Genomic DNA, 60,948 nt, shown 5'->3' on the forward strand with positions numbered 1-60,948 from the left:
TTTGCTTATGCTCTAGGCAAGGCGTTTGGTCGTTGCGTAACGCCTAAGCGTGCTTAAGCGTCTCCTAAGCGTTGCCTTTTCCAACAGATTTATGATGGCTTTTGTTTGGCCTCGCAGCTACTGATTCTCAGATTCTAGATCTTCCAAAATTAGAATCTCAAACAAACACATCGGATTCTGTTGACACACGAACACGTCACGTGTACCCTCGACATCGAGGGTGATGCACAGCAGCTCACGTCGAAGGAGAGCCGACCGACAGCGCGATACGCAAGACAGTCGGCGGGCGCTTTTGCAGACCCGAAACCCCGCACACCCGGGAGGGACCCCATCAGGGAGTGCGGCGGCTATGGGCTGCCCTAGGTCGATTCGCTCGCCCCTAGAGTATCGGGATTCGCGGCTCTCAAACTCGAGAAACAACGAAGAACGAGAGAGAAAAACGATGAAGAGATAAAACATAGATGAAAAAGTAGTATATTGATTTGTTCGATTGTGTGTTGTTCAATCGGCCGTCACCCCCAACATATATAAGAGGCGGCTGGACTTCCCGTACAAGATAAGGATTCATCTAGGCTTTTCTTACATGAAAAATTACATTAATTCACGTCCCAGAGTAGTTCCATCCAACTCGGATTCAGTCTGAATCTGGCCCAAACTTCTGTCTTCCTCCTTGTGCGGGCCATCAAGTTTGCATATGACCTCGGATCAAGATGGCCCAAATATCAAATTTGTGCGTCTCGACGAGACGGGCCACTAATTAACGAGCACTCCTTCGGGAGTCTCATAACGATCAGCGCCACTCGGGGCGCTCTCAGCCATTCGCCACGTGTCGCGTTCTGGTCGCTTCCTTCGGATTTTGTTTTTTTTCGCACGTGTTTTCGGCTATTTAAACGGTTTTTTCTGGGGTTTTTCGACGTTTTGGTTTTTCACCGGTCTTCCTTAGCTTATCGACCAAAAAAATTGCGCGAAAAAACGCATTTTCTTTTTTTCCTTTCACAAGAGTCACGGTTTTGCTTTTGCGAGAGGCATGGTTTTGCTTTCGCGAGAGTCACGGCCGTGCCTCTCGGAAATAGAAAAAAACGCATTTTCTCTTTTTTTTTTCCTTTTGCGAGAGTCACGGTTTTGCTTCCGCGAGAGGCATGGTTGTGCTTTCGCGAGAGTCACGGTTTTGCTTCTGCGAGAGGTACGGTTGTGCTTCCGCGAGAGTCACGGCTGTGCCTCCCGAAAATGAAAAAAACGTGTTTTCTATTTTTTTCCTTCGCGAGAGTCACGGTTTCGCTTCCACGAGAGGCACGGGTGTGCTTTTGCAAGAGTCACGGCCGTGCCTCCTCAGAAACGAAAAAATTTGTGTTTTCTCTTTTTCTCCTTCCGCGAGAGTCACGGTTTTGCTTCCGCGAGAGGCACGATTGTGATTTCAGGAGAGGGAAAGGGAAAAAACCCGTGCTTCTGATTCGGTTTTTTTGTGAAAAACAAAGTTTGTCAAAACCTATCAACATGGGATCTAGTTTTGAAAATCTCGACGCGAGGAATCCAACAGTGAAAACGGTTTGAGATTTGGACGCACGGTTTGAGAGATAAAACGTTTTGAATAAACGGATCTACGAAAAAAGGGAAAACTCTCAGGTTGCGACAAGTGGTGCACTGTGTGCCACTTGTCGCAACCTGGGGAGTTGGAGTGATCTTTGCAACGAATAATCCTCAACTAGTGATTTCGACAACTCTTATGTTGATCACTTTTCCAAACAAGGCCATCTTGAATACTCTACGAAGCCATCTTTAACCTTCAGTCGGACTCGGTCCTGCAGCTAACTGTATTGTCCAAGTATCGTAGTGAATTTGCAGGCCGTATACTATCTCAAATGATGACGACTCCAAAACCAAAGTTTACCGTGTTGACGATACGCACAACTTCCATGTTGAACACTTTTCCATCCGAGGTCATCTCGACAATCTTTCGGGCACATCTTCAGCTTCTGGTCGGAGCACTCAGATCTCTCCACTCGGATATTAGAGTCTTTCACTCGGATCGTCCGACTGGACTTTTTCACTCGGATGGCAACTTTCACTAGGATGGCAAAATTTCACTCGGAAGACAAATCTTTCACTCGGATGACTATATTTTCACTCGGAAGGCAATCTCTTACTCGATCGGCAAGTTTCACTCGGAGGACTATATTTTCGCTCAGATGATAATAAGTTCACTCGGATGGCAAACTTTCACTCGATCGGTAAGTTTTCACTCGTATGGTAAGCTTTCCACTCGGATTTCCTGACTGAAAACATAACCTGATCTTGATTTGTCTCACCAGGTCTCATACGCCCTCGGATTGAGACGAATTATATATGAAAATCGGTCGGCTTGACGAGACAAAACTTTCCCTGTTGAAGGTTTTTCGATTCAAGGCCTTCTTGAGGGACAGAGTGTCTGGTACCTCGCGCCATATTTCCGTTTAAGTTCGTTCTGCAGTGTATTGTCTCTAAGTTTTGCATACGAACTCGGATGAGATGATTTATATATCAAAATAGATTGCCTCGACAAGACGAAGACAATTCCTTTAGAGTGCTCCTTCATCCGAGGTCGTCTTGAAGGCGTGATCGGCCGAAAACCACTCGGAACACTAAATTCTGTCACTCGGAGTACAATTTCGATCCCTAAGATGGGTTCGGATGATGATAACCTAAACATCAAATGAAGGAAATATGCCCTAGAGGCAATAATAAAGTTATTGTTTATTTCCTTATTTCATGATAAATGTTTATTATTCATGCTAGAATTGTATTAACCGGAAACTTAGTACATGTGTGGATACATAGACAAACAGAGTGTCACTAGTATGTCTCTATTTGACCAGCTCGTTGAATCAAAGATGGTAAAGTTTCCTAGCCATAGACATGAGTTGTCATTTGATTAACGGGATCACATCATTAGAGAATGATGTGATTGACTTGACCCATTCCGTTAGCTTAGCACTTGATCGTTTAGTATATTGTGCTACCTCTTGAGCACTGCGTTGGTTTTCCTCGAAGAGGAAGGGATGATGCAGCAAAGTAGCGTAAGTATTTCCCTCAGTTTTTTAGAACCAAGGTATCAATCTAGTAGGAGGCTACGCGCGAGTCCCTCATACCTGCACAAAACAAATAAATCCTCGCAACCAACGCGGTAAGGGGTTGTCAATCCGTATATTACGAGAGTGAGATCTGATAGATATGATAAGATAATATTTTTGGTATTTTTATGATAAAGATGCAAAGTAAAATAAAAAGCAAAGTAGAAAGCAAATGAAATAACTAAGTATTGGAAGATTAATATGATGAAGATAGACCCTGGGGCCATAGGTTTCACTAGTGGCTTCTCTCAAGAGCATAAGTATTCTATGGTGGGTGAACGAATTACTGTTGAACAATTGACAGAATTGAGCATTGTTATGAGAATATCTAGGTATGATCATATATATAGGCATCACGTCTGAGACAAGTAGACCGACTCCTGCCTGCATCTACTACTATTACTTCACTCATCGACCGCTATCCAGCATGCATCTAGAGTATTAAGCAATGCCTTAAGCAAGATGACATGATTTAGAGGGATAAACTCATGCAATATGATGAAAACCCCATCTTGTTATCCTCGATGGTAACAATACAATACGTGCCTTGCTGCCCCTACTGTCACTGGGAAAGGACACCGCAAGATTGAACCCAAAGCTAAGCACTTCTCCCATTGCAAGAAAGATCAATCTAGCAGGCCAAACCAAACTGATAATTCGAAGAGACTTGCAAAGATAACCAATCATACATAAAAGAATTCAGAGAAGATTCAAATATTGTTCATAGATAGACTTGATCATAAACCCACAATTCATCGGTCTCAACAAACACACCGCAAAAAGAAGATTACATCGAATAGATCTCCACAAGAGAGGGGGAGAACATTGCATTGAGATCCAAAAAGAAAGAAGAAGCCATCTAGCTAATAACTATGGACCCGTAGGTCTGAGGTGAACTACTCACACTTCATCGGAGGGGCTGTGGTGATGATATAGAAGCCCTTCGTGATCGATGCCCCATCCGGCGGAGCTCCGGAACAGGCCCCAAGATGGGATCTCGTGGATACCAAAAGTTACGGCGGTGGAATTAGCGTTTTGGCTCTGTATCTGATCATTTGGGGGTACGTAGGTATATATAGGAGGAAGGAGTACGTCAGTGGAGCAACAGGGGGCCCACGAGGGTGGAGGGCACGCCTGGGGGGGGGGGGGTAGGCGCGCCCCCTACCTCGTGGCCTCCACTTTTGTGTCTTGACATAGGGTCCAAGTCTCCTGCATCATGTTCGGTGAGAAAATCACGTTCCCGAAGGTTTCATTCCGTTTGGACTCCGTTTGATATTCCTTTTCTTCGAAACCCTAAAATAGGCAAAAAAAACAGCAATTCTGGGCTGGGCCTCCGGTTAGTAGGTTAGTCCCAAAAATAATATAAAAGTGGATAATAAAGCCCAATAATGTCCAAAACAGTAGATAATATAGCATGGAGCAATCAAAAATTATAGATACGTTGGAGACGTATCAAGCATCCCCAAGCTTAATTCATGCTCGTCCTCGAGTAGGTAAATGATAAAAACAGAATTTTTGATGCGGAGTGCTACTTGGAATAATTTTAATGTAATTCTTCTTAATTGTGGTATGAATATTCAGATCCGAAAGATTCAAGATAAAAGTTTAATATTGACATAAATATAATAATACTTCAAGCATACTAACAAAGCAATCATGTCTTCTCAAGATAACATGGCCAAAGAAAGTTATCCCTACAAAATCATATAGTCTGACTATGCTCCATCTTCACCACACAAAATATTTAAATCATGCACAACCCCGATGACAAGCCAAGCAATTGTTTCATACTTTTGGTGTTCTCAAACTTTTTCAATCTTCACACAATACATGAGCGTGAGCCATGGATATAGCACTGTAAGTGGAATAGAATGGTGGTTTTGGAGAAGATAAAAAGGGAGAAGATAGTCTCACATCAACTAGGCGTATCAACGGGCTATGGAGATGCCCATCAATATATATCAATGTGAGTGAGTAGGGATTGCCATACAACGGATGCACTAGAGCTATAAGTATATGAAAGCTCAACAAAAGAAACAAAGTGGGTGTGCATCCAACTTGCTTGCTCATGAAGACCTAGGGCATTTTGAGGAAGCCCATCATTGGAATATACAAGCCAAGTTCTATAATGAAAAATTCCCACTAGTATATGGAAGTGATAACATAGGAGACTCTCTATCATGAATATCATGGTGCTACTTTGAAGCATAAGTGTGGTAAAAGGATAGTAACATTGTCCCTTCTCTCTTTTTCTCTCATTTTTTTATTAGGGCCTTTTCTCCCTTTTTATGGCCTCTTTTATTTCTCTTTTTTTCGTCCGGAGTCTCATCCCGACTTGTGGGGGAATCATAGTCTCCATCATCCTTTCCTCACTGGGACAATGCTCTAATAATGATGATTATCACACTTTTATTTTTCTTAAAACTCAACAATTACAACTCGATACTTAGAACAAAATATGACTCTATATGAATGCCTCCGGCGGTTATCCGGGATATGCAATGAATCAAGAGTGACACGTATGAAAGAATTATGAATGGTGGCTTTGCCACAAATACGATGTCAACTACATGATCATCCAAAGCAATATGACAATGATGGAGTGTGTCATAATAAACGAAACGGTGGAAAGTTGCATGGCAATATATCTCGGAATGGCTATGGAAATGCCATAATAGGTAGGTATGGTGGCTGTTTTGAGGAAGGTATATGGTGGGTGTATGATACCGGCGAAAGGTGTGCGGTATTAGAGAGGCTAGCAAAGGTGGAAGGGTGAGAAAAGTGCGTATAATCCATGGACTCAACATTAGTCATAAAGAACTCATATACTTATTGCAAAAATCTACAAGTTATCAAAGCAAAGTATTACGCGCATGCTCCTAGGGGGATAGATTTGTAGGAAAATACCATCGCCCGTCCCCGACCGCCACTCATAAGGAAGACAATCAAAAAATAAATCATGATCCGACTTCATCACATAACGGTTCACCATATGTGCATGCTACGGGAATCACAAACTTTAACACAAGTATTTCTAAAATTCACAACTACTCAACTATCATAATTCTAATATCACCATCTTCATATCTCAAAACAATTATCAAGCATCAAACTTCTCATAGCATTCAACACACTCATAAGGAAGTTCTTTTACTATTCTTGAATTCCAAGCATATTAGGATTATTTAAGCAAATTACCATGCTATTTAAGACTCTCAAAATAACCTAAGTGAAGCATGAGAGATCAATAGTTTCTATAAAACAAATCCACCACCGTGCTCTAAAAGATATAAGTGAAGTACTAGAGCAAAACTACTTAACTCAAAAGATATAAGCGAAGCACATAGAGTATTCTAACAATTTCCAAATCATGTATGGCTATCTCAAAAGGTGTGTAAAACAAGGATGATTGTGGTAAACTAAAAAATAAAGACTCAAATAATACAAGATGCTCCAAGCAAAACACATATCATGTGGTAAATAAAAATATAGCTCCAAGTAAAGTTACCGATAGAAGTAGACGAAAAGAGGGGATGCCTTCCGGGGAATCCCCAAGCTTTGGCTTTTAGGTGTCCTTAGATTATCTTGGGGGTTCCATGGGCATCCCCAAGCTTAGGCTCTTGTCACTCCTTGTTCCATAATCCATCAAATCTTTACCCAAAACTTGAAAACTTCACAACACAAAACTTAAAGTAGAAAATCTCGTGAGCTCCGTTAGCGAAAGAAAACAAAAGACCACTTCAAGGTACTGTAATGAACTCATTATTTATTTATATTGGTGTTAAACCTACTGTATTCCAACTTATCTATGGTTTATAAACTATTTTACTATCCATAGATTCATCAAAATAAGCAAACAACACACGAAAAACAGAATCTGTCAAAAACAGAACAGTATGTAGTAATCTGTAGCTAGCGCAAGATCTGGAATCCAAAAAATTCTAAAATAAATTTCTTGACGTGAGGAATTTATCTATTAATCATCTGCAAAAATAATTAACTAAATATCACTTTCCAAATAAAAATGGCAGCAGTTCTCGTGAGCGCTAAAGTTTCTGTTTTTTACAGCAAGATTAACAAGACTTTCCCCAAGTCTTCCCAACGGTTCTACTTGGCACAAACACTAATTAAACACAATAAACACAACCTAAACAGAGGCTAAATAAATTATTTATTACTAAACAGGAGCAAAAAAGCAAGGGATAAAAATAAAATTGGGTTGCCTCCCAACAAGCGCTATCGTTTAACGCCCCTAGCTAGGCATAAAAAGCAAAGATAGATCTAGGTATTGCCATATTTGGTAGGCAATCCATAAGTGGCTATCATAATATATTCATAAGGTAATTTAATTTTCTTTCTAGGAAAGTGTTCCATGCCTTTCCTTAATGGAAATTGGAATCTAATATTTCCTTCCTTCATATCAATAATTGCACCAATCATTCTAAGGAAAGGTCTACCGAGAATAATAGAACATGAAGGATTGCAATCTATGTCAAGAACAATAAAATCTATGGGCACATAATTCCTATTTGCAACAATAAGAACATCATTAATTCTTCCCATAGGTTTCTTAATAGTGGAATCCGCGAGGTGCAAGTTTAGAGAGCAATCATCAAAATCAAGGAAACCTAACAAATCACACAAAGTCATTGGAATCGTGGAAACACTAGCACCCAAATCACAGAAAGCATAGAATTCATGATCTTTAATTTTAACTTTAATAGTAGGTTCCCACTCATCATAAAGTTTTCTAGGGATAGAAACTTCCAATTCAAGTTTTTCTTCATAAGATTGCATCAAGGCATCAACGATATCTTTAGTGAATGCTTTATTTTGACTATAAGCATGAGGAGAATTTAGCACGGATTGCAACAAGGAAATACAATCAATCAAAAATAGTGGGTTTAGCAACATCTAGGGTTTTAATTTCTTCGATCCCACTTTCATCAATTTTAGCATCAAGATCTAAAAACTCTGAATTCTTGGAACGCCTTCTAGGTAAAGGTGCATCATATTCAGTCCCATCATTATTAAGATTCATATTGCAAAACAAAGATTTAATATGGAAATTTGCATGGCTTTGAGAGAATAATTGATATCATGCTTAGGTGGAATAGATCTAAGTTTCAAAGAATCAACATCAAGAGAAATTCTATCAACGTTCCTAGCCAACTCATCAATCTTAAGCAATTTTTCTTCAATCAAAGCATTAAAATTCTTTTGCGAAGTAATAAATTCTTTAATATTAGATTCAAAATCAGAGGGCATCTTATTATAATTTCCATAAGAATTGTTGTAGGAATTACCATAATTATTAGAGGGATTACTAGGATAAGGCGTAGGATTAAAATTTCCTCTATACGCGTTGTTAGCAAAATTGTTCCTACCAACAAAATTCACATCCATAGATTCATTATTATTCTCAATCAAAGTAGACAAGGGCATATCATTAGGATCAGAAGAAACACTTTTACTAGCAAATAATTTCATAAGTTCATCCATCTTTCCACTCAAGACATTAATTTTTTTCTATCACATGCACCTTTTTATTAGTGGATCTTTCAGTATGCCATTGAGAATAATTAACCATAATATTATCTAGGAGTTTAGTAGCTTCTCCTAAAGTGATTTCCATAAAAATTCCTCCCGCGGCCGAATCTAAAAGATTTCTAGAAGAAAAATTCAATCCGGCATAAAAATTTTGTATAATCATCCACAGATTCAAACCATGAGTAGGGCAATTACGTATCATTAATTTCATCCTCTCCCAAGCTTGTGCAACATGTTCATGATCAAGTTGCTTAAAATTCATAATATCGTTTCTAAGGGAGATGATCTTAGAGGGAGGAAAATACTTAGAGATAAAAGCATCTTTGCACTTATTCCATGAATCAATACTATTGTTAGGCAAAGACGAAAACCAAGCTTTAGCACGATCTCTAAGTGAAAAAGGAAATAGCTTCAATTTAACAATATCATTATCGACATCTTTCTTCTTTTGCATATCACAAAATCAACGAAACTATTTAGATGGGTAGCGGCATCTTCACTAGGAAGGCCGGAAAACGGATCTTTCATGACAAGATTCAACAAAGCAGTGTTAATGTCACAAGATTCAGCATCGGTAAGAGGAGCAATCGGAGTGCTAATAAAATCATTGTTGTTGGTATTGGTAAAGTCACACTATTTAGTATTTTCTTGAGCCATCGTGACAAGCAAGCAAACTAACACACAAGCAAACAAAAATCAAGCGGGCAAAAAGAGGCAAATAGAGAAAGAGAAGGAGGATAGAGAGAGAGAGGGCGAATAAAAAGGCAATGGTGAAGTGGGGGAGAGAAAAACGAGAGGGAAATGGCAAATAATGTAATGCGGGAGATAGGGATTGTGATGGGTACTTGGTATATTCACTTTTGCGTAGACTCCCCGGCAACGGCGCCAGAAATCCTTCTTGCTACCCCTTGAGCACTGCGTTGGTTTTCCCCGAAGAGGAAGGGATGATGCAGCAAAGTAGCGTAAGTATTTCCCTCAGTTTTTGAGAACCAAGGTATCAATCCATTAGGAGGCTACGCGTGAGTCCCTCGTACCTGCATAAAACAAATCAATCCTAGCAACCAACGCGGTAAGGGGTTGTTGATGTCTACTACGCAACCTTCTTCTTGTAGACGTTGTTGGGCCTCCAAGTGCAGAGGTTTGTAGGACAGTAGCAAATTTCCCTCAAGTGGATGACCTAAGGTTTATCAATCCGTAGGAGGCTTAGGATGAAGGTGGTCTCTTTCAAGCAACCCTACAACCAAATAACAGAGAGTCTCTTGTGTCCCCAACACACCCAATGCAATGGTAAATTGTATATGTGCACTAGTTCGGCGAAGAGATGGTGATACAAGTGGTATATGGATGGTAGATAAAGGTTTTTGTAATCTGACAAATATAAAAACAGCAAGGTAACTAATGATAAAAGTGAGCACAAACGGTATTGCAATGCTGGTAAACAAGGCCTAGGGTTCATACTTTCGCTAGTGCAAGTTCCCTCAACAATAATAACATAATTGGATCACATAACTATCCCTCAACATGCAACAAAGAGTCACTCCAAAGTCACTAATAGCGGAGAACAAACGAAGAGATTATGGTAGGGTACGAAACCACCTCAAAGTTATTCTTTCCAATCAATCCGTTGGGCTATTCCTATAAATGTCACAAATAGCCCTAGAGTCCATACTAGAATAACACCTTAAGACACAAATAAACCAAAACCCTAATGTCACCTAGATACTCCAATGTCACCTCAAGTATCCGTGGGTATGATTATACGATATGCATCACACAATCTCAGATTCATCTATTCAACCAACACATAGAACCTCAAAGAGTGCCCCAGAGTTTCTACCGGAGAATCACGACGAAAACGTGTGCCAACCCCTATGCATAGGTTCATGGGCAGAACCCGCAAGTTGATCACCAAAACATACATCAAGTGAATCATGTGATATCCCATTGTCACCACAGATACGCACGGCAAGACATACATCAAGTGTTCTCAAATCTTTAAAGACTCAATCCGATAAGATAACTTCAAAGGGGAAACTCAATTCATTACAAGAGAGTAGAGGGGTAGAAACATCATAAGATCCGACTATAATGGCAAAGCTCGCGATACATCAAGACCGTATCATCTCAAGAACACGAGAGAGAGAGAGAGAGAGAGAGAGAGAAAGAGAGAGAGAGATCAAACACATAGCTACTGGTACATACCCTCAGACTCGAGGGAGAACTACTCCCTCCTCATCATGGAGAGCACCGGGATGATGAAGATGGCCACCGGAGAGGGATTCCCCCTCCGGCAGGGTGCCGGAACGGGTCTAGATTGGTTTTCGGTGGCTACGGAGGCTTCTGGCGGCGGAACTCCCGATCTATTGTGCTCCCCGAAGTTTTTAGGGTATATGGGTATATATGGGAGGAAGAAGTACGTCGGTGGACCTCCAGGCTGTCCACGAGGCAGGGGGCGGGCGCGCCCCACCCTCGTGGGTAGCCCGGGACTCTCCTGGTCCAACTCCGTGGGCTTCTCCTGGTCCAAAAATAAGTTCCGTGAAGTTTCAGGTCAATTGGACTCCGTTTGATTTTCCTTTTCTGCGATACTCTAAAACAAGGAAAAAACAGAAATTGGCACTGGGCTCTAGGTTAATAGGTTAGTCCCAAAAATCATATAAAATAGCATATAAATGCATATAAAACATCCAAGGTTGATAATATAATAGCATGGAACAATCAAAAATTATAGATACGTTGGAGACGTATCAGCATCACCAAGCTTAATTCATGTTCGTCCTCGAGTAGGTAAATGATAAAAACAAAATTTTTGATGTGGAATGCTACCTAACATATTCATCATGTATTTCTATTTATTGTGGCAAGAATATTCAGATCCATAGGATTCAAGACAAAAGTTTAATATTGACATAAAAACAATAATACTTCAAGCATACTAACCAAGTAACCATGTCTTCTCAAAATAACATGGCCAAAGGAAGCTATCCCTACAAAATCATATAGTCTGGCCATGCTCCATCTTCACCACACAAAATGTTTAAATCATGCACAACCCCGATGACAAGCCAAGCAATTGTTTCATACTTTTGATGTTCTCAAACTTTTTCAATCTTCACGCAATACATGAGCGTGAGCCATTGACATAGCACTATAGGTGGAATAGGATGGTGGTTGTGGAGAAGACAAAAAGGGAGAAGATAGTCTCACACCAACTAGGCGTATCAACGGACTATGGAGATGCCCATTAATAGATATCAATGTGAGTGAGTAGGGATTGCCATGCAACGGATGCCCTAGAGCTATAAATGTATGAAAGCTCAACAAAAGAAACTAGTGGGTGTGCATCCAACTCGCTTGCTCACGAAGACCTAGAGCATTTTGAGGAAGCCCATCATTGAAATATACAAGCCAAGTTCTATAATGAAAGATTCCCACTAGAAAGTGACAACATAGGAGACTCTCTATCATGAAGATCATGGTGCTACTTTGAAGCACAAGTGTGGTAAAAAGATAGTAGCATTGTCCCTTCTCTCTTTTTCTCTCATTTTTTTATATTTTTTTATTTGGGCCTTCTCTTTTTTTATGGCCTCTTTTTTTTATTTGGGCTTCTTTGGCCTCTTTTTTTCGTCCAGAGTCTCATCCCGACTTGTGGGGGAATCATAGTCTCCATTATCCTTTCCTCACTGGGACAATGCTCTAATATTGATGATCATCACACTTTTATTTTCTTACAACTCAAGAATTACAACCCGATACTTAAGACAAGATATGACTCTATATGAATGCCTCCGGCGGTGTACCGGGATGTGCAATAACTCACGAGTGACATGTATGGAAGAATTATGAACGGTGGCTTTGCCACAAATATGATGTCAACTACATGAACATGCAAAGCAATATGACAATGATGGAGCGTGTCATAATAACGGAACGGTGGAAAGTTGCATGGCAATATATCTTGGAATGGCTATGGAAATGCCATAATAGGTAGGTATGGTGGCTGTTTTGAGGAAGGTAAATGGTGGGTTTATGGTACCAGTGAAAGTTGCGCGGTACTAGAGAGGCTAGCAATGGTGGAAGGGTGAGAGTGCGTATAATCCATGGACTCAACATTAGTCATAAAGAAATCACATACTTATTGCAAAAATCTATTAGTTACCGAAACAAAGTACTACGCGCATGCTCCTAGGGGGATAGATTGGTAGGAAAAGACCATCGCTCGTCCCCGACCGCCACTCATAAGGAATACAATCAATAAATAAATCATGCTCCGACTTTGTCACATAACGGTTCACCATACGTGCATGCTACAGGAATCACAAACTTCAACACAAGTATTTCTCAAATTCACAACTACTCAACTAGAATGACTCTAATATTACCATCCTCATATCTCAAAACAATCAAACTTATCACAGTATTCAATGCACTCTATATGAAAGTTTTATTATACCCATCTTGGATGCCCATCATATTAGGACTAAATTCATAACCAAGGAAAATTACCATGCTGTTTAGGACTCTCAAAATAATATAAGTGAAGAATGCGAGATCAATTATTTTTATAAAATAAAACCACCACCGTGCTCTAAAAGGATATAAGTGAAGCACTAGAGCAACAACAAACTACTCCGAAAGATATAAGTGAAGATCAATAAGTAGTTGAATAATTATACAACTATGTGAAGACTCTCTAACATTTAATAATTTAAGATCTTGGTATTTTATTAAAACAGCAGGCAAAACAAAATAAAATAAAATGACTCTCCAAGCAAAACACATATCATGTGGCGAATAAAAATATAGCTCCAAGTAAAGTTACCGATGAACGAGGACGAAAGAGGGGATGCCTTCCGGGGCATCCCCAAGCTTAGGCTCTTGGTTGTTCTTGAATATTACCTTGGGGTGCCTTGGGAATCCCCAAGATTAGGCTCTTGCCACTCCTTATTCCATAGTCCATCGAATCTTTACCCAAAACTTGAAAACTTCACAACACAAAACTTAACAGAAAACTCGTAAGCTCCGTTAGTATAAGAAAATAAATCACCACTTAGGTACTGTTGTGAACTCATTCTAAATTCATATAGGTGTTAAACCTACTGTATTCCAACTTCTCTATGGTTTATAAACTATTTTACTAGCCATAGATTCATCAAAATAAGCAAACAACACACGAAAAACAGAACAGTCTGTAGTAATCTGGATCAAACGTATACTTATGGAACTCATAAAATTCTCAAATAAATTGCTGGACGTGAGGAATTTATCTATTAATCATCTGCAAAAATAATTAACTAAATATCACCTTCCAATAAAAAATGGTAGCAATTCTCGTGAGCGCTAAAGTTTCTGTTTTTTACAGAAAGATCAACAAGACTTTCCCCAAGTCTTCCCAACGGTTCTACTTGGCACAAACACTAATTTAAAACATAAAACCTCAATCATAACAGAGGATAGATAAATTATTTATTACTAAACAGGAGCAAAAATCAAAGATCAAAAAATAAAATTGGGTTGCCTCCCAACAAGCGCTATCATTTAACGCCCCTAGCTAGGCATGATGATTTCAATGATGCTCACATAAAGGATAAGAATTGAAACATAAAGAGGGCATCATGAAGAATTTTACTAGCACATTTAAGCCTAACCCACTTCCTATGCATAGGGATTTTGTGAGCAAACAATTTATGGGGACAATAATCAACTAGCATAGGAAAGCAAAACAAGCATAACTTCAAAACTTTAAGCACATAGAGAGGAAACTTGATATTATTGCAATTCATACAAGCGTATATTCCTTCCTCATAATAATTTTCAGTAGCATCATGAATGAATTCAACAATATAACCAGCACCTAAATCATTCTTTTCATGATCTACAAGCATAGAAAATTTACTACTCTCCACATAAGTAAGATTCTTCTCATACGGAATAGTGGAAGTATCATAAGAAACTCGAATAATATAAATTGTTTCCACATTAAAAGAGTAATGTTCAGAAAAAGGGTAATAATAATCATGACAAGTTTTATAAATATAATCATCACTACTTTTTATAGCATATGTATCATCACAATAATTATCATAAGTAGCAACTTTGTTCTCATCATAAGCGATTGAACCCTCTTCCAAGATAGTGGAATCATCACTAAATAAAGGCATGACCTCAAACCCACTTTCATCAATATAATCATCATAAGTAGGAGGCATGCTATCATCATTATAAATTTTCATATCAAAACTTGGGAGACTAAAAATATCATCTTCATTAAATAGCTTCCCCAAGCTTGGGACAAATATTAATTGTAGCAAATATATTCTCAAAAACATCATCTTCATCAAACATAGCATCCCTAAGCTTGGGCCTTTTCATATCATAAGCATAATCACTCTCATCATTAATAGTATGGATAGCACCAATAGTATAACAATTATCATATTCTTCCAAGCAGGTGCCAAAAAGATTTTCAAGATCATAAGAAGTATCATTATCTTCCACAATTATATTTTCATGAGGCACAACAGTAATAGGAGTAGCATTATTTGGGATAGATATCTTTTTACCTCTCTTCCTTTTTCTTTTTTTCTTCTTCACCGCATCATGTGTGGGTTCAATCCTCTTTTGGAGCTCCTTATTAATGAGATTGGTTGAATAGGAGGCTCCTCCTCGTTACCTGATTCATCATAAGAAATAATAGGAGGATATTGGGAAGTCTCTTCCCTTTCATTAGTATTCTCTTCATCTTCTATTTGTTTTCTTTTCTTTATGTAATTGGCAATATGAGGATTTTCAATACAATTCACCGCACAATACATATAAATTTCCTCTAGATCAAAATGAAGAACTCTATCAAGGGCAAATTCTGGAATGTCCTTAGTTATACGTTTCATTTCTTCATAACCCAAGAGCAAACTAAGTTCATTATGATGTGCAAGGGAGATCAAGTCATCACAATTTTTGGACACGATACGATCATGAAACAATTTGCATTGGGTACTAAAATGATCATGTTCATTGCAAAGTTCACAAGTACGACTAAGAAAATTTAAATTTTCAGCACAAACTTCTAGCCTTTCTTGCAACCATTTAGTTTCTAAATGATTATGCCTCTTGCAATATCTATCTTCCCTATTTGGTGTATACTTGCAAACCCAATGCACTCCACAAAAATTGACATGTTTATAGGAGACATTTTCATCATAACTAGTGCAATCATCATTAGTACTATGGATATTCAAGGAGTTCATACTAACAACATTGCAATCATGCTCATCATTCAAAGATTTAGTGCCAAATATTTTAATGCATTCTTCTTCTAACACTTTGGCACAATTTTACTTCACATCATACTCACGAAAGATATTAAAAATATGAAGCGTATGAGGTAAACTCAATTCCATTTTTTATAGTTTTCTTTTATAAACTGAACTAGTGATAAAACAAGAAACTAAAAGACTCGATTGCTAGATCTAAAGATATACCTTCAAGCACTCATCTCCCCGGCAACGGCGCCAGAAAAGAGCTTGATGTCTACTACACAACCTTCTTCTTGTAGACGTTGTTGGGCCTCCAAGTGCAGAGGTTTGTAGGACAATAGCAAATTTCCCTCAAGTGGATGACCTAAGGTTTATCAATCCGTAGGAGGCTTAGGATGAAGATGGTCTCTTTCAAGCAACCCTGCAACCAAATAACAGAGAGTCTCTTGTGTCCCCAACACACCCAATACAATGGTAAATTGTATAGGTGCACTAGTTCGGCGAAGAGATGGTGATACAAGTGGTATATGGATGGTAGATAAAGGTTTTTGTAATCTGAAAATATAAAAACAGCAAGATAACTAATGATAAAAGTGAGCACAAACGGTATTGCAATGCTGGTAAACAAGGCTTAGGGTTCATACTTTCGCTAGTGCAAGTTCCCTCAACAATAATAACATAATTGGATCACATAACTATCCCTCAACATGCAACAAAGAGTCACTCCAAAGTCACTAATAGCGGAGAACAAACGAAGAGATTATGGTAGGGTACGAAACCACCTCAAAGTTATTCTTTCCAATCAATCCATTGGGCTATTCCTATAAATGTCACAAACAGCCCTAGAGTTCGTACTAGAATAACACCTTAAGACACAAATCAACCAAAACCCTAATGTCACCTAGATACTCCAATGTCACCTCAAGTATCCGTGGGTATGATTATACGATATGCATCACACAATCTTAGATTCATCTATTCAACCAACACATAGAACCTCAAAGAGTGCCCCAGAGTTTCTATCGGAGAATCACGACGAAAACGTGTGCCAACCCCTATGCATAGGTTCATGGGCGGAACCCGCAAGTTGATCACCAAAACATACATCAAGTGAATCATGTGATATCCCATTGTCACCACAGATACGCACGGAAAGACATACATCAAGTGTTCTCAAATCTTTAAAGACTCAATCCGATAAGATAACTTCAAAGGGGAAACTCAATTCATTACAAGAGAGTAGAGGGGTAGAAACATCATAAGATCCGACTATAATGGCAAAGCTCGCGATACATCAAGACCGTATCATCTCAAGAACACGAGAGAGAGAGAGAGAAAGAGAGAGAGAGAGAGAGAGAGAGAGAGAGAGAGAGAGAGAGATCAAACACATAGCTACTGGTACATACCCTCAGACCCGAGGGAGAACTACTCCCTCCTCGTCATGGAGAGCACCGGGATGATGAAGATGGCCACCGGAGAGGGATTCCCCCTCTGGCAGGGTGCCGGAACGGGTCTAGATTGGTTTTCGGTGGCTACGGAGGCTTCTGGCGGCGGAACTCCCGATCTATTGTGCTCCCCGAAGTTTTTAGGGTATATGGGTATATATGGGAGGAAGAAGTACGTCGGTGGACCTCCGGGCTGTCCACGAGGCAGGGGCACGCCCCCACCCTCGTGTGCAGCCCGGGACTCTCCTGGTCCAACTCCGATACTCCGTGGGCTTCTTCTGGTCCAAAAATAAGTTCCGTGAAGTTTCAGGTCAATTGGACTCCGTTTGATTTTCCTTTTCTGTGATACTCTAAAACAAGGAAAAACAGAAACTGGCACTGGGCTCTAGGTTAATAGGTTAGTCCCAAAAATCATATAAAATAGCATATAAATGCATATAAAACATCCAAGGTTGATAATATAATAGCATGGAACAATCAAAAATTATAGATACGTTGGAGACGTATCAGTTGTCAATCCCTACACGGCCACTTACAAGAGTGAGATATGATAAGATAATATTTTTGGTATTTTTATGATAAAGATGCAAAGTAAAATAAAAGCAAAGTATAAAGCAAATGAAATAACTAAGTATTGGAAGATTAATATGATGAAGATAGACCCGGGGGCCATAGTTTTCACTAGTGGCTTCTCTCAAGAGCATAAGTATTCTACAGTGGGTGAACGAATTACTGTTGAGCAATTGACAGAATTGAGCATAGTTATGAGAATATCTAGGTATGATCATGTATATAGGCATCACGTCCGAGACAAGTAGACCGACTCCTGCCTGCATCTACTACTATTACTCCACTCATTGACCACTATCCAGCATGCATCTAGAGTATTAAGTTAATGAAAATAGAGTAACGCCTTAAGCAAGATGCCATGATGTAGAGGGATAAACTCATGCAATATGATGAAAACCCCATCTTGTTATCCTCGATGGCAATAATACAATACGTGCCTTGCTGCCCTTACTGTCACTGGGAAAGGACACCGCAAGATTGAACCCAAAGCTAAGCACTTCTCCCATTGCAAGAAAGATCAATCTAGTAGGCCAAACCAAACTGATAATTCGAAGAGACTTGCAAAGATAACCAATCGTAGATAAAAGAATTCAGAGAAGATTCAAATATTGTTCATAGATAGACTTGATCATAAACCCACAATTCATCGGTCTCAACAAACACACCGCAAAAACAAGATTACATCGAATAGATCTCCACAAGAGAGGGGGAGAACATTGCATTGAGATCCAAAAAGAGAGAAGAAGCCATCTAGCTAATAACTATGGACCCGTAGGTCTGAGGTGAACTACTCACACTTCATCGGAGGGGCTATGGTGATGATGTAAAAGCCCTCCGTGATCGATGCCCCCTCCGGCAGAGCTCCGGAACAGGCCCCAAGATGGGATCTCATGGATACCGAAAGTTACAGCGGTGGAATTAGGGTTTTGGCTCCGTATCTGATCGTTTGGGGGTACGTAGGTATATATAGGAGGAAGGAGTACGTCGGTGGAGCAACAAGGGGCCCACGAGGGTGGAGGGCGCGCCGGGGGGTAGGCGCGCCCCCTACCTCGTGGCCTCCTCTTTTGTGTCTTGACGTAGGGTCCAAGTCTCCTGGATCATGTTCGGTGAGAAAATCACGTTCCCGAAGGTTTCATTCCGTTTGGACTCCGTTTGATATTCCTTTTCTTCGAAACCCTAAAATAGGCAAAAAAACAGCAATTCTGGGCTAGGCCTTCGGTTAGTAGGTTAGTCCCAAAAATAATATAAAAGTGGATAATAAAGCCCAACAATGTCCAAAACAGTAGATAATATAGCATGGAGCAATCAAAAATTATAGATACGTTGGAGATGTATCATATTGCTATTGCTTTCTTCATGACTTATACATGTTCCTGTGACTATGAGATTATGCAACTCCCAGATACCGGAGGAACACGTTGTATGCCACCAAACGTCACAACGTAACTGGGTGATTATAAAGGTGCTCTACATGTGTCTCTGATGGTACTTGTTGAGTTGGCATAGATCGAGATTAGGTTTTGTCACTCCGATTGTCGGAGAGGTATCTCTGGGCCCTCTCGGTAATGCACATCAATATAAGCCTTGCAAGCAATGTGACTAATGAGTTAGTTGCGGGATGATGCATTACGGAACGAGTAAAGAGACTTGCCGGTAACGAGATTGAACTAGGTATTGAGATACCGACGATCAAACCTCGGGCAAGTAACATACCGATGACAAAGGGAACAACGTATATCGTTGTGTGGTTTGACCGATAAAGATCTTCGTAGAATATGTAGGAACCAATATGAGTATCCAGGTTCCGCTATTGGTTATTGACCGGAAACGTGTCTCGGTCATGTCTACATAGTTCTCGAACCCGTAGGGTCCGCACGCTTAACATTCGGTGACGATCGGTATTATGAGTTTATATGTTTTGATGTACCGAAGATAGTTCGGAGTCCCGGATGTGATCACGGACATGACGAGGAGTCTCGAAATGGTCGAGACATAAAGATTGATATATTGGACCACTATATTCAGACACCGGATGATTTTCGGGGGTCACCGGATATTTATCAGAGTGCCGGGGGGTTATCGGAACCCCCGGGGGAACTAATGGGCCTACATGGGCCTTGTGAGAGAGAGAGAGGAGGGGCCTAGGGCTGGCCGCCCCCCCCCCCCTTGGGAGTCCGAATTGGACAAGGAGGGGGGCAGCGCCGCCTCTTTCCTCCCTCTCTCCTCTCCTTCCTTTCCCCTTCCCTCTTCCTAGTTGGACTAGGAAAAGGGGAGTCCTACTCCTACTAGGAGGAGGAGGACTCCCCCTCTCCTTGGCGCGCCCCTAGGCCGGCCGGCCTCTCCCCCTTGCTCCTTTATATACGGGGGCAGGGGCACCCTAGAACACACAAGTTGATTATTTCCAGCCGTGTGCGGTGCCCCCCTCCACCATAATTCACCTCAGTCATATCGTAGTGGTGCTTAGGCAAAGCCCTGTTCCGATAGCATCATCATCACCGTCATCACGCCGTCGTGCTGATGAAGCTCTCCCTCGACACTCTACTGGATCGTGAGTTCGTGGGACGTCACCGAGCCGAACGTGTGTAGATCGCGGAGGTGTCGTACCTTCAGTGCTAGGATCGGTCGATCGTGAAGACGTACGACTACATCAACCGTGTTGTCATAACGCTTCCGCTTACGGTCTACGAGGGTACGTGGACAACACTCTTCCCTCTCGTTACTATGCATCACCATGATCTTGCGTGTGCGTAGGATTTTTTTTGAAATTACTGCGTTCCCCAACACAAAGTTGTTCCACTCGGCGACGTGAAACTTTTCATGCTGAAAACCCTTTCACTCGAAGTCATCTCATTTTCTTTTATATGCCGTGGCAAAATCTGATGTCAACAGATTCCAATCCAACTTGCTAGAATTGATTCTATAGCCTAAACTACCAGACAAGCGAATCTTGAAGGGACCGCAATATCTGGCTGACGAACACTAGGGGAGGTGGTCTTGGCAAACGATTCGTTCTTCCCAGGATTCACAACATATCACTTACAAAAAACATGTGGCCACAACCAATGGTGCAATACACCTCGGGTTGTCCACCGGCCAGGAAACCCGGTGTTGGGCCAGACTCGGGGCCCAGGAGGCCTGGCGGCAACGCGCGCCAGGAGGCAATCCAAGGGCTTGGGTCGGAGCAAGAAGATCATCTTTTGTACAAGCCAAGAATCCCTCAGTGCGAGGTCAGTTAAGAGCCTTGTAAACCCTAGCTGTCATCCCTATATAAGGGGAGGCTAGGGATAGCAATTCCCATCTATTCCATAGACCACACTCTCGGTAATCACATCCATAATCATCTTCTACCCCCTCGCATGAGGTGCTCCCACATCAACACAAAACAAAGCAGGGCGTAGGGTATTATCTCACCATGAGGGCCCAAACCCGGGTAAGCCCCTTGTGCAAACTCCCTTATTATTGTACTTTCGGCCACGTTCGTCACCATACCGAGGGGATTGATGATTTTTCGTACCGTCGGTTAGTCCCCGCCCGAGCATGGTACGAGCGGTGGTACGAGCGGTCACGCTTGTACCATGCGTTGTCTTTTGCTTTGTACTTGTTGGCTTGCCTCCTCCTCTGGTAAGACCGCCAGTACGAGTGGGTTCACTTGTACCAAATTGTTTTTTGCCCTAAATGCTCTGAATTGAGATTTTATTCAGGGGCTTTCTTGATATTCCCGAGAGGTTAGTTCCAACATATCCAATAGACAAAATTTCAACATGAACATAACACATACCAAATTTAATATATACGGTGTGAGTAACAACCATTTTCTTCTCCTCCTCTTATCTAAAGCATTGATCACTTTTTATTGAAACAAACAGAACAAAAACAAACTTACTTCTTCTACCTTATTCACATGGACTGCCTCCCATGAAACGATTTGTTTATGGTCATTTAGCTCGACCGTAGTGACAGTTACTTCTCTTTTGGTATGATATGCTTAGATCGTCGTAGCTTCTGGCATTTAGGGTGATACCGTCTCATGTGCACGTCTTCATCTTCTTTTTCCCGGGGAATTGTCTAATGAAAGGATCCTTCAAAGGAAGGTCAAATCTTACATTACCTTAAAAAATGTTAAGGGTAGCTTTTATGGTCTTTAGAAATGGCCTACCTAATATAATTGGAGCAATGGGATCTCCATGCATATCAACAATGACAAGATTAATCATGATAGGGCAGGTGGATCTGTACCTGGGGTGGCTCGCTCTTCCAAGCTAGCAAGTATTATGCACACTGCTTTCGGGACATGCAGGCTGATGATGCGCTCTCATGGATATGGAAGTCGAAATGTACAATGAAATGGATTTTTTTCATGGCTGCTCTTAGCTGATCATATCAACGCTAGGGACATGTTGAGAAGGCGTTGTGTGTCGCTGCAAGGTAACATTCACACATACCTGTTGTGCTCGAACCCGCCAGATGAAACCCTAGATCACCTATGTTTTCAATGCCCATTCAGTGCTGCATGCTAGGATTCCGTTGGGATTGCTTGGCCTGCGGATGGGAACCGTCTCCAACTTTTGCATGTTGCCAAGAGAAGGTGGACAAGGCCAATGTTCCTAGAAATATTTACCATTGCTGCTTGGGGGATTTGGAAAGAACACAATAATAAGCACTTTAGAGGGATTGCTCCGTCTCATGCCACGTGGTTGACCAGGTTTAAGGAGGATTTTGCTCTCATGATGCAAAGAACCAAGGAAGGGTTACACCCGTTCATTGACCTGCTAGTAGCCAACATCTCCTAGACTTTGTTGTCACATTTGTACTTGATTTGTTTCTTGTTTCTATCTATCCAACCTCTTCATGATGTAAATACTTCATGTAACTTGTACGCTTGTCTTTTTGATTAATTAAAAGTCAGTGTGGAGTTACCCCACTGTCCCGAGCTTTAAAAAAAAAATCATGATAGGGCAATCATGTGTGGTCACCGTCTGTCATGTGTGGTTCCCGCCGGGGGCCCATTTGCGACTTGGGATCCTTCTGTGAGGTTCGTGGGAGAGGCTGAGCGAAAGCTCCGACGGGGACGAAACATGTGGGTGTTGTCTCCCTCTTTGGGGGTGTTGCCTTCCCTCCCCTCCCCTCCCCTCCCTTGCCCGTCTCGCTCAGGGTGAACATCCATGTCTGCTTCCCACGGACACGACGGCATTGACACGGCGCTTCTTATCCCTCTGGAGGACTTTGTTGATGGGTGTGAGTGATCTTCGGTTGCGGCGGCATGTTTGGGTTCTCTTGCACTCCTCGGTGGTGTGTTGGCGATGTCTAGTAATGTACTCCTTATACATATTAGCGGTATCTGGCTTGTCTTGTGTTATTACCTTGGATCAGTCTGTATAAGGATTTTCTCAACCTTGTATGGATCAACTGTTTGACTTCATTTATAAAGTGAGGCAGAAGTATGCTCCGAACAGAAGACGATATTTTTTGTTTATTCCTTTTTGATGAGATGGAAGAGCTGATAGCTTTGCTGGGAGTGACCATGCCCAACTAACAAAGTTCAATACAATTACTTGATTGTCCAGTCTTTTTTCGATAGAGTGCATTTTATTAACTTTAAATATGGCATTAAGAAGATACAATCATGATGAGCAATACCTGGCCTCTGCATATTTAGGATGCACACACTCAAAACACGAACTGTGTAACAAAAGAAAATAAAAATCGGAGATTATGTTTATGTTGAGGGTGGTGATGGTCCAATCTGGAGATTATGTTGTCACCCATGCTGAGTAAAAACCTCCTTGGCCACACTCTCGGACCGCGTACACACCGCCTTGAACAACATTTGACACTTTGTTCATTACAGTATAGACTACATATGAAGCCACTGCGTACAACGAGAAATAACCTGCATAGATGAAGAATTTTTGTTGTTGAAAAACAAAATCATTTCTACATAGCCATAACGACCATAATAAGGCAGGTGCTCTCACCCTTATTAGCGCACCAAACATTTGGAGTTCCATCCAACTAGTGATGATAAATATTTGCAAAACTTGAGGGCAAATACAAATTGAACGCTATTTGAATGATCAATCATATAAAGCGCGCAAACTTGTACTGAAAAAGAGGTGTCTGATTGTTTTATCATGAGTACATAAACTATACTTCTTGCTTCTTTATCAGTTACGACGGATAAGGTTGTCCTTAATTAGCACAACTCAATCCATTGTCCAGTTAGTGCTTTAGTCATTAATCATTCTATAAAAGGAAAAAGGCTAGTGCTTTAGTCATTTGGAAGGATGGTGTGCATGTAAGAGTAACACATTGCAGACGGCAAACCAACTTGTGGTTGGATGGTTAGGAGAACAGTGGTATCCCTAACCCATCAAGGTTTAAATTCTAAACTTGACATTGGTTCTAGCATTATTCCTGAATTTCCGGCGATATTCGTCTAGTGGGAGGAGACGTTCCCATCAAATGCGAGGTGTCTATGGCGACTTCGTAAAATCTGAAGATGCTATGTCGGCTCAGTCTCTCGGATGTGCTAACAACGGTAGGATGTGCGTGTGTGCATTTATAGGGATGAGTGTATGCACGCTGTGTTGTGTTAAAACACATTTGCGGACGCATAAAACCGGCCGGAACAGAACTAGTCACGGCGCCGAACAAACTCGGCCACAACTAGGACTTCCCAAACCAGACGGAAACTAGTTCGAGATGGACTCGGTACACCTGTGGCTCACCACGTCCATATAATACATACCCATATGGCAATATTTGTTCTTTCCGGTTGGACTGTGGGATCAGGCGAGGCAAGCACAACATAGAGACGATGGCATCGATTCCGTCGTGGTCTGAGCTCCCGGCAGAGCTCCTTGGTCTCGTCATCGCGTGCCTTACACCCGATGACCACGCCCGGTTCCGTGCGGTATGCCGTTCCTGGCACTCGGCCGTGCGCCACGAGCGCGTTCACGACCCTTTCCCTTGGGCCGTCCTCTGGGACGGCGAGCCCTTCTTTACCCGCACCGATGGCAGAGGACGGCGAGCCCTTCTTTACCCGCACCGATGGCTCCTTAAGGTGCATCGGCTCCACCAACGACTGGATCGCCCTCGACTCCACGCAAGCTGACAAGAGCCATACTTACTTTCTGTTCAATCCGTTCTTGGAAACAACTGTATCGCTACCTGAGCTGGACGGCGTCATCGGCCAAGTTTCCGAGGATTTTCGCATCTTCAAGGTGCTCATGCGGTCGACCCCCGACGATGTCATCGCTGTCATGACCAACAACTGGAATTACCCCCTCATCTTAGTCCGGCATGGCAAGGGTGTGTGGTTGCCGGAGCCACGGACAATCCATGTTGTCCGCGGTATGATTAACATTGCGTTTCTTGGAGACAAACTCTTCGTGGTCACTCATGGCACCAACGACACCCCTCTTGATGTACATGACATCGGCCTTGTCTCTCTAGATATCGGCTTTGATGACAACGGTGTGCCCATGGTTACCAATGTCGAGCATATCATCAAGCTTGACAATGAATCCAGCTTCTGGGGCATTATTGATGAGGCTGATGATGATGACGACGACAACGGCGACAATGAGCAAGACAACCTAAACAAAAATGATGGGGATGATGATGAAAATTATGACGAGTTTGATGATGAAATCGATGGTGATGATCTAGACGGAACGAGGAAGAGTGGAGATGAGACTAGTGATGACGACAACGACAACGACGTCGAGAAGGCCCATGACGAGGATGACGATGATGAGGATGCAAACCAAAATGACGATGCATTTGATGATGACTTCAATTATGATGACATGATTCTTGAAGCTATTCACTTTGTTGATGATGAGGAGGTGTGTGACAAACCCAAGGCTACAATTGCCACCATGTGGTACTTGGTGGAGTCAGGTGGGAAGATGATCATGGTGAGGCGAGAACTACAATTGCCATACTATCTATGAGATTCACTCGTAGTGTGGAGGTTTTTGAGGTGGACCTCGGCATCGGCGCATGGGTTCCAGTGTTAGATGGGCTAGATGGACATGCACTTTTCATCAGCAAACCCTTCTGCAAGTCCATGCCGGCTGATGAAGATATATTAGAAGATGATATACATTTTATCGACAGTGACGACGTGTTCAACTTGAGGTCCCGGGCCATAAGCCCACCAAATGCTTTAATTGATTTTCATATGTCGACATGGACCTTCCCCACAGAGATAGTGGTTTAATTGTTTTTTTTGTGAGGGGTTTAATTGTTATTAGTATAGCGCTCAATGTAGAAGAGGTTTTGATATTTCTACCAACTATCTATTTTTATGTGATATATCTTTAGAACCATCCTGACAAGAAATTTCGTCTGTCATGTTAATTTATCATAAATGTATGATTTTTTTTATAGGGGTGGATAGAGAGTTGCATCATCACCGTGAGTTGTACCAAAAGATGATATTTATGTTAGTTTAGCAATAAACAAAACATAGCATGGAGGATTCTAAAAAAAAACATAGCGTGGAGGCGTGCCTCATCCAGGTTGACTGATCAGACGGCCAGTGCTACGGCATGCACGCACGCATGCACGCACGAGGTCCTCATCCGCCGTCCGCCCTCACAAAGGAACCGCGCAGCTGTGCTTCATTCTCTCGCTAGTTTTCAGATCTGGGATCTGCCGTTCTGAGGGCATCTCCAGCCGTTGGCCCCTCAGAGGGCGTCTAAAAGCGTCGTCTGGGGATGAGCCGGCGAAAAAAATGGCTCTGGAGGCGAGTCGGTCGCCAGCCGTCGGCCTCCAGGGTCGTCCCCAGGCGCGTATTTAAAAAAAGGACCGTTCGACGAAGTTATGATAAAAATTAGTTAAATTTTGGTCAAACATGGCAAATTTCGGTGAAATTCGCGCATTTTCATTAAATTAACCTAATTTAAAAAAGAAAAGGGCTGAAGTCGTCGCCACCGTCGCCGCCATCGTCGTCGTCGGCCTTCTCCTCCTTGACGCGGGCGCCCCTGCTGGACCCCTGCCCGGCGTCACCATGGCGGACTGGTGGCGGCGCGTCGGCATCGTCATCGCTGTCGCATAAGACGACGACCCCGTCTTCAACGCGGCCGCGTCGGCGCTCCTCGAAGCGGCGCAGGACGGCGCGCTGGCGTTCCTTCTCCTTCTCCCGGCGCGCCTTCTCCATCGCAATGGAGTCCTGACGCGCCCATTATAGGACCGCGTCGTCGTCGTCGAACTCCGCCTCCACCGGCGCCAGCCCCGGCTCCATCTTCCGCTTGACGAAGCGCGGAGGAGCCGACGAGGAGGGGGCGCGCCGGCCGCCCTCGTTGATGACGATGCCGACGCTGCGAGTGCGCCGACCGATTGGCGGCTTCGCCGCGGGCTTGGCCTTGAGGCCGAGAAGCGCCGAAGAACCGGAGGAGTGGGAAGATGAGCGAGAGGAGGAAGATGAGGAGGAGGCGAACCTCCTTGGTGCCCATGCGCGTCGGTGTTGTGACGGGGCGGCCCCCGTCGCAGAATAGGTCAACGGCGGGTTGTTGCCGCCGTCGAGGTGCGTCAGCACGTCCTCCAGCGTGCGGCCTGGGACGCCCCACCACAGGTGGCGCCCCACGCTGTTCTTCACGCCGCCGACCACCGGCGCGTCGTTGGTGGAGGCCAGGCGCTGCTGCTGGCGGCGCTGGAAGTACGCCGCCCAAGCCGCGTGATTGTCGGCGGCGTACTGGGGGAGGGAGCGCTCGTCGTCGGTCAGGGAGGCACGCGCGACCTCGACCTCCTCGGCGAAGTACGTGGGCTTCGCCACGGCGTCGGGTAACGGGGGAACGGGCACTCCCCCGTCGCTGAGCCGCCACCCCGTCGGCCCGGCGCGCATGTCCGGCGGCGCCGGGATGTTCGCCTGGAACAGGAGCCAGGACTCCTGTTCGCGGAGCGAACGCCGGCCGAAGCCGTTCGCCGCCGCCTTGTCTCCGGGGAAGCGCTCTGCCATGGCGACGGGCTCGGCGGTGGTAGAGAGGGAGAGAGAGGGGCTGTCGGTGGCGCTCGGGAGAGGAAGACGGAGACGGAGAGAGAGGGGTTGGGCGGCGGCGAGGGACGAGTCTGGTGTGGGCACCGGCGAGAACCGCCGGCTTTTATAGCCGCTCCGTGCCGTGTGTACGCGCGCGAGGGAGGGGAGGCGTCGACGCGCCGTCCCAAGACGCGCCGCCCGTGAGGACAGCCTTGCCATTGATTCCCCGCGGGAATCGAGGCAGTTGGGGGGAAGACGAGCCGGACACGGCTGGCCCGCGGCTTTTTCGCGCCAAAACAGTTCGCCCCGGCGCCTCCAGACGCCCCCAGCGCGCCGGTTTCGGCCTGGGTCCGCCGGCGCTGTTTTCGGCCCAGGCCGGCAAAAATCGGGCTCCTGAGGACGTGACTGAGCCGTTTTTTCGACGCCGGCATAAAAAAAACGTCTGAGAAAGCCTTGGCGCGGCTGGGGATGCCCTCAGCTTTCTCTACCCACTGCTCTGCCCCAACTCGCCGGAGCCTCGGACCTCAGTCCATCCGGTTTTGGGCAGGAAATAGTGGAGCGACGACGGGTTCGGGTTCGGCCTCTCTGGCTGCGCCGCCGTGCTCTGCGTCTGCCCACGAAGATTTCCCGCCTCGATTTGGCTGCCACTAGTCCTTGAGTGATGTCTTGTCAGATAGATTCATGGATTCCTTGGCCGTCTCATCACGGGCGGGTCACGACTTTATTCAAAGCTGCAAAGGTGAGGTGAGGCGTGCTGTGATGTCTGCCTCTTGCCTGGTTTCCACCCGAAAAAATACAGTCAGATCAGATGGGATCAGGTTAGTAGTTTGTTGGCGCAGTCTGAGAAGGAAGAAGGCTCTCACACACGCAAGATAGAAGAACACACAGAAGCTTGGCACCGCACACAACTTATGCCACTTTTCTGTATGTCTTCTCACACATGAATGAAGTGGATTACAAAGTCTTAAGTAGCCGGACTAAACACAACACCACGCACCCACTAAGCCACGCACACACGCACTCACTTTTGCATGCAACCCCACGGTCAAGCCACGTACATCGGCTGAACCACGACTAGCTCCACTAGCCGGTAGAAACGGCAGCTGATAACCATCTCTCTGGCCACTTGGTTTCGGCCGATCTCCTCGCTGCTGGAGATAACAACGCTGCTGATTACCAGGTCCACAACTAAGCCGCTCTATCTAATCTTATCCATGCAAAACGTGCATGCTAGTAACCTCACGGACGACCACACATGCATCCATTGGTTCTAAGACTCACTCAACTAACAGACCACTATCTAGCTTGCATGTTCACACATACCTACATTTCTACGTGCACAAAATGCCGCAGCCAGAAGTCTTCAACTTAACTACATGCATGAACAAAACTAATGCGACGAAGTAAACATGATGAATACCAGTGGATATGATCGAGGTGGATTATGGTGGAGGGGGCACCGCACACGGCTGGGATAGATCAACAGATCAACTTGTCTCTATGGGGTGCCTCCTGGCCACGTATATAAAGGAGTGGAGGAGGGGGAGAGGGCCGGCCCCTATGGCGCGCCCTGGAGGAGTCCTACTCCCATCGGGAGGAGTCCCCTACTCCCATCGGGAATAGGACTCCTCCCCTTCCAAGTAGTAGGAGTAGGAGACAACGAAGGGGAAGAGGGAAGAGAAGGAAGGAGGGGGCGGCGCCCCTCCCCTTAGTCCAATTCGGACTAGTCACTGGGGCGCGCGGCCTGCCTCTCTCTCTCCCCTAAAGCCCCAAAAGGACCATATACGTCTTCCCCCGTATTCCTGTAACTCACGGGTACTCCAAAAAATACTCGAACCACTCAGAACCTTTCCGATGTCCGAATATAGTCGTCCAATATGTCGATCTTTACGTCTCGACCATTTCGAGACTCCTCGTCATGTCCCCGATCTCATACAGGACTCCGAACTACCTTCGGTACATCAAAACACATAAACTCATAATACAAATCGTCACCGAACGTTAAGCGTGCGGACCCTACGGGTTCGAGAACTATGTAGACATGACCGAGACACGTCTCCGGTCAATAACCAATAGCGGAACCTGGATGCTCATATTGGCTCACACATATTCTACGAAGATCTTTATTGGTCAAACCGCATAACAACATACGTTGTTCCCTTTGTCATCGGTATGTTATTGCCCGAGATTCGATCGTCGGTATCTCAATACCTAGTTCAATCTCGTTACCGGCAAGTCTCTTTACTCGTTCCGTAATGCATCATCCAGTAACTAACTCATTAGTCACATTGCTTGTAAGGCTTATAGTGATGTGCATTACCGAGAGAGCCCAGAGATACCTCTCCGATAATTGGAGTGACAAATCATAATCTCGAAATACGCCAACTCAACAAGTACATTTGGAGACACCTGTAGAGCACCTTTATAATTATCCAGTTACGTTGTGACGTTTGGTAGCACACAAAGTGTTCCTCCGGTAAACGGGAGTTGCATAATCTCAGTCATAGGAACATGTATAAGTCATGAAGAAAGCAATAGCAACATACTAAACGATCAAGTGCTAAGCTAATGGAATGGGTCAAGTCAATCACATCATTCTCCTAATGATGTGATCTCGTTTATCAAATGACAACTCATGTCTATGGCTAGGAAACTTAACCATCTTTGATCAATGAGCTAGTCAAGTAGAGGCATACTAGTGACACTCTGTTTTGTCTATGTATTCACACATGTATTATGTTTCCGGTTAACACAATTCTAGCATGAATAATAAACATTTATCATGAAATAAGGGAATAAATAATAACTTTATTATTGCCTCTAGGGCATATTTCCTTCAGGGGGGGCCATCCCTTGTGGGCTGCCTTGCCTCCCTCGTATGGCCCATATGACCCATATCTTCCCTCGGGGGGTTCCGGGTAAGCCCCCCCCCCCCCCCCCCCCGTACTCCGATATGTACCCGATACATTCTGAAACACTTTCGGTGTCCGAATACTATCGTCCAATATATCAATCTTTACCTCTCGACCATTTCGAGACTCCTTGTCATGTCCATGATCTCGTCCCGGACTCCGAACAATCTTCGGTCACCAAAACACATAACTCATAATAGAAATCGTCATCCAACGTTAAGCGTGCGGACCCTACGGATTCGAAAACTATGTAGACATGACCGAGACACCTCTCCGATCAATAACCAATAGCGGAACCTGGATGCTCGTATTGGCTCCCACATATTCTATGAAGATCTTTATCGGTCGAACCGTTATGACAATATACGTTATTCCCTTTGTCATCGGTATGTTACTTGCCCGAGATTCGATCGTCGGTATCTTCATACCTAGTTCAATCTCGTTACCGAAAAGTCTCTTTACTCGTTCCGTAATACATCATCCCACAACTAGCTCATTAGTCACGTTGCTTGCAAGGTTTATTTTGATGTGCATTACCGAGAGGGCCCAGAGATACCTCTCCGATACTCTGAGTGACAAATCCTAATCTCGATCTATGCCAACCAAACAAACACCTCCGGAGATACCTATAGAGCATCTTTATAATCACCCAGTTACGTTGTGACGTTTGATAGCACACAAGGCATTCCTCAAGTATCCGGGAGTTGCATAATCTCATAGTCGAAGGAATATGTATTTGACATGAAGAAGGCAATAGCAATAAAACTGAACGATCAATATGCTATGCTAACGGATGGGTCTTGTCCATCACATCATTCTCCTAATGATGTGATCCCGTTCATAAAATGACAACACATGTCTATGGTTAGGTAACTTAATCATCCTTGATTAACGAGCTAGTTTAGTAGAGGCTTATTAGGGACACGATGTTTTGTCTATGTATCCACACATGTATCAAGTTTTCGGTTAATACAATTCTAGCATGAATAATAAACATTTATCATGATATAAGGAAATATAAAATAACAACTTTATTATTGCCTCTAGGGCATATTTCCTTCACTACACGCGTCGATACGATTAGTCGTCGCGGCTCGCTCCACTGATCACGCCGGTACGCCGAGCGTTCAAAACGGTGGCCAAAAGCGCTGGCAGTCGGTCACCGACGCCGCCTCCCTCCCTTGACGGGCCCACGACCTCCTCGGTCCCAACTATAAGCACAGACGACCGGGCCCTCCATTTGAGTGGAGATGATTTCTCTTGGGACCATCTCCGTGCAGCAAAGGCGTACTTCCGCAACCTGCCTTTGACGTCACCTTGCCAGACGCGCGGTTGAGCTGTTGGGCCGAGCCCAGTAGGCGTCGGTTTGCTACGTTGCGCCCAGTGTGCTTCTTTGTTTCAAATCTGATCATTTCAGCCTAGTACGGTTTAATTTCTTTTTCCTTTTATCTTTATCTAGAGAATTCATAAATCCATAGAATATTCATTTGAAATCTAAATTTGATGATTCAAATTCCCATATGCTTCTAAATTCATGGCCTATTTAATAGAGTAGTTATATCATTTTTCTAGAGGGCTTTCCTGGGTTGTGCGTGATAAAACCCGTATTCTTCATATTAAATCCATCTTTAATAATTCATAAAATATTCTCCATGTCTGTAAACTCAGATTTTTTTTCAATATTCTTCTCTAGACCATACCTATTTAACAGAAGTGGTTTCACGGTTTTCTGAGCACTTTATGTTTCATGTTTTTATTGTGTGGTTTATTTGCTATTGATTTTACTTTCGACTACTAGAACGCAATCCGAAACAAAACTTTCAAAGAGGGATCAGAGAAGTTTGAAGACCTTGCTGAGCCAGACAAGCATCCGCTTTGATCATGTCGAACCCTATACCTAGATTATATTTTACAGAATTATTTTATACGCATAGAATGCTATCTTTGGTATAGATTGCCATGGTAGTTTAGCAAGTAGCTAAGACCCAAATCCTTTGATAACATGATACCCCTTTTATTGATAATGCCCACCTTTGTCATATCAGTCATCTCGTAATGTGACAATCCATTTATTTTCCACAAGATTAAAAAGGTAAATATATACCATTAATGGATATTTGAAATTTAAATTTCATACAAGCATGGCATAGCTCATAGTGATTGGATGATTTTGCAGTATCAATACAATGTGATATTCTGGAGGCTATTTCGGATCTGGGGAGCATATGCTCCTGGATGAACAATAAATTCTAAATAAATAGTAAGTTTTTTAAAAAATTCTGTTTTTTTTTAGATTTCATGTTCTTTAGTTGTGTAGATTTTTATGTTAGTGTAACAAGCATGTTTGTGCTTGAATTTTTTTATGTGTAACGAAATAGCAGTGCTTCGTCGGTGAAACAAACAAAATTAGGTGTACCATTTCGTGTTCGACTTGTTTTTTTTAACAGGTCAAAATGCGTAGGTCTTTACCTAAAAGTTTGCGAGCAACATTTAGATGAAAAGAGACATTCCGTTGACTCGACTACGAGCCGCATATGATGGGTTTATCAACCTCGGTATGATAGGGCGGCTCAATTTCAATCTCTTGGAGGCGCTCACAGAGTTAGAGTGTGCACGCATGTGTTCAGAGTGATGAGTGTAAGTACTATGTTAAAAAATATGGCCATTAATAACACATCTAAATTTTTTTTCAGACTTTTGACATCTAGAAAAATATTTTTGATGCGCGGGAGCGTGTGCTTCCGAGCCGGTGAAAAAAATTATCTCAAAAAAAAACTGTGGAGTAAAAAGGGTATAGCAACAGCAACTGGAGGCAGGCAGGCAGGGCCAGGTGAGGTGGGCAGTGGAATTAATGGCGAGCAGTCAAGACGGTGGGCCCACCCGTTCCCTTCTCCCTCCTCTCCTTTCCCATCCATCCCAGTGAGAACAGAGCAGAGCAGAGCAGAAAGAAACGCCGCCCCTCGGAGGGAGGGGAGACCGACCACCGGAGCAAGAAGCAAGGAGGGAGGGGGCGGCCATGGTCACGCCCCTCGACCTCGTCATCGCCCTCGCCGCGCTGCTCCTCTCCGCCGCCGCGCCCGCGCCCGCGCTGGCTCACACCCGTGAGTACTACTTGCCACCGTCTTCTCTTTCCCCCCCTTCACTCCTCTATAGACAGATCCATGCCTTCTTCCCCAGCAGTGTGTTCCTCCTTGCTTGTTCCTTGCGATAGCCGGGCACGTGACCAGTTCGAAGTCAAAATATTTTCCTCAATCTCGTCTGCAAGGTCCGATTGATACTCCGGTGGTCAATGCCATCTGAAAGAGCAGTAGATTTATCATAATCTAGCGCCCATCTGAAAGAGCAGTAAATTTGTCATATGCCATCTTTTCTTTGCCAAGGGCGCACACAAATCAGAAGATAGACAACTAAATTTGTCTCCCGGCTTCGCCAAAACATGTGATTTTGCTCCACCAAGGCCGGCACAAAAACAACAAATCTGCGGCACCTCGTCCCCCCTCTCTGATATATATACTGGTGCTGGTGTGGGCGTGGCCGTCGACAACTATCAAGCCTCACTGGATAGATCCATAAAATATATTATTCCCTAATGGTTTACTCTATTGCTGCATCTGGCACAAAACCTGCGCTCTAGATTATGCTCCTGTCAGAAACCGATCATATGTAGTACCTGAAATGGCTCCACTCTTTCTGGTTGGCAAGCCAGCCACAACCCATTTTGGGCAGATGAGTTGGCCAGACCTTGCAAAAAAGAGAGATTTGGTAGTAATAGGATTTCAGACTTGCATGCATCCACATGTATAACTGTTTTAAGAGGCTCTAGATAGACTCCGTTGCCAATCCAATCATATTTCCCATAAGGTTATTAATATCAATACTTTCTGTTTTCTGCAGCGTCATGTCCCGACGGTTGGCAAATCAGTCCTGACCGGCTAAAGTGCTTCATGCACATCTCAAGCTCACTTTCCTGGGACGGATCCGAAGCTCTCTGCCGCAACTTCAGCGGTGATCTGGCTGCATTATCATCGGTTCAGGAGCTAAATTTCGCAAGGTCTCTCTGTGGAGCTGCCTCCTCCGGGTGCTGGGTTGGAGGGCGTCGCCGCAACACCAGCGGTCTTGTTGGATGGAAATGGTCTGACAATTCGTCTTCTTGGAATGAGACCGCCTTTCCCGGCGAGCCGTTGCATCCCAATTGCACCGGCGCTCGCTGCAGTCTAGCCACCGGCGACGATATGTGCACTTTGGTGACCAGTAAGCACACTGCACTTACTGGAAAGAAGTGTGCCGAGTCACATGGGCTGATTTGCATGATGAATCACGGTGAGTCTTTTTTTTTGGTAACACTGGAGTACTTTTGTTCCGTTGCATGAAAATTTAGTTGCACTAACAGTCTGACACCCACTGATTTATGCCAGAAGATAGGTGCTACCATGATCACTGCCACAAGGAGTATTTCATAGTCCTCATCGTCGTAAGCGGCTTGATTCTCTCGACCACTCTAGCTGTTGTGGTTTGGCTGCTCGTCTACAAGCGAAGCAAGAAAAGGAAAAGATCGCGTGAAGCTTCCGGCGCTTCAGCTACCGCATTAGTGCCACCGCTATGGAAAGTGTTCAACAGTGAAGAACTTAGATCGATAACCAAGAACTTCAGTGAGGGAAACCGGCTGCCCGGAAATGCCAAGACAGGTGGTACCTACAGTGGAACCTTGCCAGATGGATCCAAATTAGCAATTAAGAGATTGAAGAGATCCAGCCTACAAAGGAAAAAGGATTTCTACTCCGAGATCAGTAGAGTTGCAAAGCTCTATCATCCTAATTTAGTGGCTGTAAAAGGATGTTGTTATGATCATGGCGACCGCTTTATTGTCTATGAGTTTGTCGCCAATGGGCCGTTGGATGTGTGGCTGCATCATATTCCCAGAGGAGGGCGGAGCCTTGATTGGGCAACGAGAATGAGAGTTGCCACAACCCTTGCACAGGGGATTGCGTAAGTCATCCTAACTCTTGTCTGTTCCACTCCGAGAAATGTTATTTTTTTACTTAACTATTTGGAAAGTAATAGCTGATAAAGCACCTGTGGTCTAAGCTGCAATTATTTTAATCCATTCAGTTTCTTCTTTCATTATATTGATGCCTGTTTGCTGTGTTTAACCAATTATGGTTGCTTGTTAAGCGGAACTTGTAGTCCACAGATGTTTAATTCTTGGGAAAATGCTGGACATGCTTATGTTTATGTTAGGTTATAAATTGCGATATATAATTGCATAAGTCAGCTCTGGATTCACCGTTTTACTGTTGTAGGTTTCTCTGACATATTTATTAATTGGGAAAATTGCGATATATAATTGCATAAGTCAGCTCTGGACACTGAAACATTAATTCGAGACATTTGGCTATCTTTAACCATATTAGTACCATTAATGATCGCATACTTACCGGTAGTCTTTTGATTCCAGATTTTTGCATGACAAGGTGAAGCCCCAGGTAGTCCACCGTGATATCCGTGCAAGCAACGTCCTTCTGGACGAGGAATTTGGTTCCCATCTGATGGGGGTTGGGCTGTCCAAGTTTGTGCCGTGGGAAGTAATGCACGAGAGGACCGTCAAGGCGGCAACATACGGTTACCTTGCCCCAGAGTTCATATACAGGAACGAGCTGACAACAAAGAGCGACGTCTACAGCTTCGGCGTGCTGCTTCTAGAAATCATCAGTGGCCGTAGGCCAGCACAGTCCGTTGAATCTGCTGGATGGCAGACTATATTCGAGTGGGCGACGCCTCTGGTCCAATCACACCGGCATCTGGAGCTGCTGGATCCGCTCATCAACGACTTGCCGGAGATAGGAGTGATCCAGAAGGTCGTGGACCTCGTCTACGCCTGCACCCAGCATGTCCCCTCGGTGCGCCCAAGGATGTCTCACGTCGTCCATCAGCTGCAGCAGCTTGAGCTCAAGTCAGCGGCGTCCGAGCAGCTGAGGAGCGGGACCAGCACCAGCGCGACTTCACCGATGCTGCCATTGGAGGTCCGGACACCTCGCTGAAACCATCGGTCTAGAAACACCGCTGTTCTTCTCATCATCAGCCATTAGGTAGCGCATTTCTTGCAGCGTGGAGTGACCCAAGAGCCTCCTGTAACCGTAAGCGCAACGACTTTCTTGTGGGCAAGTACTTAGGGAGAGTAGGGTCCTGGAGGTCTAAACCCCCGTTCTTGCCATCGTTGTCGAGGGCCATTTGTACCCCAGCTGATTTCTACCTTAGATCTCAACATGTCTGAGTTTAGCAACCAGCTGATTTCTACCTTAGATCTCAACATGTCTGAGTTTAGCAAGCAACATGAATTGTTCAATGTCGGTACTCGGTACAAGCTGTTTGTCTGTATGTTATCTGAATGTTGATGTCAGTGGTTCGTGGTATATCCTTTCTCAACTTATCGCTGAGCTTCGTATTTACAATTGAGAACAAGACATGTTGAGAGTACCATTCCAGGGTTGCACTAGAAGATGCACACTCATGAACTATAAATAGACATGTCTGAGTTTAGCGAGCAACGTTCAGTGTCTACTCTCTAGGAGCTGCTGGTCTATGTATTATCTGAATGTTGTTTGATCTCGGTAGTTTTGTGATATAACACATTGTCGAGCTTCATATTTACACTTGAGAACAAAAATGTGTTGAGATCTTTGCACTAGATGTGCTCATGAAGTAACTAGTGAAGTAGAAGGTTCTTAATTAATCTGCACAGCAGAGTCAACTGGAGCTAAGGAACAGGCTTTCGCCGTACCCTGTTGAAGGTAGGTTTCAGTGGCTGGCTAACGCTGGGCTCAAACGGCAGCAACGGCTTCTTCCCCTGTGTGCTACTGACACCACTGCGGCCGGACGCCATCGCAGCGCCGGCGCCGGCTGCCTTGCTGGCCCTCTGCTTCTTGGCCTTGGGGGCCTCCAGCCGCTCCAGGATCCTTGAGGTCTTCTCGTCCAGTGGCTTCACCGGAGAGGGAAGCGTGGATACCGGAGGCCTGGGGAATTGGGCCCTGGAAGAGGAGACCGGGGTGCAGAAGTCGTCGTTGTCGTCGATGATGATGAGCTTCTCCCACTCCTCGGAGATGCTGGGCGACGCCTTCTCCTTGGGCTGCTGGCTCGGGAGCTTCCTCTCCTTGGGCTGGCTCGGGAGCCTGTCTTTCGGAACTCGGAAAGGCGATGCTGTCGTCTGTGGCTCGCTGAACGCGTAGATCCGGTCGGCGTCTCTGGCCTTCTCCCTTTGGCTCATGAACATGTTTCCCCTGGGACCCTGCAATGCTGGTATTTGTGGCTCGCTGAATGAGTCAAGATGGATGGCATCATTCACAGCATAGGCTGGGGTAATTGACCTGCCAAATGAGGTTGAAATAATCAAAACTTCTCATATATATTGTCTCTTAGTAGCCAGCCAGGTAGCAAAACCCAAAGAAGAACTCAAAATAGTAGTCTCTGAAAGCATAGGTTGGAGTATCAGGAGAAGCATTATGAAATTTGAACTTCTGAAGTAATTACTGAGGAGGAGGTACCCGAATTGCAGGCTATCCTTCACCAGAGAATTCAGCTTCGAGTGGAAACCTCTTTCATGGTGTAGAGGGTTGTATTCCTTCACAGCAATCTGAAACACTTCCAAGTTGTTAGCAGGCATGTAGTAGGCAACCACACCATGCAACTACAGAGACATGGAGCGGTCCGAAACCATACCTTTGATAAAGAGGTTTCAATTGAATTCTTGGTGTCCTTGCTAACAGTATAGTTGCGAGGTCGGCTCACATCCGGGAGAGGCAGTATCTCTTCAGATCCAGCGAGCCTCTACAGCGTAAACATGTTCCTACCATCAAAGCCAAGCAATGACAAGGCACAAACCCTTAAGTTACATTGCGATAAAACAGGGGACACTGACTATACCCTCAGAAGCATTGGTCCCTTTTCAGATGGCTGAAGGAGATAATAACAGGCAAGCGTTCCAATTTTCATTGTTTCAGTGTTGCACGCCGAGGAGCACACAAGTCCCTGATCGAGCTTGAAAAGAGTTTCACATAGACCATAGAAAACTGCACGACATACACAATACTCAGAATTTGGGAGCATCCAGGAAACTGCACATCTGACGTATATTGCAATATAAATTAAAGATGGTCTGGGAAAAATGCACAGCACAGACAATATGGAAATACGTACTCTGGGTGTTCTGATCCAGGCTCTCATCAGTTAGAGCAACTTCATCATTTGAGCTGGGAACCACAACATGAGATTTCCCCATTATGACTCCTGCCAACACACATTATCACAAAACTTAACAGAGTAAAGATGAAGTCTCGATATACTAGAGTATAATGCCTCAGTAGTCAAGAGTAGTGGGTACCTTCATTTAGCGAGGCTAAGTCAGTGCGCTCAATCACATCAAAAGAAATGGATGTAGAGGCTCGTCGCATGTTTGACCCACCTTCTGAAGTGGGAAGAAACAATACAGTCTGATCACCAATCTTCACGGCACTATCAGTAACATCAGAAGCTGCAAGTTGGCGGCTTGTTGTTGGGCACAGCCATTTTGCCTTATGTGTGGTAACATCATCTATGGGGCGACCATGGCACCTGCATATCTGTTCAGTGCGTTCGGCATTAGCAGAACCCTTGAAGAGACTAGCGAATAGACGAAATGAAGCATTATAACATGACTATTATCTTGTCGAACGAAAAGCTGAAAACAACAGACATAAACATCAAATTTGCATGCACAGGATGAAATGAAACAGTCAAAAGAAAGCACCACATACATTCTGTTGTATGCTGTTGTATGCCTAGAACTGAATATTCATAGTCAAAGGTGGCGTGCGTAAATAATTATATTACCTGACAATATGGAAAACCATCAATGATCTGATTTGCTGATGGATATATGCTGCAGGTTACTTGATTAACAGATTTAATTATGGGAACTCTGAACACCAATACAGCTTGCATCATCTCTTCCTTGTCATCCTTCAGCTCTTCTAACCACCTCTTGACTAGCCCATGCAAAACTTGGGTCTCTGCATTCCGAACATCTACGCTTTTAGGGGTCTTAGTGTTAGATGGAAGAAGTGTGAAAAGTTAACTTATTCAGTGTAAGCAACTCATTATATGGGAGTACTAACTCTGGGATGTCAATCAAATATCAGAATATAGAAAAGTTTAAATATCACAGTTTAAGCTACATGATCATATTATGTGTATCAACATGGCCAAGAAAGATGACTGTCTTGTCTAAAGATAAATGAAAATAACGAGAGCAATAGATGATCCCTACACTCATGAAGCCTCCTTACCAGGACTGTATCTTCGAACAACGCAATTTTCAAGGTCACTGATTCTGTGTATAAAATTGCTGGAGTTTTCAGAAACATCATCATACATGAACGCAGCAGTTTCTGTTTCCAACATTACAAACTCCACTGTAATACACTGTTCTGATGCTTCCTGATGAAAATAGAGATGATAATTAGAGGAATGCCATTATCATGAGAAACAATTTTTGCACGAAGCAATACTCAATCCCTTTCGAAAGAAATCGAGAAATCGGCACCCGTACCATAAGTGATCTTCGGAGAGGTTCCGTGTTTTGGGCAGAAAAACATATTGCAATCACTTTCTTGGAGATGTCATCAGTGGCCCAAGAATAGATGGCCCTGTTGCTAAACAGATTTTGTAGTGACACGTCTGCAGACAAGAAATGCAGTCAGATAAATTTCCTATCTCAATATAATTCCCTGTATTAAGAACAGGCAAATTGACTGTGTTTATCCTGCTCAGTTCATTTTTTCTACGGGACGAAACAAGCATATACCGAACATAAAGATCATCCGAGCCATACCTCCAGTTGGCACAGACCCATGTTGCTCGGGAAGGAAGCCATCCAGAGGCAAGTTTTCGACAGCATGGTGGAAATCTCGAAGGCTGAATTTCTCCCCGGGCCTATACGCAATCTTGAGCTGATGGAAGTTGATGTATTAATACAACTGAGAAGATTAGAACAAGCGCACAAAAGGAATGCATCATCTGGGATGGAGACCAATCAGTGGTGTAACAGTGTGACAGCATCAGCGTTCGCCTTTTCCAGGTGTGAGTGAATAGTCAGTGCAGGTTGTTAGGCAATTCGCCTTTTCAGGCATCAGAGGATCATGGCAATAGCAATCTGACACCAAATGCATGATTCAGTTAACCTATATGTGTGGTTAATTCGCCAGTTTTTGCAGACACCACACACCGGCAACCAGAAGTGGGTGAACTGGCGTTCGAAAGACGAGCGGCGCTAGAGCAGCAGAGCTCGCGTGTCAGAAATTCAGGATGCAATTGGATGAGTTAATGGCGAGATGTTCGATTCGAAGCTAAGCAATCATGCAGGCAGCACCGAAATGACCAGCAGGATCGAACGCCTCATAGAAATGCAGCAGGCAGAGGGGAGGGAGGGAGGGAGGGAGATACGGACCTCGGGCGGGGAGCGGGAGGAGGAACCGGAGGGGCCGGCCGCGGCGCGGTGGACGTAGCAGAGGGCGAGGCGGTCCGGGAGCGGGGCGGCGGAGGCGGAGGCCGCGGGCGGCGAGGGGGCGGCGGCGTAGTGGTTGGCGAGGTGGAGCAGGCACTGCGCGCGCGGGCGCGGCGGCCGTTAGGGCTCGGAGCCTGATGGACCGGAGGGAAGGGGGAGGGAGGGGCCGGAGCGGGTACCTGCTTGAGGAGGTCGAGGATGGGCGGCGGGATGTTGCGGAGGTCGAGGAGGAAGCAGAGCAGCGCCATGGCCGGCGGCGAGGTCGAGGAGCGAGCGAGCAGCAAAACTGCCGTGTGCGTGCGTGCGTCCGTGGTTTCGAAATTTTGAACCAAGCAGAGACTCCCGAGCGGCAAGTCTGAATTATTAGGAGTACCTACTGAAACGGGACACAGCAGTCAGCAGAGGAGCGCCACGGCAAGCCTGAATTCATAATCCAGCATTGCTGAAAGCGTCATTTGCGTGCCCGGTTTCGGATTCGAACGGGAGCGCTCGACATGATTTGAATTCAACTGAGCGAACACAAAGACAGACGCATCAGATCAGAGGGACGGAACTAAAGCCGGAATTCATCATATCCAAGTTGTATGGATTCATCATTCATATATGGTCACATATAGAGATCTCAGTTAAAGCAGTTAGCATCATCTATTGCATCTAGATACATCCATTCCTCCGACAAGTATTTTAGGGCGGAGGGAGTAGTATCTTGTGTACATCACATGGCCGCCCCGAACTAAACTATAAGCCTGAATTCGTCACATCCAAGTTGCACATGGCCTGATGATGTTAAGTGACCACAAGATAACAGTTAGGAGCCTCTGTAAAGCATATATCGCCAAGGATTAACCAGCAACAATGGACATGCTCTACATCACAGACCACACACATAGCTTCTATAGCCAATACTCTTGAACTTCAGCCGAGCCTGAGGGGCCGTCAGTCAGGGCTACTGGACGGAGAAGACGGCGCCGTCATTCAACGGCAGCAAGCTGAAGCAGCGCCCGTTCTCGTCCACGCAGCACGCCTGCCATGCTATCTGGTACTCGCCGCGAGGAAACGAGGAGACGTCCAGCAGGCAGTCTGAGAACCCCTGGCCAGAGCCAGCTGGTTTGAAACACGCGAACGCTGTCACCAGCTCGGTGTGGGAGTTCTCCTTGTGGCTGGCCTTCCTCAGGCCGCCGCTCTTTATGTGCTGCAGCAGCTTGGCGTGCAGCACGGCCATCTCGGAGGTGGTCCTGCGCATCTCGAACTGCTTGCTCCTCGTTCCCGCGATGTGTAGGGGCGACGATGGGCTTGTGGCTAGAATGCAGTACAGTTTCGCGATGCGGATGGGGGTTCGCTCCAGCACGCGCTTCCACTCCAAGCAGAGAGTCAGGGAGAGCTGGAAGCCGCGCGGTACTGATATTCTGTTCTTGTTTGCGGGGTTGGAATCGAACATGAAGAGCTCGGCGCCAAGGCAAGGCCTGCATAAATGTAAGATGTCATGTAATGCATTTTGCTGAAAATACAAATACGGGTGCCCCATAGAGAAGGTTTTACATGCTACCAAAATATATGATCACAATTGCTAGCTTAATGTTCTTATCTGAACCTGACTTCTTGTTAGTTCATCCAGCATAGTATAATTAATTCCACTCAAGAATAAGATGGTCTCACTCTCGCTCAAAGCACTTCAAGGGTACAGCATTATATGTATATAATACCTTACGCTGAAGAAGTGTCTGGGAAGCATGAAAGGCAGTTCCATCAACCTCCGCAAAATGCTAGACAGAAGTTGCATCCCTCTGTGCAAATGATGCAGAGCGTCCACTCCAGTTGTCACTCCTTTGGCATCCGCGCGAGCACGAAACAAAGATGCCACAGCAAACTTGAAGAGCGAATAAGAATCCTTTTCCAGAATACCTGACATATTCATTCTTGTGCTGAAGTGTACGGAGTCCAGCTCATAAGAAGAAACAGAAATGAATTGCCGCAGTTGCGAGACAACTTGGCTATCATTCCTATCTACTCTTTGATGCAAATCTTGTAGGATTGATTCGTGAGAAAATCTCTCTGGAAGCGTGCAAGGGTCTGAACTGCCAGGTACATTTGAGACGTCTACAGAAAACGCAGTACAAAATGACAAAAGTGAGCACATGAAAGCAAGCCTGGCTACAGTAGTAAAGCTTTCATGATCCATGTCCCCATGGGATGCAGCAAGCAGATCATAACTCTTTGCTAGGTCACTCAGTCTTAAAGAACAATTAGTCAAAGCTAGGAGGACTTGGTTGTTCTCTATGGCTACACTTGAAGATTCATGATGCGATATGTCTTTGTGAGCAGAAGAATGTGCATTAAGAATGCCAAGAACATCAGTTAAGATCTTAAGAAAAGACGCTCTCAGGCTAATGAACCACCTCTGGAAGAAGAATTCGCGGTCTGAGGAGGCATTAGATGAGAGGACATCATTTGCTAAGCATATTCTCTCACAAATACCAGTGATTTTTTCTTGGCAGCCATGCAACTCTAGAGATCCAGCAAGAGTACTTTCAACATCTGTTTCGACACTGTAGAGGTCCTCATGAAGATCTACCTCTGTATTTAGCTCACCAACCAACTTACTGATTGCTGAAGGAAAAAGCAATAGCTTCATCTCAAGTTCTCCAGCGGCAAAAAGAAGCAATGATTTGAACCAAAATCCAAAGGTGCCCGACTCAAAAGCAGCTGAAACTTTTCTAAAGACAAATGACGCTGTGAACCAGAGATCTTCATGGCAGCAGTACATAGCAGACCTATAGGCTTCCCAGTAGCTCTGTTTTCTTGTAAGCACTTTAGCCATCCGAAGGGCACACAGTTCATGTGCTATCCAAGCGGGAGTAAAGAATATCTTAGGGTGCTCATTTGAATCACCCGATCCTTTATTACCATCTCTGATTTTACAAGTACTCCATGAGATGTGCGCGCACATTATAAGATGGAAGAATTCATATGTGCTGCAATACTGAGAGGCGTTCTGCTGCACACATTCAGTTAGACCCTTGATACTATGGTGAAGACTGCAGGAAGAGCCAGATGTTTTATGACACATATCATGGCAAGCATTTGCAAACTTGAGCATGCAAATAATTAGATCATGCACTACAGATGAATTATTCTTGCTGCAAAATTCAGTGGAAGCTAACTTTGCCTTGTCAGTGTCAGTTTCCATGCAAGAAGCATCGATACTTCCAGCCGCTGGTTCAACAGTATCATATGAAGCTCTAAACTGCTCCGGGGCAACAGATGATTTGACACAGTTAACTGCTGCTACTCCAGAGTAATGACTGGCATTTATTCGAGCAAGTTCTTTCATCAGGCATCTTACTTTATCAAGAGCAGCAGAAGCAGCAGAAGGGTAGCCTGAAACAAGCTTTAGCATAAGGCTAAACAGTGCCCTGTATTTCTGTAATTCACAGGACACTAGTACCTTGCTTCTACAGTTCGCTAGTTCATTGGCCAGAGATATTATATTATCCACTATTGCTGTTAAAATCTTATTCAGAGATTTTTCATCCTCACTAGTTTCTTCATGAGTTGACAGCATGTTGTTCGAAATTCCTGGGTATCCAGTGTACGAGAATGATGGACTCTCGAGAGTGCCTATAGTCTGATGTGGCTTTGTTTCCTTGAGAAAGCAAAAGAAGATATCCAAAAGAATTTCAAGAGCATTATATTGCATCTCCCAGGAAGAACAATGCAAAAATCTTTTAGCGGCCAGAGCAAGCTTAGATAACTCAGAAGGATTGATATGGCGGATGCTTGGATCTTTAACACAGAGAATCTGAAAAGTACCCTTTCCAATCAGATAAAAATAAAGATAGGTCTAAATCAGAATGAGCAAAGTCCATTAGCTAGTGTTCACCTTTTGCAGAATTCGGAATGCATAGCGCTTACAATCAAGTGGGAAATCCTCATCATCAACTAGTTGTAATAATGTGCCAAAAACAGTACTGGCACCAGGAAGATAGAAAGTATTTCTGCGAAACATAAAACATAAACTTTTCAAAACCATAGTCCTCATAGGAAGAGAAGATTCATGTCCCAGAAATGATAGCAGAAGTGCCACCTGCAATAGCAGATTTAACCAAGGAAATAAATTTAGTTCCAAATCAATCGACAATTGGAGAATGATGATAACTTGCTATTTATGCCTCGTCACTAGCCCCCAGCTCCCCAGATAGAGGATTGATAAAAGCATGCCTTGCAAATTAAGATTGCAGCAGCACAAAACTCAGAAGGGAATCATAAGATGTTTTGAACCTCATTTGTGTAGTGTTTTTATTTAGTTCCGAAAGCCGAAAAGCAGAAACCAGTGAATCATAGGAAAGCTAAAAGTTATTAAGGAATATACATTCCTGGTAGCAATATTTTGAAGGTAGCAAATGTAAACTGAAGGAGAAAGTATATTTAACTTAAATAAACAGCTAAATGCTAAGATATGCTCACGGAAGAATGAACTTAATGACATATCAGGATTCAGAAAAACATACTTGCAGAGATAAATTTAAGAAATTTAGACAAATACATAACTTGGCAACTTGTGGGTTACATTACCTGATCACCAAACAAAACAATTGACTTGGACGCCAGTCTGGAGAGTGCGAAGAGAATTTCCGCTTTGAATACATCTTCCAGGTTGCCTAGAACCATCTGCTTTCCAACCTCGTGAACTCTACGGACAACAGCCAACTTACAATCAAGCTTCGAGAAAGTCTTAATTGCTGCCATAATAACTTGGGCTTCTGATGTCGGTGAGATGGCTAATCCAGCCAGCACTTGAAGGGTGATGTATGAGAAGTCCTGTGAAAGCTTACAAAAGCAACCAGCCGCAAACAATGCCGCTTTGACCTGCCAAAGGAGAAGCACAGGAACCCTGAACAAATCACTTACTACTAACAGACATGTGCATTGCAAGATCAGTAGCCTGATCCTAGGAGTAGTATGAAGCAGTCATGGTGATTAGTGCTGGCACTGACCTCGGCAGCATTGGAGGAGCGGAGGCCGGAGAGGACGAGGGAGCGGACGTGGACGCTGTCCTTGGCGAGGCCGGCGAGGCAGCCGAACATCCTCAAGGCGAGCTCCCTGGCCCGCGGGGTCCCGGCCGCGCCGTGCGCCGCCGCGACCTTCCGGAGTATCTGGTCAGGCTCCGCGCAGGGCCACGCGGCGGCCTGGGCCGGGAGGAGGGCGCGGACGATGCGGGCCCGGACGGAGTCGTCGGCGGCGGCCCTGAACTCGGTGGCGAGGCGGAGGAGCATGGTCTCAGCGAAGACGCGGGGCTCGGCGGGCAGGACGCCGAACGCGGAGGCCACCGCCGCGGGGACGGCGGGGCTCGCGGCGAGGTCGCGGATGCGCGGGGCGGCGGCCTCGAGGGCCCTGAGGCGCGTGCCTGGAGGGAGGGGAGTGGGGGTGAGGCGCTAGGGGGTGGTACGGAGATGAAGAGAGCCGGTGGTCGAGAGGGTTACCGAGGTGGCGGGAGCGGAGGCCCTTGTCGAGGTCGATGCTCCAGTCCATGGCGGAGGCCGCCGGGATGCTCTCCATCGCCGCCGCCGCCCCTGTCGCCGGAGGTTTTGGTGCTCCCCCTTTCTGAATTACGCCTGTTTATTACCCGAGCTTTTATCTCAAGACGTTGGATCGAGATCTAACGGCTGCGATGGCACCCATATACCACAACCTCCGCCTCTTCTACAACCGCGGTCAGGATTCCTGTGGGTTCGAACATCGTTATGGAGTCCCCTAATAAAAAGAAAACATCTTCATGGAGAAGCAAACGTGTACTAATTCGAATGTTTGATATGATACACAAAATATGCAACTACTACTGTTTACTCTGTTCATTCGGGGTTGCGTACCATATGTTGTTGATATATACGTGATGGTCAAGTAAATATCAAAATACGGCGGGCGTGTGGTGACATCGTGGATATGCAGGGCGGGCGCCTCGAGGCTTGTATGGAGGGAGTGAGGGTGAGGGGATGGTATGAAGAGGAACAAAGTTTATATCAACAACAAAAAAAAAGTTGATGGATGAGAGGGTTACCGTGGTTGTGGGGGCGGAGGCCCTCTGTCGAAGTCGATGCTCCAGTACATGGTGGAGGCCACTAGGATCCTCTCCATTGCCGCCGTCATCTTTCACTGGAAGTTATGGTGCTCACCTTTTAAAATTAAACTAATCATTATAGCTTATTGCACGAGTGTTTTTGTCAATACGTTGAATTCTAACAGTTACAATGGAAACCATAGACCCACATTGTTAGAGAGAAGTAAACATGGAAGCAAAATATAGATTGGATGCTATGCTTTTATGGCATAAATAATTATATATTATTACTTAAACTAGTAGTCAAACTATAAAATTAAAAATTATTATTATTAGGTCTATGGAGATAGACTGGCCAACCTTCTTCATGTCGCGCCTTGGTGGCCTTTAGTAGGGTAAACATCGATCAATGCCCGTATGCTAAATGAACTTAATTGTTTCCTGTCTACAAACTTATGAATAAAGTATAAGTATGGTTTATGGATATGCAATCGGCACGAATGCAGTTTGTTTAGATGAATGAATGGATTATGGATGAATTAGATTGAGTGATGACGCGTCCTTGTTGTGGATTATACATTATGGATGAATTAGACGGACACCAATAGATGAAATGGGTCGGCGCGTTGGAGTTGGTGGTCCAATGAACACTTTTCCATATTAGTTTTTGGCCTTTGGGTCCAACACTCTTTGTGCTCAGTGTGTGCGCAATCTCCTGTGCCAGTGATATGAGTAAACTCTTCCATGTCTTGCAAGCGTCAGTCGTCTGACTCACAATCAAATTGGCCACCTCGGGAGCCGTTGGATCAAGCGTGCATTAGCCATCCGATCAATTGTGATAACTGTTGGGCAGTGTTTGCCACCCCAACAAGCTCCGTGTGGTTTTGGGAAGGGGTATGTAAAGCTCCATGTTTGCCGCGTATAATGTTGGCACCGCACAAGCCCCGTATTGCAACCACATGGAAGGGACGAACTGAGCCCGCAACCACACATGGGAGGGGTGAACTGAGCCAGCCTCTCATAGTTAGGAACTTTATGATGAAATCAACCCACCAGAGTTTAACTCTTAGATTTATAATACTCACATTTTATTGAATTTATTTTATATTTTTTGACGATGTTCGTTCAGTCGACTACGAAGATGTCTATGATGACTTCGTCAATTTTAAGATAATATGCCGACTCAGTCTATTAAAACTGCTCATATAGATAGATTGTGCATGCATGTGTTCATATAGATGTGAGTATATGTGTATACATGAGCGTTTGTCTTTGTATTGTGTTAAAAAAGCCATATGAAAAGTGTACGGTGTGCGTAGTCCGATCAAAGACATTTTATCAGGTCCATTTTAAATTTGTTTTAAAAAATGTCCATTTTAAATATATGAAAAGTACACAGACCCAGAAATAACAACTTTCATTAGTGAAAGCAAAGATTATTGTATCTTGGTGGGTCCCACACATAATAATGGAGTAGCAGTAGCTTCACGCCAGGAGAAACTGGTGGGCATGTCTCTCGGCCGCCGCCGGCCAATCCCGCGCGTTTGCCCGATGGCGACGTCAGGTCCCTTGCGCTTCCGCCATCACCACAGCAACCCGTCCGCCGCGGCGCAGCATTCTCTGGATGCTTCACTCCGGGGAGGAGTCTCGGCTCGCCGGCTCCGGCCGCGCGTACTGTTTTCTTCTCCGGCGGTCGCGGCAGCTGCCTGATGCAGGTGCGCGTAGCTTCTGGTGACTTTTTCGATTAGCTCTTGAGCGAGGGCCTCCTTGAATATAGGTGGGATTTGATACATGTATTCAGATCTGAAGAGTAACCTGCTAAGTGCGACTGATCTCAAATTGGTAATGTCTCGCTTGTAATTTCTAACCTTGCAGTACATTCAGAGTGCTGAATTGTGGAATGATGGTACTGTATTTTCTTGATAGTAGAAGATTGCTGAGCGATGATGCAACCTTGTTGATTGGGACCTGGTACCTGGTACTGGTAGTCACAACCATTTTGAGGGAAGTTAGAGACAGAAGATTCCTGGACTTTGATTGGAAACTCTGAATCGGAATATTGCACTTTGTGTGAGTGAAATACTACTTCTTTTCTGCGGATTTCTGATCACATGGCTCACTAAAAGATCATAAACTCACCTTCAGTACACACCCCCTCTCTTTTTGTTTCGTTTCATTCATTCCAACACATTATCTGTCATATGTCGAGTAATGCTGATCTGAAGTATGGACATCCAGGAGACAATTCAGAAAGATTCACAAACTGGAAGGAACTTACTTAGAAAATATTGAAGCATGCACTTCATTTGGCAAGAACATTACTAACCTAGGTACGAAAAAGAAATGTTAAAAATCTCGTAGAGATCTGATCATGAAAGAAGAGAATTCATGGCGGCTATTGGAATGGATTGGCAAAGATGTCTTCATCGTGTAGATGCAGGATCGTTATCCATTGGTTGCCCTCTAGTATAACTATGCTTTATCTCAAAGTAGCATTGTTCTGGCTCACATCAACGGACTGGTTAGTGGTGGCGTTGTAACCCATGTCTGGGTTCATGCCAACAATGCCACTAACGGTGTAGAATCCATTGTCACCTCCTGTGCAGCCCTCCTCGAGATCGAGGCACTCCTGTAGCTGCATCATGACATCCATCATGGAGGGCCGCTGCACGGGTGCTTGCTCAGTGCACTTGAGCGCAGTTTCCGTAGTCTTCCAAATGGCATTGATGTCATGATCACCTTGCATACGTGCGTCCACCACACCCTCAATGTCGCCCCGCGCAAGCCGCTGTCGCGCCCAGTTGATGATGGTGATAGGCTCGGGGTTGCGCAGGATGGCTGGCTTCCCAGTGACTAGCTCTAGCAGGACGACACCAAAGCTGTACACGTCGCTCTTGGTGGATGGCTGCATTGTTCTTTGATACCTGCAGACATGCACATTTACTAGAAATACTTGATGCGCATATGTTTTTTTTGGAGGAGAGCGGAAGAGACCAACGTACTCTGGATCTACATATCCGGGTGTCCCGACAAATGTGTTCGTGGATACATGGGTGTCATCGTTGTTGAAAGCCTTGGACAAGCCAAAATCGGCAATCTTGGCCTCCAGCCTCTCGTTTAACAAGATGTTGGCAGTTTTCACATCCCTGTGAATTATAGGTGGGCTGCACCCCTTGTGTAGGTACTCCAGCCCTGCACATAACCGTTCCAACCAATGCTCACGATTCTTCAAGCACAACATGTTCAGCAGTAGGTGACTGCAGTTTTTAGCGGTGTACCTTGCGCTGATTCAAGTGCGACTCGGAGTCTTTGCCTCCAGGGTAAACCTCGTCCGTTGTTGTATATATATATATATATATATATATATATATATATATATATATATATATATATATATATATATATGTTATAAATTTGAGACTAGTGGGTACTTCAAATGGTCATATAAAAATAATAACAGAAGTAACACTTCATCATTTTGGACTTGGATGTGCTCAAGCTATAGCGCACATATCTTATTGCGGATACTGATAAAGTTCTAGAGCTATGCTGTCAAATTTAAAATTTGTTCCTCTTAAAAAAATTTAAGACTTGCATACCTGCAACCTGTTCTTGTAGGGTTTCCTTTAGGCATGTACTCGTAGACAAGTGCCAGGTGCTCCCGATCCTTGCAGAAACCAATCATAGGCACCAGATTCTTGTGATGAATCCGTGTTAAAACTTGAGCCTGGACAAGTGATCACCACTTAGTGAAATTTCTGGTGCAAATTTATGTCTAGCAACAAGAAGTACTACCTCTGCGAGGAACTGTTTGACACCTTGATTTGAAGAATGAGACCTCAACTTTACTGCCACCTCAGTGCCATTTTCCAGGCAGCCGTGGAAGACATACCCAAACCCTCCTCGCCCAAGCAGTCGCTGGAAGTTATTCGTTATCATCTCCAGTTCCATGTACGTGAACTGACGGTTCTCAAGTTCAAGTGAGATATTTCCATCTCCATCATTTGTCAACTCTACAGACTTTTTGATTGATCCTATGTAGGCAATGAATACCGCAAGAAACATCAATATCGTGTTTTGCGCAGATGGGAAGTGGACCAGAGAATGTTTCTGCTCGTTCAAAAGACTCACCTTGCTTTCTTCTTCTTTGCAACCAAAAGCAGAGTATTGCCACTAATACTAACACCACAATCACAACTACAGAAACAACTATGTGGATGGCTAGTTTGTTGTCGCCTCGCTTGTTGTCCCCTTCAGCAGGCTGACATGAGTTGCCATTAGAACAGAGGTCGGGATTGTTGCCATGCCTAAAAGGAGATGAATTAAAGTTACTTAATCAAACTTATTGACAACCGGGTTTGATGTAATCCAAAGAAGTAGAAGAAAAGAAGAAGCAAATGACCTTAGATCCAAGGAGCCATCTTGAATTTTTTTGGAGTAAATAGCACTGGCGGTCTAAGAACTTGCACCGCGGGTGCACTTAAGTCACAGTACTTGCAAACCGGAAAAACCCGTCGCAGAACTTGCGTTGCGGGTGCAATCAAGTCACACACACCAGCTGAACCGCGCCGTCGCCCGGTTTTTTCTGTTTCGCTGTCACGCGCGGCGCACGTGAGGCCTCTGGACTGCATCATTTTTTTGCACAAAGACCCCTGGATCCAGGGCAAAAGGTGCATAGCCCCCCTTTCCTCTGTTCTCTGCCTGTTCGTGTTCTTCGCCGATGGGAGAGGAGACAGGCGGCGCCGCTGGCGCGGCGAGCTGGTCGGCGGCAAGTCAGTCATCGGCGACGACAGTGGATGCGGTGATGGAGTTGCCACTCCTGAGGACCGAAGCGCATGGGAGGCCGATATACGGTAAGTTTTTCCCCAATTTAGTTAGGGTTTTCTCCCTTCGGCAATAGATGATGATTGCTGGAGCATCTTAGTAGTTTTATGACTTCAATGAGCAGTAGTAATTAGGGTGTGTTGGTATTCATCTACGATTTGTATCACATAATATTTTTGGGGGTGGCAGCTAGGGTTAGTAGTGTGTTTTTTGAATGTATTTATTGAATGCACTGTCCATTGTTGAATGTAGGTTATGAATCAGTGAAATTCAGTGTGGAGGTGCATCATGGTGGGTTTTTTGTGGGGAAGGGAGTGAATCTGACATATTTGGATGAGAAGATATGTTGGTTTGACAATTTGGACAGAAGAACTTTTTGCGGTGACTGCATCTACTACATGCTAGCACAATTGAATGGTCCTGATCATGAGAAAATTATGTATTGGTGCCCACCTGGAAAAACACTTGCAGATATGGTGGAAATCATCCTGGAAGTTCACTGTCAGAAGATGGCCAAAGCCTCTGTTCACTCAAAGGTACTGGTTTTGTTTGTCAGGCATATCAGAAAACCTGAGATGCAGGAGGAAGATGACATTGTGTTCAAAGGTTGCCCTGTTCTACCCAAAGTTATATTTAGTCCACTTAGAAAGGACAAGAAGATGAAAACAGAGAAACTGTCAGAGGAGGCAGAAAATTCAGAGCAACAAGAAGATGCAGATATATCAGAAAATTCAGAAGTTTCAGAAGAAGAGTATGAATGTGATTCAGACATAGATCCTACTTGGCATGACAGTGATTATGGAATGGAGGAGGATGATGAGGAGTATGACAAGAATGTAGATGTTGTTGTGCACGATGCTTTGATTGAGAAAGGCAAAAGTATTGGTGTTGAGTACAGGCATGTTTCTGGGACAGATGATGTGTATGAAGATGATTTGCAGCTGCCAGAAGAGGATGACTGGGATAGAAAACATAAAAGTGACTCTGATGATGAGGAGTATAAGAAAAAAAAAAGAAGGAGAAACCCATTTATAGGTTTAAACCATTTAACCCAGCTGTTGACATGGAAAACCCTCAATTCAAGCTGGGCATGGTTTTTGATTCTGTGGAGCTCCTTAGAAAAGTAGTAGCACAGTATGCAGTGAAGAACAGGGTGCAAATTAGGAAGAAAAGAAATAATAAATAAAGATTTGAGGCAGTGTGTGAAGAGGGTTGCCCTTGGAAACTAGTGGCTGTCAATGACAATAGGACACAATCTTTTCTTGTGAAGACTTTAATTGCAGAGCACACTTGTGAGAAGGTCTGGGATGTCAAAGAACTAACAGCCCCCTTTCTTGCTAGCAAATATGTGGAGAAGTTCAGAGATAATGAGAAGATTTCTCTAGCTACATTTTCAAGGAAAGTTAGGAAGAAATTTAACATGGAAGTTAGCAGACACAAGCTAGGTAGAGCTAGGAAAGCAGCATTGGAAGTGGTGCATGGGGATGAGGTGAAGCAGTACTCACTGCTTTGGAGATATGCAGAGGAAGTGAGACATAGCAATCCAGGTTCATCTTTCTATCTAAACCTGGAGAATGGGTTGTTTAGTACTTGTTATTTCAGTTTGGCAGCTTGCAAAGTAGGGTGGCTGAAGGGATGTAGGCCAATCATATGTATTGATGGCACATTCATAAAGACAAAGTATGGTGGCCAATTACTTACAACAGTAGGTATAGATGGAAATGATTCAATATATCCAATTGCAATGGCAGTGGTGGAGACAGAATGCTATGGATCTTGGGCATGGTTCCTTGCTACACTGAAGCAGGATCTTAACATAATGAACACTAGCACATTCAGTATTATGAGTGATAAACAGAAGGTATAATAAGTTCAGTTACTGTTCATAGGTTCAGATATTGTTCATAGGTTCAGATACTGTTCATAGGTTCAGTTACTGTTTACATTCTTTTCTTGTTTTGCTTCTTACTTGCACTAGTGTGATAATTCTGTTGTTTTCTCACATAGGGGCTCATAAAAGCTGCGAATGAACAGTTCCCTGACTCAGAGCATAGGTTTTGTGTGAGACACTTGTACCAAAACTTGCACTCAGCACACAAAGGTGAGACAATCAGACAACAACTATGGACTTGTGCCAAATCAACCACTCCAACCTTGTTTGAAATTAATATGGAGAAGATGAGGGAAGATAATCCAGAAGCTTATGCTTTTGTTGGAAGATAAGCCTCCAAATCAATGGTCAAGGGCCTTTTTTGATGTTTTTCTCAAGTGTGACATTTTGTTGAATAACACTTGTGAAGTTTTCAACAGGTAATACCACTTAATCCTGTATCTGAAACTAAACTTTGTCTGAAAATGAACAATAACTGAATTTTGTCTGAAAATGAACAGTAACTGATTTTTGTCAGAAATTGAATAGTAACTGAAACTGAACTTTGTCAAAATGTTGTGTTGTAGGTACATTTTAGAAGCTAGAGAGCTACCTGTGTTGACCATGCTTGAGAGCATTAAATCACAGATAATGCATAGGCATATGTCAAAGAAAAAGGAGGCCACTGAGAAGTGGACAGGCAACATAACTCCAAAAATTAGAGACAAATTAAGAAAAAATGTAGAGTTGTCAGCCAATTGTCACCCTGAAGCGTCAGGGATGGGTGTCTTTGGTGTCTTATCAAATGGCAAGACATACATAGTGGAGTTGAATATGTATGCATGCACCTGCAGAAGGTGGCAACTCACTGGAATTCCTTGCAGCCATGCTTGTGCCTATTGTAGACATGAAAGGATTAAACCTGAAACCATGTTGTCTTCTTGCTACTCTGTGCAAACATACTTGTCAGCTTATGGAGTTCAAGTATATCCTACAAGGGACAAAGATGAGTGGCCACATGTAGATGCACTACCTATATTGCCACCACTATATGAGAAAAGAGCTGGAAGGAGAAGAAAGAACAGAAGGCAACAACCAGAGGAGACAGAAGATGGCACTAAACTCAGTAGACATGGGGCTATTATGCACTGTGGCTATTGCAAAGGAGCTGGTCATAACAGAAGTGGTTGCTCAAAGTTGAAAGCTGCTGTACTAAGAGAAGAGGAAGATCAACATGAGCAGACTGGGGACTTTGGAAGTGATCCACATGAGCATGGCAGAACAGATAATGTTGAAAGTGATCAACCTGATCATGACAGAACAGAAAATGTTGCAACTGAGCAGCCAGAATCACATAGTAGGAGGGGCAGGAAGAGAAAGCCCACTGACAAAATGAGGGAGCAAATAGAGCAAATGAGGGAGCAAGCTAAGAAAAAGAAGTCAAAGATGGTTATTGATGAAAATGGAGATGTTGACTTCCCTATAATTCTAACTGTAAGTTTACATTAGTAATTACTAAAACAAAAGAAACATAACAATAACTGACATGCTCTTGTATGATGTGCAGCACATTCAGAACAGAACTTTGAGGCCAGATCTTGACCCAACACAGGTTGAAGACAGCATGATACATATTTTATCACATGAGGTACTTGTGCCACAATTTCACAATATTCTATTCCGTAAAATTGCATTTTCATGAAAAACTGACATTACCATTGTTTCTTTGTATAGGGAACAGCACAAGGAATTCCTGTTACTAGGATACACCAAATTCTTGAGGAAAGTGCATTTGTAGTTGAGCACAGGGCCAACATAGCAGCTAGAGGAAGAGGAGTTAGAGGAGCTGCTGCTTCTGCACAAGCACCAGGCAGAGGAAGAGGAGCTGGAAGAGGTGCTGGTTCTGAACAAGCACAAGGCAGAGGAAGAGGAGCTGGAAGAGCTAGTGCTTCTGCACAAGCACCAGGCAGAGGAAGAGGAGCTGGAAGAGGTACTGCTTCTGCACAAACACAAGTCAGAGTGAGAGGAACAAGAGGAAGAAGAGGAACAAGAAACAAGAAAACAAAAACAAAGGTACTGAAGTGGCTGCTACTTGGAGAAGGGTCTAGCAGAACCACACATGTTCCAGCAGATGAAGAATGAGTTGGAGAAGTGCTTGCTACAATGCATTTGTTTTGGTATTTTGTAACTTAAGTACTACTACTATGTACTGAACTAGTTGGTGTGGTCTTTTGCATGCTATCATTCTGTGTAAACTTGTTGATGTAAGACAACAAGCATATGTGAGAGTAGACTGGTTCAACTTGACTGGTTCAACATTGCTAGAAAGTGCATAAACAAATTGCAGAATTGTTTTACAAACTGACAACTGACAATAACCAAACTGATAGAAACTAACAGAAACAGACATAATAGGGTACAAGCAAAGCTAGTTCAAATTACAATGATAGGTACTTCAGCTACAATGCTTCTCAATTAAGCTTGGCCATATTGACCAGGGCCAGTGCCATCTATCTTGCCACGCCATGTGCTGAAAGTATGCTTGCGGGTAAGGTCTTCATCTTCATCAGGGAGAAATTGTACAGCCAAGCCTTCAGTTAGCAATGGGCCACGGTCGACGACCTCTTTGACATGCATAATCACTGGAAAATCTACGGTTGCATGCTCTGTGGGAGAATTTGGAGCCGGTGGTGAATGTGCATTCTCGTCGTCGGAGTCTGGCTTCCATGGCCCCGTAGGAGTTGCAGGACCAGACACGCTGAGCAACTTTGGCACACCAGAAGGGTTGCGCATCCACACGGTGACTGGCAACACCCACTTGTCGGTGGCCGAGAGCATGTCAATGAGCTCGCCGTCGACACCGGCGAGAACCAGGTTGACAGTGTATGCATCCCAAGCCTCCTCCGGCAGCCCCTCCAAAGTCAGCAACGTCTTGTACTCGAGCTTCCCCGGCTTGCCACGCGAGAAGCTTGACCACCGCTGGAAAGAAATCCTGCTGCCACAGCAACGAAGCTGCTCCGACGCGTGCACCACACAAGTGCAATCATCCGTCGAGTCGAAGCGAACGAAAAAAATGGAATGGTGGGCAAGTGACCTCCACCTTAGTTGTCGTCCGTCGGACAGCACAGTGAGACTCCATCGCCGCCGCTAGTGCCTCCGGTGTCACCACGCTCTGCGGCTGTCCAATGATGGTGGCATACAGGACACGACCATAGAAATCTCGCTCGAGTGCCGCCATGCCAGCAGTGCGAGCGATGACAACCCGCCCGCGCTCCGGCCGCATCTCCGGCTCGCCCTGCTGCCACACCTCTTGAGGAAACATACGCGAGTCCCGGATGCGAGCCATGCCACGGCGGTCGCCGAAGACCTGCCCGCCGACGCCGGCGGCGGCGCGGCTCGCCAGCGCCACGCTCTCCTCGCTGCCGCCCGCGCCAGCCATACTGCCCGCCACGATGATGGCGGCACCACGGCTACTTCCGACCACGGAGGAGGAACAACTGCTGCCAGAAGGAACGCCGCCACCGCTCGAGCTCCCGCTGCCGCCGCCCATCTGTCCGCGTCGCCGGAAGGTGTGAGAGGGGACGAGAGCTAGGGATTTCGTTTCGATTTGGGAACTAGGGTTCGATGTGGTTATAGATCTGGCGACTTTGCAATACGGCCCTCACACAATATTGGGAAGGTCTTTTGTGCAAAAGAACAGAAAAAACCGGGCGACGGCGCGGTTCAGCTGGTGTGTGTGACTTGATTGCACCCGCAACGCAAGTTCTGCGACGGATTTTTCCGGTTTGCAAGTAGTGTGATTTAAGTGCACCCGCGGTGAGTTCTTAGACCGCCAGTGCTATTTACTCATTTTTTTGAGAAGTCCAGAAGGAATTGACCCATTGAGCTTGTTGTTCGAGAGATCTCTATAGAAAATAAAATACTATTTACATGAGTGGAGAAAAAACGCTTGGAAACATTAAAATCAACTTGATCACAATAGTGGTGAAACTTACAAAAACACTAATGATGGTAATCGTGAAAGGGTATCTGGAATTGAACCTATCAAGTTATTGTTTGACATATCCCTGCAACGCATATGGAACGGATATTTTCTTTTATCACTTTTGCCAAAAAGAATACTACAAGGGAGGGTAGAATAATATACTGTACATGGCACGGAACATACAAGTATCGGACATCCTTGAGATTTGCAAAATAAGGTAATATAGTACCATTCAGACCACTGAAGGAGACGTTTCTACATATTAAGAGCAAAGTGGTTGATCAGTTTTACCGCACAGCATAACTGATCGAGTAGAGCAGGTGTATGAATTACTTACACGTTTGAGATAATTGGGGGTTTAGAAACGGCGTAGCTGCAGGTCAAGCCATCCCAGACCAGAGTATCGGGAACGCACGGGTCACCCATCCAATTCTTCTGCACCTGGTACATCTCCTTGATCGCCGTGATGGCAGATACTAGAAAACCAAAGATAATTTTCAGAAACATAACATTTTTTGTAGGTTTTTTCAGTAACATAACATGCATAAACGATAATGACCAGCGGGCTAGATAGATCATGTATGTGTGTATGGTCGCACCATCCTTTGAGTCGGTGCTCATGGTGGTGGTTGGGATGGCGGAGAATAGCTCGATGGCGTTGATGATGGGTGGCAGCGTCGAGTTAGTGGTGGCGTTGAGGGAGAGCATGTACTGGCTGGCTTGAAAGGGCTTGGTTGAGAACAACCATCTCCCGGCAAGGTATGGCGGAGTGTAGGCTTTGTAGGACAAGATGCCATTCCGATAGATGTTGTACTCCCGTAATGCATTGCTGCTGGGGAGTTGTTGCAGTTCGGAGAAGTACAAGATATGGATGTACTCTGAAGGTCCAAGGTAAAATCTATGTTCTTGGACATGTTCTTGGGCGTGATGGCCGTCTGCATCACTGCTTGGGGCGGCTGGAATTGGCCGTCATCACTTTCCACCTTCATCCCCGTTGATATCTCAGCCCAGTCAGCTGTTGCGTCACGAAAAGGGAACCACAACCTGTCATACGGATCATCAGGGTACCTGTTTCAACAATTTAATCAATCAGTTAAATTTTCTGAATTACAACACTATGTAAAGGTCGAAGATGGGTAGCCTGTTGAGGCCATCGTAGCCGCCGTAGAAGAACTTGGCGCGAATGAGATACTTGAGCCCGACCACGAGTGAACCAAGTGTGTAGCAGTTGCGCGCGCCGCTGGGGAAGCTGCGCAGGTTGTACCACCAGTTGTTGGCTCGCGATGAGGTCATGTACTGAATGGAGATGTTGTGGTTTGAGCCGGCGTAGGCGTCAATGAAGCCAGCATCCGTGCTGTGTGATAGAGCGCTGATATCGTCCACATAGCCTGTTTCTCTCCTGAGAGACCGCAGTCTATGCTTATGAAACCTGAATGTAGTACGTACAAACCATGCATGCAATCAGTTAAGCTTGCAGCTTGCTTCTACCCACTTGGTAGCCCAGGCATAATAAGTATTCAACATACCTGAGGTAGGCGGCTGCGCAAGGGCTTGCGGCATGCCGGTAGTGGCGGCTAGGCAGAGAAGCAGCAACCATGGCACGGCTGCCGTTGTTCTCGGCGTCGGTAGCTCCATTGATCAGCTGCAAGAGTGAAGAGGCTAATGGAGCGTGAAATGTGTCCAAAGCTTTTTTCTTCTTCTTGGAAGGAAGTCCAGCCAGTCAACCAGGTGAACCCTGTACCCTAAAAAAAAGGTGAACCCCGGGGCCCACCCGGCGTTTTTCTTTTGTTTTTGTTTAAAAAAAGTCTTATTCCCACGAGCGGAGGGTGAAAGCTAGGGCTGCCTCTTCCACCTCTCCCCCACCCACCCCTAGTCACCGCCGGCAAGACGTAGACAGCGGCGGGGACTCAATCTTTCTTCTCGGCTGGGCGCACTACAACGCCGAATGCGGTGCCTTGGTCAGGGCGAGGCGCTTGCATCGGGCATGGCGGTGGAGCTATGGCGGTTGTTTAGGAGTCCCTGGGTGCATGGATCTGGGCCGTGGCGGCGCGACGACGTTCCCCTTCCTTGCCCATGTGCTGATGGTCCTGCGGCCAGTGGTGGCAGGCAGTAATAGGCACGTTCAATTGGTCATGCATGCAACCATCAATAGCATTCATACCAGCCCATTACGGCACCCGTCCTAGGGCACTCTATATAAGTCGGGAGTAGGGCACTGGGTTTTGGGTTTTGGGTTCAACGCTCTTACATTGTAACATACGCTGAGATCAAGAACAGCACACATGAGTAGGGTATTACCTCCACCGCAGAGGATCCGAACATGTATAATCCTTTGAGCATACTTCCATCTATACTGATCGATAGATACAATTGTCTCTACACTCATGCTGATCGATATACCTTGGGGCAAGTGTCTATCGACAACATGGTGCAGATGGTTTCTTCACCAGTTTCGGCCGACAACATTCGTTTCGACGAACTCAAGTTCGCCATTGATGGCTCGGCATGGCATCCCGATGCCTCGTTGAACAACGTCGACTTGCCGACACGTGGGAGCATCCACTACAGGGCCTACGGGGATGCTCCGCAGTTCTTCTGGCTTTGCACCAGCCGACTTAGCAAGCGCCTCGTCGAAAGCCAATGGAGCAAAGCCGGAAGCCGACGAGTTGGTTTGCACCAGCCGGCTCAGCTGACGCCTCATTGTCGGAAGCGCTCAGGTAAGCCTCGCCCACAGTTCGGCCGTTCTGTGAATCAACTCGTTGGGATGATCGATTCGGACTCGCTCTTCCCTGTCTTGGAGTCAGACTCTAAGGAGGAAGATAGCTGTGGGATTCAGTCGCGTATGGAGAGGTTTTCAT

The 60,948-nt window shown here is 44.7% G+C and overlaps 4 protein-coding genes and 1 pseudogene across 8 annotated transcripts; 2 read left to right on the forward strand and 3 right to left on the reverse strand.

Annotated features, from left to right (window-relative positions):
• Positions 1-33,666: 33,666 nt before the first annotated feature.
• Positions 33,667-37,232, forward strand: LOC125542680 (protein kinase family protein / C-type lectin domain-containing protein). Of its 3 annotated transcripts, XR_007298005.2 has the most exons (5): positions 33,670-33,923; positions 34,717-35,142; positions 35,238-35,808; positions 36,278-36,954; positions 37,031-37,232. XR_007298005.2 is itself a non-coding variant. In XM_048705815.2 (4 exons), exons 1-4 carry the CDS (start codon positions 33,839-33,841, stop codon positions 36,858-36,860), a joined length of 1,662 nt encoding a protein of 553 aa, XP_048561772.1. In that variant the 5' UTR covers positions 33,667-33,838; the 3' UTR covers positions 36,861-37,232. The 3 variants fall into 3 exon arrangements, 2 of the variants coding, with proteins under 2 accessions (XP_048561772.1, XP_048561771.1); XM_048705815.2 differs by having other exon boundaries at positions 33,667-33,923; positions 35,241-35,808; positions 36,278-37,232; XM_048705814.2 differs by having other exon boundaries at positions 36,278-37,232.
• Positions 37,140-41,841, reverse strand: LOC125542679 (uncharacterized). 3 transcript variants are annotated; one of them, XM_048705812.2, is made up of 12 exons: positions 41,536-41,841; positions 41,300-41,452; positions 40,685-40,802; positions 40,403-40,530; positions 40,140-40,290; positions 39,685-39,863; positions 39,197-39,434; positions 39,013-39,102; positions 38,740-38,885; positions 38,536-38,643; positions 38,361-38,449; positions 37,140-38,183 (listed from the first exon to the last, which is right to left on the reverse strand). In XM_048705812.2, exons 1-12 carry the CDS (start codon positions 41,602-41,604, stop codon positions 37,577-37,579), a joined length of 2,076 nt encoding a protein of 691 aa, XP_048561769.1. In that variant the 5' UTR covers positions 41,605-41,841; the 3' UTR covers positions 37,140-37,576. The 3 variants fall into 3 exon arrangements, with proteins under 3 accessions (XP_048561769.1, XP_087402388.1, XP_087402389.1); XM_087546262.1 differs by having other exon boundaries at positions 39,685-39,878; XM_087546263.1 differs by lacking the exon at positions 41,300-41,452 and having other exon boundaries at positions 39,685-39,878.
• Positions 41,842-41,921: 80 nt separating this feature from the next.
• EMB1895 (ARM repeat superfamily protein) lies at positions 41,922-47,055 on the reverse strand. The gene is made up of 6 exons (XM_048705816.2): positions 46,837-47,055; positions 46,351-46,760; positions 45,929-46,222; positions 45,237-45,440; positions 43,060-45,155; positions 41,922-42,819 (listed from the first exon to the last, which is right to left on the reverse strand). Exons 1-6 carry the CDS (start codon positions 46,910-46,912, stop codon positions 42,303-42,305), a joined length of 3,597 nt encoding a protein of 1,198 aa, XP_048561773.2. The 5' UTR covers positions 46,913-47,055; the 3' UTR covers positions 41,922-42,302.
• Positions 47,056-49,097: 2,042 nt separating this feature from the next.
• Positions 49,098-59,725, reverse strand: LOC125546612 (receptor-like protein kinase At3g21340; annotated as a pseudogene).
• LOC125542682 (uncharacterized) lies at positions 51,704-56,395 on the forward strand. Its single transcript, XM_048705817.2, has 6 exons — positions 51,704-52,264; positions 52,488-54,096; positions 54,243-54,545; positions 54,693-55,599; positions 55,673-55,753; positions 55,840-56,395. Exons 3-6 carry the CDS (start codon positions 54,439-54,441, stop codon positions 56,245-56,247), a joined length of 1,503 nt encoding a protein of 500 aa, XP_048561774.2. The 5' UTR covers positions 51,704-52,264; positions 52,488-54,096; positions 54,243-54,438; the 3' UTR covers positions 56,248-56,395.
• Positions 59,726-60,948: the final 1,223 nt, after the last annotated feature.

Source organism: Triticum urartu, chromosome 3A (assembly GCF_056163025.1).
Source record: "Triticum urartu cultivar PI428250 chromosome 3A, HENAU_Tu73, whole genome shotgun sequence".
Taxonomy (NCBI): Eukaryota; Viridiplantae; Streptophyta; class Magnoliopsida; order Poales; family Poaceae; genus Triticum; species Triticum urartu.

Bases quoted from the DNA above. Each gene is read 5' to 3' on its own strand.
- EMB1895 (XM_048705816.2), bottom strand. From the start codon at position 46,912: ATGGAGAGCATCCCGGCGGCCTCCGCCATGGACTGGAGCATCGACCTC. The intron at 46,761-46,836 runs GTAACCCTCTCG...CCCTCCCTCCAG, and splicing joins CCTCCGCTCCCGCCACCTCG to GCACGCGCCTCAGGGCCCTC. The intron at 46,223-46,350 runs GTCAGTGCCAGC...CTCCTTTGGCAG, and splicing joins GCTCCTCCAATGCTGCCGAG to GTCAAAGCGGCATTGTTTGC.
- LOC125542682 (XM_048705817.2), top strand. From the start codon at position 54,439: ATGCTTTTGTTGGAAGATAAGCCTCCAAATCAATGGTCAAGGGCCTTT. The intron at 55,600-55,672 runs GTAAGTTTACAT...TATGATGTGCAG, and splicing joins ACTTCCCTATAATTCTAACT to CACATTCAGAACAGAACTTT. The intron at 55,754-55,839 runs GTACTTGTGCCA...TTCTTTGTATAG, and splicing joins TACATATTTTATCACATGAG to GGAACAGCACAAGGAATTCC.
- LOC125542679 (XM_087546262.1), bottom strand. From the start codon at position 41,604: ATGGCGCTGCTCTGCTTCCTCCTCGACCTCCGCAACATCCCGCCGCCC. The intron at 41,453-41,535 runs GTACCCGCTCCG...CCGCGCGCGCAG, and splicing joins TCCTCGACCTCCTCAAGCAG to TGCCTGCTCCACCTCGCCAA. The intron at 40,803-41,299 runs GTCCGTATCTCC...AACTTCCATCAG, and splicing joins CCTCCCGCTCCCCGCCCGAG to CTCAAGATTGCGTATAGGCC.
- LOC125542680 (XM_048705814.2), top strand. From the start codon at position 33,839: ATGGTCACGCCCCTCGACCTCGTCATCGCCCTCGCCGCGCTGCTCCTC. The intron at 33,924-34,716 runs GTGAGTACTACT...TGTTTTCTGCAG, and splicing joins GCCCGCGCTGGCTCACACCC to CGTCATGTCCCGACGGTTGG. The intron at 35,809-36,277 runs GTAAGTCATCCT...TTTTGATTCCAG, and splicing joins ACCCTTGCACAGGGGATTGC to ATTTTTGCATGACAAGGTGA.